The sequence below is a fragment of the Vitis vinifera genome, chromosome 1, assembly GCF_030704535.1.
Source record: "Vitis vinifera cultivar Pinot Noir 40024 chromosome 1, ASM3070453v1".
Taxonomy (NCBI): domain Eukaryota; kingdom Viridiplantae; phylum Streptophyta; class Magnoliopsida; order Vitales; family Vitaceae; genus Vitis; species Vitis vinifera.
The window spans coordinates 18,757,673-18,829,761 of NC_081805.1; the positions used below are offsets into that span (position 1 = coordinate 18,757,673).

Consider the following 72,089-nt stretch of genomic DNA (forward strand, 5'->3'; position numbering starts at 1 on the left):
AAGATGGATAGGTCTGTTTACTATCCAAGAAGTATATTCAAATGGAGTGGTAGAGCTACTCAACAGTACCGGGAGTTTCAAAGTCAATGGCCAACGTCTCAAGCCATTCCTGGAGCCATTTTCTAAAGACAAGAAGGAAATCAACCTCCTTAAACCACATCAAGTCTGAAAGACAAATGGTTAGATGGACTTAGTCTGTCGGAAGACACTAAGTCCATATTTTTTCTTTTTGTTTGTTGTTTTGTTTTAAATTTTAAATTCAAGTTTTATTAATTTAGTATATGTTTTAAATTGAAATTTCTCGCTTTAATTTTATTTTATTATGACTTAATTTAATTTTTGATGATCAAAAACAGGGGAATTCTAAAACAGAGCATTTCGTAGGACAAAATGCCAAATGCGAAAATTTCGCACCAGCCAATGCCAAATGCGAAAATTTCGCACCAGCCAATTCCAAATGCGAAAATTTCGCACCAGCCAATTCCAACTGCGAAAATTTCTCACCAGTAATTCCAATTGCAAAAATTTCGCACCAGAAAAAATCCAACTACGAAAATTTTCGCAATAGCTGCTAGTAATTTGCTTTGCGAAACCCATGCGAAATGCCAACGATCACTTATGTGAACTTCCAACAATCAGGAAGGAAACCAAAAGTCACTTAAAATTTCTATTTAAAGGCCTCCAAAGCCTCTGTTTCTTTCACACGACCCATCCTCTACTGCAAAAAGCTCACCGCCACCTTGTGAAGCCATTTCCTCGTCATTCCACGCCCCACGACCACCAAGAAGAAGAAGAGACCTTCGTATCTCGCCCATATCAGTTATGGCGCGCATCAGAGGGGGCCATACAAACTTGCCAGCATCTCACGAGGCTCGGCCAAGCGCCTCCGCTCCTCGGGATTCATCTCAGGCCTCTCAGGCCCTGACCGTACCATCTTCTGAGAGTGAGGTGCCCTTTAGCCCTCCTCAGCGCCGATACTTGACACGAAGACCACCAACTTATCCACCTCCAGAGCCATCAGTACACCACAATCCACCAAAGAAAGCCAAGACCTCAGGCCCTGGAGAGACATCTAGTCAGGCTCCAGCCGATGTCCCACCCTAGGCCACTCACGAGACAGCCACAGAGCCATCATCTCCACCACAGAACCCTGTTCCTTGATCATTTCTTTATTTTGTATTTACTTATTATATTAGTAGACATTATTACTTGTGTTGATATTTTATATTCTGGGATTGGATGTATTACATGATCATTTCATTGTACTTTCTCAGAGTAATATATACATACCATTTTGGTTTATACTTGGCATTTTCTTTTCTATCTCCCTTACTCATTAATCTTTTGTTTTTTGAATCATGTGGTTTCTCCTATATGAATCAGACTCCATGTCACTCAAGAGGTACCACTTCCTCCCTTTATTTATAATCGTTCTTGCCACATTGAGGGCAATGTTGATCTTGGTTGCGGGGAGAGTAAAGGAAGGATGTTGTTAATAATGCTAAGTTATTTTGTTAAAATAGTACTTTTCGCTTAATTTAAAAAAAAAATTGCTTTTTACTCTACTCTCCATGGTTATTAAAGAAAAGTTCTCAAAATGAAATGAGAGAAATTGAGTTCTTACCTTTTTATTTGAATATTAGAGTCGTATTATGCTTATTAAAGTTGATGAATTATTGAAACATCTATTGGATTCAACTTTATTTCTTCCACTTTAATCTTACCACACACTGTACACATTAGGTTCCGATTATAAGATGAAAAACTATCTCACCTCCTGAACTTAGGAAAATGTAGACTTGGTACCTTTGACCTCATTTTAATAGTGTTGAGACACCTGATAAAAGGCTAATGAGCCTTTGAAAAAAAAAAGAACAAAGTGTTATACTTGCTTTGAAACCCGAGCAAGGTCCGAGGGGTATATGGTGAAAATCTTTAAAACCCGATGCCCTAAACCTTGATTGGTTGGGAGTCATCGACCTCAATGCTCCTTACAAGGGTGAATAGGTGGAGTTTAACATATTGTAGGTGCTTGGGTATTAAATTTCAATTTCAAAAGTCTGGGGTAAAAATATGAGGAGTTAATGGTTGAAAGATCCTTAAAGCTTGATGCCCTAAACCTTGATTGGTTGGGAGTCATCGATGGATCCCCGTTACATAGACACTTTAGAAAACAATACCTTGAGCATTGCACACCTACAAGAAAAAAATTGTGAAATAAAAAGGATGCATTCTTAGCCTAGTGGAAGTGGTCAGTTTGCTAAAGTCTATGAAAGAACTAGGTTGAGGGGAGAGATTAGTTCAGAGTACTATATTCGGAAACTAATAAGCTTAACACAGATTTTTGTGGAAGAGTAATAATTGAGCCTAGGAAAGTGGAAATCCTATCATTACTTAAATTTGTATAATGCCTACTCTATATGTATTATGATCAGGTAAGATTTTTGATATCCTCTTGTTGAAGGATGGGTTTTGCTTCTTTAAATATTCCATGTGAGAGTATGCTTTACAATCATGCCACTTATGATTTTTTGAAGTGATCAGCATGATTTTGTAAATTATTTAACTGTCTTAATTTTTATTTTTCTCTCTTTCATTGCTAAGGGACTAGCAACATGTCGGTTAGGGAGAGTGATTACTACTCAAAAAGTACTCTTTCATAGCTTCTTATAAACTCTTTTAAACACTTTTGAGTAGTATTTATTACCTTTTAACTCAATTGGCACATTAAGGACCCTTGCAAATGTTACAAATCAGTTTTTGGCAAGTTTTGATGTTTTTGATAGCTTTTTAATCATTAAAACAAGCCAAGAATGAGGAAGAACTTGGTATAATCCATGGCAAAGCAAGGTTGAAGCTAAATTACATGAAGAATCCAAGTTTTGGAGAGCTTCAAAGCCTTTGCCAAATTAGTCAAGTGTGCAAGGAAGAGAATTAGAGGAGAAATCTAACACTGAAGAAATTTTGCATCACCTTTCACCACTTGCGAAAATTTTGCATCACCTTTCACCACCTGTGAAATTTTCGCAGCCACCTTTTTCACTTGAGAAAATTCCGCATCACCTTTTTCACTTGTGAAAATTTCGCATCACCTTTTTCACTTGCGAAAATTTTGTATCACCTTTTTCACTTGCGAAATTTTCGCATCTCCTTTTCTTGTTGCAAAATTTTCGTAGCTTCATTTCTCACTTGCGAAATCCTCATGTAATCTTCAGATATTTTGCACCGACTCTGTTAGATTTTTACCTTAAGATATTTTGTGTAATTATCTATTCTCTTGATTCATTCCTAATTGGTGTATCAGTTGATTCATGTCCTCACAATGGTCCCTGAAAATGGTGCCATTTGATTCGTGTCCAGCTGGTGTTCCTTGATTGCGGTCCTCAGAAGGGAGTAATCAACAAAATTTATCACCATGCATTAGGATAGCCTTAGCTAATATAGCATAGTGGCTCTAGGATCGTTCATTGGGAAGGGTTTTCAACTTACAACTGATACCAATTCAAAGTTGAATTGGTGATTTTTCATTTCAAGGTTAGCTTAAGAAGAAAACATAAACTTTGGTTGAAAAAGGATTTGTTTTAAGCTAACTAAAAAGAAAGTAATGGGAATTACTTATGAAGAAAAGCGTTCCTTGGAGTTTTAGGTTCACTGGGGAGGATCCTCATGCAAAAACAGAGCTCCGGTCACTTGAATCTTTTCCTCGCATTAGAGAATTATCATATAGTTAATTCTCTAACCGGTGTTGTACAGATACTCCCCTTTAATGGATTTCAGCACTAATTTACTCTCACTGATGCAACTTACAATGGCTCGTGCCTCTCACCTAGCATTCGTCATTCAAGGTGATCATTAACCTTGGACTTCCCTTCTCAAGCTCGTAAGAGATAACTAATGGATGTCTCCTTAGAGTCCAAAAGCTTACCAAGTGTTGGCAATTCTAGAAAATCCTACCTTCAAGTCACCTCCCAAAGGCTCGCAAGAGATAAACTAGTGCATCTCCATGGACGGAGATCACTTGCCTTACCAAGTGTTGGCCCAGGTGAATTGAAGGTGTTTTAAGTTAACTAAAAACATAGAAATCATTAATGGGTCACACTTTCTCTTCATTAACAGTTGAAACAACAAAACTACCAATTCTTGCATTCGGGGCCTTACCCGGCTACCTTAGCTCCAAGGAACTAAAAGTCTAGCTACTCATTCTCTGAGGAAACAATCCTCAGAGCTTGTTTGGCTAGTAAGAAAAAAATAAATACAATACAATCAAAACGAGAAGGTAAGGCAGAGCAAAAGCCCTGTATTTTACTTCCTTTCAAAACTATACAAAAGATGTCTCTGAGAATAAGCTCCCCAACATCTCACTATAATGGAAATTACAAACAATATATATGAGGCTATTTACCTTTTGTTCTTGCTTAATAACTAAGGAATCCTATGATAGGTGGATTACAAGGAGAGAATGGGGATTTAGACATCAAATATCTTAAGCAAAAAATCTAAAAATGTCGGTCACAAATATCAGGAAGCACTCAGGAGAATTTCGCAGGCGTGCAAGATGGCTGCAAAATTTCACAACCTAAAGGACACCATTTCACAGCCAAAGGCTAATTTTATAGCCATCCTCTTGTGATTTCGCAGCCAAAGGCTGATTTCGCAGCCAAAGGCTGATTTCGCAGCCCGTAAAATTGGCCTTCAGCTTGGTGTGATCAGCTTCCAATGGCTCTAACTCCTTCATTTCAACTCCGAATCATGCATTGTTTAAAGAGTTGGATTGATGACTTCCCGAGCTTCGAAACGACATATAGTATGCATAAATTGAGCTCTAGAAAGTACTCCAAAGTGGCTGAAATTTGCTTTCCTCTTGAATGCTTCATGTTAGATTTCTCTTTTTGCTTTCCCTCCTTGCATTCATGATTTGCTTATGGCAAAGGACTATGAAGCTTCAAAGCTTTGGTTATTCATGTTAATGAGCTTCCAATTGCTTTGCCATGGATTCCATAGAACTCCCCTCTATCTTGAATTGCTTTGGTTATCAAATTACTAACAAAAACACCAAAACTTACACAATTTGATTAGAAATGATTGCAAAGGTCCTTAATATGTTAATTAAGTTAAAAGGTAATAACTACTACTCAAAAGTGTTTAAAAGAGTTAATTACAAGCTATCAAATAGCACTTTTTGAGTAGTAATCATCTCTCCTTGTAATCAGCTGAAGATCTTTTAAGATATTTAGGATATCTAATTGAGGGGTTGAAAATATCTCTCTATATATATCTTAAGATATCTCTTTGTAATATCTATCTCAGAATCTCAGAAGACATTCTTGGGGATCACTTATACATTTTTTAGTAAGAAATATATAGAGTTTTACTCTGCCTTACCTACTCACTTTGATTGTATTTTTCTTTCTAGCCAAACAACTTTTGAGGATGTTTTCTCAGAGGATTAGTGGCTAGACTTTTTGTTTCTTGTACGGAAGGAAGCTATGTAAGGGACCTAGCTACAAAAGTGGGAGTTTTACTTGTTTCAGTTTTTAATGAAGAGGAAGTTACGACCTATTAATGGTTTTTATATTTTTAGTTAACTTAAAATCCCTTATAATCACCTGGGCCAACACTTGGTAAGCTTTTCGGACTTAATCCATAGAGATCCATTAGTTATCTCTTGCGAGCCTCTGGGAGGTGGTTTAAAGGTAGGATTACTTAGAATAGCCAAAACTTGGTAAGCTTTTGGACTCCCTGGAGACATCCATTAGTTATCTCCTATGAGCTTTTGAAGGGTAATCCAAGGTTAAGGATCACCTTGAATGGCAAATGCTAGGTGAGAGGTATGAGTCATTACAAGATGCATCAGTGAGAGGGATTTAGCGTTGGAATCATTATTGGGAAGCAACTGTAACACACCGGTTGGGAGGATAACTATAGGTTAAATCCCCAATGAGAGGAAAAGATTCGGAATCTTCCCTTTTGTATAAGGAACCTGAGCCTAGTGACCTGAAAATCTAAGAAACCTTTTCTTTATAATTAAAATCAATTACTATTTTTGGTTAACTTAAAACCAAACCTTTTTCAACCATCATTATGTTTTCTTTTATAGCTAACTTATAAAAGAAAAAGCACCAATCCAATTCTTTAAACTAATATCATGTGTGAAATGAAGACCCATCCCTGTGGACGATCCTAGAACCACTATGCTATGATAGCTATGCTACCCTAGTATATAGTGATTTAGGTTTATAAATTTTGTTGATAACTCCCATCTAAGGACTGAATCAAAGGTACACCAATTGGGGATGAATCAAAGACCGATTAGATAATGTGGGATCTATGACAAATATGAGACAAGATAATAATGTGACTGATTGTACAGGACCACTCTACGCCGAAAATGAAATTGAACTGTCATGTCCCTTTCAACACGATATGGTCTATAACGAACACCAGACAGGATAACCATGTGATTAATCGTACAGGTGCGGTCTATGCAAAAATCAAAACTGAATTGTCATTACTAATAAGATAAGATACGGTCTATAATGAAAAAAAAAAAAACAGATCAACAACTTCACCACCAATAGTATAGGTGTGATCTTTAAAGAAAATGATATTGAACTGTTAAGATCGAAAGGATAGTGTGTGGTTTATGACAAAGACAAGATAGGACAACAATATGATCAATCATACATGTCCGCTCTACGTCAAAAATGAAACTAAACTATCATGACCAATCCGACAGGGTGCGTACGACCTACGACAAACTCTAGACAAGAAAATGACATAATTGGTTAAATATGATCGATCTTCACCAAAATCGAAACTGAACTGTCATGATCGATCACACAAAATGTGGTCTATCTTCAAAATCAATTAGGACAACAACATGACTAATTGTATTGTTGTGATCTATGATGAAAGGAAAAATGACAACAACGTGACTGATTGTACAAGATCGCTCTACGCTAAAAACGAAACTAAATTATCATGTCTGATTTGACACGATACAGTCTATAACGAACACCAGATAGGACGACGACATGACTAATTATACAAGTGTGGTCTACGACGAAATCAAAACTAAACTATCATGATTGATTGAACAGGATGTGGTCTATACCCAAAATAAAACAAGATAACAACGTGACCAATCGCACATGTGTGATCTCTAAAGAATACTATACTGAACTATCAAGATTGAATAAATAGTGTGCGGTCTATGACGAAGACGTGACAGGACAACGAAGCGACCAATCCTACAAGTCCACTTTATACTTAACAAAACTGAACTGTCATGATTAATTTGACAAGTTACGGCCTATGATGAAGTCCAAACAAGAAAACAACATTAGTCATCTTACAGGTGCATTCTACGCTAAAATTGAAACTAAACTATCATAACCAATCAAATAAGATGAGCTCTCACTATAAGAAAAAAGGTCATTGTTGACATATATTGTCTTGACTTAAGGTGATGCATGTCAATATTGTCTATTTAAATGAACAATAATGACATATACAACTTGTTTAAACCAATAATGACTTATATAAAATTTGTTGAATTCTTTCATGACTTATATATAATAGAATCTTGACAGATAATTTATAAGTCAATGTATAGTTAATATGTTCATATGTCAAGGTACTTAAATAAAAACAATAATGATAACAATTTGTTTGACATGTGTAGATCTAATTTACTTACTAAGTATTATAAATTGAAGTGATGAGAACAATCTATTTTGATTAAGGAAGTCAATGTTTATTTAATAAATTATTTTAGTAATGCTAATATCAACTTTCACTTTTTATTTATCAAATTGATTAAATCATGTTTTAGTCTATGCCAATGACAATAAAATAAATTTTTATAAATCATTTTTTATTCACTAATTTAGTGAAATAAAATTTGCTACATTATGGTTTTTTTTTAATAAATGATATAAATAAAATCAATCTTAATAAACTATTTTTTTTATTCATTAATGTTAATGATTTTTATTTTTTTTGAGTTTGTATTAATATAATCTATTTTTATAAACTATTTTTCATTATTTTTAAATTAGTAATTAACTTGTATTTAATTTAAAATTAATTAATTAATTTATGTGATCTTGAAAATTAAGATAATTGAAATTTTAATTTATAAATTGACAGGCATAATATTAGGTTTCAAAATTTTACTTTTTAAGTTGACTCATACAAATTTAGATATTAGGAAAGAATAAAATTAATTATAGTATATTGGCATTATACAAGTTATAAATATGTTCTATAAATTGATTCTCATAAAGTTGACTATGATATAATAAGGATTTAAATTTTGGTGTGATAATATTAATGTTGGTGAAATCTGGACCGTTTATTTTATAATCTCATATTTACCATTCATTTCAAAGAACCCTAAGAGTTCAAATTTTCTCTCTCACACTACTTTGTCACCGCCCACTCTCCCTTCTCTCTTCTTCTTTTTCTTCTTTCCTCCGTCTTCTCTCCATACTCATGCCCCTCACCCATCTTAGTACAGTCGGCTATCAGTCGTCACTAGTAGTGAGGTCAACGATCGACACAGTCTCTCTTTCTCTCTCTCTCCATTTTTCCCTCATCTCTTCATACCCATGTCCCTCACCCATCTCAGCAGTACCGCCTACTATCAGTCGCCACCGGCGGTGAGATCAATGACTGACACAGTCTCTCCCTCTCTCTCCATTTTTCCTTCCTCTCTCCATACCCATGCCTCTCACCCATCTCAGCAATACCGCCAACTATCAGTCGTCACCGGCGATGAGGTCAACGACCGACATGGTTTCTCTCCTTTTTTTCCCCTCTTTCTCTCTCTCTCTCTCCCCTCTTCCCATCTTCTCCGTGCCATCCTTCTTCGTCGGCTACACCAACCACCATCAACCAAGCCCTATTTCCACCATCTCACTACGGCGACCCCTATTGCCATCATTCTTGTTGCCCATCATCGACAGCCACTTATCGCCACCCATATTAGCTTCACCACACCTCCTTTCCATTCGCCACCTATGGTCATCATTCCCATGTTCGCACGACTACCACCATTACTCATCGCCCATTTTCCTTTCACAAGCTTCCACCACGGCACCTTAGCACACTGCCACCAACTCTATATTTGCTTGTGGAGAAACAACACGAAAAAAAAACTAATAAAGTGAGAGCTTTGAATATCCTATTCTTTGAATTTGTTCTTTTCTAAGATTTCACAATGTTCATGTATTGGTGAATTTTACTCTGATATCTTCTCTATCATCTTTCACTTTATCTTTTCCTTTTTTACTCTCTTTGATTATAGAAAAACTAAGGAAGATAACTACAAAAAAATAATAATAAATAAAAAATCTTAGAATATCCTATTTTAGAATTTTATTTTTTTCCCCATTCTTTTCTAACATTTTATCGTAAGCAAGCAAAGTGTTTATTTGGTTCAAAATTTTGAAAATTGAAATTCATGTTCAATTTCATTTTTATGTTTCAAATTAAGTTTATAGGCATCAATGGTTATTGCAATTATGTGTCTCATTTTTTTTGTGCAAAAAATAATGTGATATCTAATGAGTTATTTTTTAAACTTTTGTTTTTGTTTTTTGCTAGTAAAGGCTGATGTTTCATTTTCTTTAAATTGATTTCTATGTTGATCTATAATATTTGGATGTGTTAATTGAAATAATTATGAGTAGATTGCCTTTAACTTTTATCTCTACTATTTCCTTAACATGTGTACAATGATACCATTGGATTTTTAATTCAATTTGAAGAAACAAAACTATATATTTGGGCACACAAAAACAATTTGCATAATGTGACATGGTTTTCTCTTTAATATGGCTAATTATTTAATTTTATTTATTTATGCACTTGAATTTTTACTTGGTTTCCTTTGGTTTGGTTCTTTCTCTTTGTTTTTTTCCTCTTTTTAGGGCTAAATTTTAATGTTTTGATTCATGATTGTTTGAAACTCTTTCTTTAGTTAAATGTTGATATGCTATTTGATTCATAAGCAATAAATCAACCCTCACAAAATTTAAATTTTCCATTTCATGGTCACAAGCCAACTAAAATTGTTTCTATAGTCCTTAATTAATTAATTTCTTTTCAAAATTTATAGATTTAAGCTCTCAACTAGATAGCTTGTGCATTTATTAATTCTTGACATAAAGACAAAATTTGCACACATAATATCTATTACCTAATTAGAATTGAAGGAGAATATCCTTGATTTTTATTTTGTTAAGTTTAGATGCATTTGGTGCATGAAATTAATAGTGCGTATGATTTCTATGATTTTGAATTTAGATATTTCATTATTTATGATTGAGATAATTAAAATTTCTGCTCAACTTTAATTTCAATTATTTCTTGGATAATGTGAGTTTTTATCTATTTAAAAGCCAAAATAACATGAAAGATGTACTTGGAACTTTCTTTTTCTCTTTTTCCTTTTTGCATTCCTTTTAGAAACTAAAAAGAAGTATATTTTTATAGTTATTTAGGTCCATAATATAAAAGCACAATAATTAAACTTAGAATTCATTCTTAAAAATATTTAATTGTAGTTAGATATCTAATTTCTCAATTTGAGTTTTCTTTTTGTTAACATGGTTTGTTTTTTCTATCATAGGTTTAAGATAGAGGTGTTGGTAATTTTGGGGTCTTTTTAGAGGGCAGTGCTTGAAGATTAATGCTAGAGATATGGTATCTACAAATTGCATATATGTTTGATGTATTCTTGTAATTGAAAGTACCTTATAATTTGAAAATGGCTATTTTGATACTTGTTACTTACTTTTCTATTAATGTTGTGTCTATCCTATTAGGTATCCAAGAAATATAGCAAAAAAAGAAGAAAATGATGAATTAGAGACCCTCTTACGAAGATAGTGTTAGTAAATTTGAGGCTAATCCAACCTATGGTAATCACCCTAGAGGGGGGGTGAATAGGGTGATGGTCTCTTTTCACAAATTTAAACAAGTGAATGCAAGAGACAATTATATGCAAGTATATAATAATCAATATATAGACAATTGCATATAAATTAAAGAGTAGGGAAGAGAGAATGCAAACACAAGAGTTTATAATGGTTCGATGCAACCCGGCCTACATCCACTCTCCTCTAGCTTTAATCCCGAGCTTGAGGTTCCACTGATCCAAGGCTTCCAAACCAAGCCTTCAAGCAATACAATTGGATTATGGTTCCAATTCACCCTCTTGAACTTTTGGCTCTAAGCACCCTTTACACTTCTCAAGAGATATCCTGATTACTACTCAAAAAGTGTTATTTGATAGCTTGTAATTAACTCTTTTAAACACTTTTGAGTAGTAGTTATCACCTTTTAACCCAATTAACATATTAAGGACCCTTGCAATCAATTCTAATCAAATTGTGTTAAGTTTTGGTGTTTTGATAGCTTTTTTATCACCAAAGCAATCCGAGATTAAGGAGAGTTCTTTGGAATCCATGGCAAAGCAATGGAAAGCTCAAAAACATGAAGAAGCGAAGCTTTGAAGTCCTTTGCCATAAGCAAATCCGAAATGCAAGGAGTGTGGGATCCTCCCTAAAAAAATGCCACGTGGCTCTCTCTCCCTTGTGTTGATGCCTTGCGTCCCAGTGATCCACGTAGCTGCCAAGTGGACGCATGCTTTCAACCCAGATTGAGTTCTAGTTCAGTCTTCCCTGCAAAAAAGATGTCCGGACAGGGCGTCTGGACACACCATCGGAGGGCGGCGGAACATGGGCTGTGGCAGGCTGTCGGAATGACGTAGCAAGGCTTGCTCACTTTAGTCAATGATCCGGACAACATATCCGGATAGGATATGCTATCGTCTGGGGTGTGATGTTCACGAGTGTCGTGTGCTTCTCCCTGAGGGAGTCCAGATAAGGGAGCGCGTCACGTGTCCTCTTGGGGAATCTGGATGGAGTTGCTCCGGATAGCGATGCGCGCTCCGTGTCATCAAGGGGAGGGGTCCCTACACCTTGCACACGCAGACGATCCCTCTTGCGACGTGCGGCATAGCTCATTCCACCAGGGGAAGAATTCTGTCCAGCCGACGTTCCACCTTCTCCGAATATCTTACATCCGGAATTCTGTCTGGCTGACGTTCCACCTTCTCCGGATATTTCACATCCGGCGCCTGACGCCGGATGGGAGAGGAGGACGTTTCAACTTCCCCGATCAGACATGTCCAGATCCTTTGATAGCGCTTACCCGGAGAGTTTTTCTCTCAGTATATAGTGCCGCGGTGTTCTCCTGAAGCTTCCCGATATGTGCGACCGACATTTTGAGATTTTTTGCTTTAGATATTTGATGTCTAAATCCCCAAACTCTCCTTGTAACCCACCTATCATAGGATTCCTTAGTCTTTAAGCAAGAACAAAGGGTGAATAACCTCTTATATATAGTTTGTAATTTTCTTTAGAGAGAAGAATCTCTCGGGAGCTTGTTCTTGGAGACAACCTTTTGTATAAGTAAGAAATATATCTACAAAGCACTTGCTCTGTTTTTCCTTCATATTTTTGTTTTCTCATTCTTTTTCTTTCTAACCAAACAAACTCTGAGGATTTTTCCTCAAAGGATGAGAGGCTAGGCTCTTCGTCTCTTGGAGTGAAGAAAGCCGGGTAAGTTTCCTCATGCATAAATTGGAAGTTTTGTTGTTTTAGTTTTTAATGAAGAGAAAGTGTGACCTGTTAATGGTTTTTATCTTTTTAGTTAACTTAAAACGCCTTTAAATCACCTGGGCCAACACTTGATAAGGCAAGTGATCTCCGTTCATTGAGATGCACTAGTTTATCTCTTGCGAGCCTTTAAGAGGTGGTTTGAAGGTAGGATTTTCTAGAATAGCCAACACTTGGTAAGCTTTTGGACTCCAAGGAGACATCCATTAGTTATCTCTTGCGAGCTTTTGACCGGTAATCCAAGGTTAAAGATCACCTTGAATGGCAAATGCTAGGTGAGAGGCACGAGCCATTGCAAGATGCATCAGTGAGAGGAATTTAGTGTTTGAACCCATTAAGGGGAAGCATCTGTACCACACCGGTTAGAGAATTAACTATATGTTAATTCTCTAATGCGAGGAAAAGAAACAAGTGACCGGAACTCTCCTTTTTGTATGAGGAACCTGAGCCTAGTGATCTAAACTCCAAGAAACACTTTTCTTTGTAATTAAAATCAATTACTATTTTGGTTAGCTTAAAATCAACCCTTTTTCAAACTAAAGATTATGTTTTCTTTTAAAGCTAACCTTGAAATGAAAAGGCACCAATTCATCTTTGAATTAATATCAATTGTGAAGTGAAAACCCATCCCAGTGAACGACCCTAGAGCCACTATGCTATGCTAGCTAAGGCTATCCTAGTACATGGTGTAATAGGTTATAAATTTTGTTGATTACTCCCTGAGGACCAAAATCAAGGGACACCAGCTGGACACGAATCAAATGGCACCACTGTTAGGGACCATTGAGAGGACATGAATCAACTGAGACACCAATTGGGAACGAATCATATCCCTCTCTTGAACAACCCCTCAAGTGATACCTCACACTTGAGAAACTTCCTTTCAAAGGTTTACAAATAAAATGATCTCTCAAAAATCCTAGCACAAAAACTTTAAGCTCAAATGATACAAGAAAAACTAGGATTGAATGGTGCACTAAGAATATGCAAGTTGTAGAACAATGGTGCACTCAAAAACACTCTTCCAAGGCTCAAATATAATCAAGAAAGGTTTGGGAAGGTTTTGCTATTGAAACAATGAATATTGGAGCCTTTTTATAGAAGAAAAAAGCCAAACTAGCCATTTGGGGTTCGACCGGTCGAGCTAGGGGTCGACCGGTTGACTAGCCGTTAGCATTAAATGCTTGGCAGGTGACCGTTGGGCCTCAACCGGACCTCGACCGGACCTCAATCGGTTGAGGTTCAACCTTGACCGGGAAAAGAAGGCCACTGGGAGAAAGAGAAACTTTTTAGCCTCCCTCAATCGGTCCTCGACCGGACGAGCACAGCCGATCAACCGGTTGAACCGGTTGAGCCATTTTTTTGGCTCAACACCCAACCTTTTTCAACTTAAAACCTTTTAACACAAGTTTCAAAATCACTTAACACAAGGTTTTAGTTGAAAACATGAAATCATCCAATTCTTAAGATATTTAAAACAATATTACTCTTGGATGATTTTGGTGCATAAATAAAGAATGAAATACATGAAAGTCCTAGTGCACCAACAACCTTACAAAGAAATCTTATGAAGTTTTGGTCTTGAAAAACTCTTCTCTTTGAGGTGGTCTTCTTCTTCATGATTTCTCCTTAGCTTGATTTGTCTTTGTGATTGCCACTTTGGAAATCGTCTTGCCTAATCACACTTGAAATATGATCATTAGTTCTAAACCTTGTTTTGTTATCATCAAAATCGAGATTAACCAAACCTTGGTTTCATAGATAGTATTGTACTTTTTAATTTAAGTTTGTATATTATCTTAATTGAATGTTTGTAATTAATTTTTTTTTTGTACATAGAAAATAGAGAGCAACTAGAAAAATATTTATTCCATTGTGTTTTTAATATTCAAATGTATATATAATAATTTTTTTCCTTCAGTAATAATCATTTGTATAGTTTTAGGACTTAATTATTATAATAATAATTAAATAGTACAAAATATGGTAATAGGTTCATTTTCCATTAAAAACTAAAAATTATAATAAAATAATATTAAATTTTTTGTAGGCAACCTTGACAGATGGCTAATGCCTAATATTGACATCTACAATAGCTAGAAACCTTGACATATTATACTTATCCTTAACATTTGTTGCAGCAACCTTGATAGATATACCCTATCTAGATGGTGAAAAACTGTCAATGAAAGCCTTTTTTCTTGTAGTGTCTGTAACAAAAACAAGAAAAGACAACAACGTGACCGATCATATAGGTGTGATCTTTGAAGAATACAATATTGAACTATCAAGATTGAAGGGACAATGTGCAGTTTATGATGAAGACAAGACAAGACAATTATCTGACCAATCGTACATGTCCACTCTACACCGAAAGTGAAACTGAACTATCATGACCAATTCGACAGGGTAATATCTATGACAAAGTCAAGACAGGACAACAACATGACCAGTCATACAGGTTCACTCCACACCAAAAATGAAACTGAATTGTCATAACTGATCCGACAAGGTATGGTCTAAGACGAAGACTAGACAAGACAATAACATGAATTATCGTACAAATGCGGTCTACGTCGAAATAGAAATTGAACTATCATGACCGATCGAATAACATGTTGTATATCACAAAAACTAGATAAGACAATGATGTGACTGATCGAACAAATGTGATCTCAAAATACGACAATGAACTATCAAGACTGATAAGATAATGTGTGGTCTATGACAAAAACTAGACAAGACAACGACATGACCGATCTTATAGGTCCTCTCTACATGAAAAATGAAATTGAACTGTCATGATTGATCCAATAAGATATGGTTTATAACAACAACCAAATAGGACAATAACTTGACTAACCATACAGGTACGATCTACATCGAATTGAAATGTCATGACTGATCGAACGGGATGTGGTATATTAAGAAAAGCAAACAAGGCAATGACATGACAGATAATACGTATGTGATCATCGAAGAATACTATACTGAATTTTTAAGACAGATCAGATAGTGTGTGTTCTATGATGAAGACAAGACAGGACAATGACGTGACCAATCGTACATGACCGCTCTATGTTAAAAACAAAACTGAACTGTCATATCCGATTCGATATGGTACGGTCTATAATGAAAACCAGACATGACAATGACTTGACTAATCATATAAGTATGGTCTATGCCAAAATAAAATTGAACTGTCATTACCGATCGAATAAGACGCAATCTATCATGAAAAGAAGACAAGGCAATGATATGATCAATTAGACATTATTATGTTTATTACGAAAAATAGATAGGACAATGACATGACCAATTGTACAAGTGTGTTCCCCATAAAATACAATACTGAATTGTCAATACCGATCAAACAGTGTGGTCTATGACAAAGATGGGATAAGACAACGACATGTCCAATTATACAGGTCTGCTCTATGCCGAAAAGAAATTGAACTTCCATAATTAATCTGATAAGGTACGGTCTACGACGAAGTCCAAATAGGATAATGACATGGGTTATCATATAGGTGCGATCTACACCGAAATCAGAACTGACCTATCATGACTGATCAGACAATATGTAATCTATCACATAAACCAGACAGGACAACAACGAGAATGATCATACGATGTGGTCTATGATGAAATGATATAGGACAATGACATGACCGATCAGACAAGGTTGTTCTACGTCGAACAGTCATGACGAAGACATGACTGATCATCGGATAGGATGCGTTATATCATGAAAACCAAATAGGACAATGTCATGACCAATCATAATAGAGTGATCTTTGCATAATACAATACTGAATTGTCAAGACTGATCAAATAATGTGTGGTCTATGACGAAGACAAGATAGGACAATGATTAATTGGACAAGATGTGGTCTATCACAAAAATCGAACAAGACAACAATGTGACTGATCGTACATGTGTGATGTCTAAAGAATACGATACTGAACTGTCAAGACCGATTGGATAATGTGTGGCCTATGATAAAGACGAAATAGGACAATGACATGACCAATCGTGTAGGTGTGATCTCTAAATAACACGATGTTAAACTGTCAAGAGACAGTGTGTGGTCTATGATAAAGACAAGATAGGATAACGATGTGGTCGATCGTGCAAGTCCACTTTACGTAGAAAATGAAACTAAACTGACATGATTGATCTAACAGGGTACACCCTACAACGAAATTTAGATAAGAAAATGATGTGACTAATCTTATAGATACAGTCTACACCGAAATCGAAACTAAATTATCATGACCAATTAGATAGGATGCAGTTTATCATGAAAACTAGACAAGACAACCACGTGATCAATCATACAAGTGTGTTCTTCAAAGAATACAATACTAAAGTATCAACATCGATTGGACAATGGGTAGTCTACGACAAAGACGAGACAGGACAACAACGTGACCGATTGTACAAGTCCACTTTACACTAAAAATGAAACTGAACTTTCATTACTAATTTGACAGGGTACGGTATAAGACGAAAATCAAATAGAACAATGACATGACTAATCGTACAAGTGTGATCTATGCCAAAATTGAAACTGAACTGTCATGATCGATCGGATAGCATGTTGTGTATCGCAAAAACCAAGTAGGATAATGACGTGATCGATCGAACAAGTGTGATCTCTACAAAATGTGATACTGAATTGTCAAGACTAATAAGATATTATGCAATCTGTGACGAAGACAAGATAGGACAATGATGTGATCGATTATACTATTCCCCAAAATGTCGAAAACGAAACTAAACTGTCATGACCGATGCAATAAGGTATGGTCTATGACAAATACCAAGCAAGACAACAATGTGAATAATCGTACAAGAGCAGTCTACGCTGAAATTAGAATTGAATTGTTATGATTGATTGGACAAGATGCGATCTATTACGAAAAATAGACATGACAACGACCTAATCAATCGTACTTGTGTGATCACCAAAGAATACAATACTGAACAATCAAAACTAATCAGATAGTGTGCGATCTATGATGCAGATGAGACATGATAATGACGTGATTGATTGTACAAGTCTGCTCTATACCTAAAACAAAACTGAATTGTCATGTCAGATTTGATACGGTACGATCTATGATGAAATGAAACTGAACCGTCATGTCCAATTCGACATTGTACAATCTATGATGATGACCAGATGGGACAATGACATGACTTATCGCATAGGTACAGTGTACACCGAAATCGGAACTGAACTATTATGATTAATCGAATATGGTGTAGTTTATCACAAAAAAAATCACAAGACAACAACGTGACCAATCATATAGGTATGATCTCCAAAGAATACGATACTAAATAGTTGACATTGATCGAATAATGTGCGGTCTATGACGAAGACGAGACAGGACAACGACGTGACTGATCATATAGGTCTGCTCTATGCTGAAAATGAAATTGAACTGTCATAACCAATCTGATAGGGTACTATCTACGATGAAGTCAAGATAGGAAAACAACGTGACCAATCGTACAGGTTTTCTCCACGTTGAAAATGAAACTAAATTGTCATGACTTATCTGATAAGGTACAATCTAAGACAAAGACAAGACAATGACGTGGCTAATTGTACAAGTTCGGTCTACGCCGAAATCGAAATTGAACTATCATGAACGATTGGACAAAATGTAGTTTATCATGAAAACCAAACAAGACAACGACATGACCAATCATACAGGTGTGATCTCTACAGAATACGTTACTCAACTATCAAGACTAATCAGACAGTGTGTGTTCTATGACAAAGATAAGAAAACACAACGACATGACCAATCATACTGGTCCGTTCTACACCGAAAAGAAATTGAACTATCATGACCGATCTAATAGTGTACGGTCTACAACGAAGTGCAAATAAGAAAACAACGTGACTGTGTGGTCTTCACATAAATCAAAACTGAACTATCATGACCGATCAGATAGAATAAGGTTTATCATGAAAATCAGACTAGGCAATGATGTGACTAATCATACATGTGTAGCCTATGATGAAAAAGAGATAGGATAACAACATGATCGATCATACAGGTATGTTCTATGCCGAAAACAAAATTGAACTGTAATCGATCCGACAGGGTACAGTCTATGATGAAGATTAGAAAAGACAACGAATTGATTGATTGTATAAGTGCAATCTCTGCCGAAATCGGAACTTGACTATCATGATCGATCGGGCAAGATGCAATGTATCACAAAAACCATATAGGACAACGACGTGACCGATCATATAGCTATGATCTTCATAGAATACGATATTGAACTATCAAGACCGATCAGATAGTGTGTGGTCTATGACAAAGACAAGACAGGGCAATGACATGACAGATCATACTGGTCTGCTCTATGTTGAAAACAAAACTAAACTATCATGATCAATTTGGTAAGGCATGATCTACGATGAAGTCCAAACAAGAAAATGATGTGATTGGTCATACAAGTGCGGTGTATGCTAAAATCGAAACTAAATTGTCATTATTGATTGGACAAGATGCGATCTATCACAAAAACCAAATAGGACAATGACGTGACCGATCGTACAAATGTGATCTCTGTAGAATACGATACTGAACTATCAAGACTGATAAAACAATGTGTGGTTTATGATGAAGATAAAAAAGGACAACAACGTGACCAATCATATTGGTCTGCTTTACACCGAAAAGAAATCAAACTATCATGAACGATTCGATAGGGTGTGGTCTACGATGAAATCCAAACAAGAAAACAATGTGACTGATTGTATAGGTGTGATTTTCATCGAAATCGAAACTAAACTATCTTGACCAATCAGATGGAATGCAGTCTATCATGAAAATCAGACTAAGCAATGATATGATTAATCATACAGGTGTGGTCTATGACCAAAAGGAGACAAGACAACAACGTGATCGATCGTACAAGTCCATTCTATGCCAAAAACAAAATTGAATTGTCATGACTGATCCAATAGGGTACGGTCTATGACGAAGACCAGAAAAGACAATAACATGAGTAATCGTACAGGTGCAATATACTCTAAAATCGGAACCGAACTGTCATGATCAATCGAACAAGATGCAGTTTATCATTAAAGCAGACGGGACAATGATGTGATCGATCGTAAAAGTGTGATCTTCATAGAATACAATACTAAACTATCAAGACTGAATGGACAATGTGTGGTTTATGATGAGGACGAGATAAGACAATGATGTGACAGATCATACTGTTCCACTCTACGCTGAAAACAAAATTGCACTATCATGACCGATTCAATAGGGCATGATCTACGATGAAGTCCAAACAAAACAATGACATGATTGGTCATACAAGTGTGATGTACACTCAAATCAAAACTAAATTGTCATGACTAATCAAACAAGATGCAATTTATCACGAAAATCAGATAGGACAACGATGTGACCAATCGTATAGGTGTGATCTCTATAGAATACGAGATTGAACTATCGAAACTAATCACATAGTGTGTGGTCTATGAAAAAGACGAGACAAGACAATGACGTGACTAATCGTATAGGTCCACTTTACGTCGAAAATGAAACTAAACTATCATGATTGATCTAACAAAGTATGGTCTATGATGAGGACTAAAAAAAACAATGATTTGGCTAATCATACAGGTGCAGTTTACATCAAAATTGGAATTGAACTTTCATGTCCATCGAATAGGATGCAGTCTATCACAAAAACTAGACAAAACAACAATGTGACCGATTGTACAGGTGTTATCTCTACATAATATGATATTGAACTATCAAGACTGATCAAACAGTGTGTGGTCTATGACAAAGATAAATCAGGACAATGACGTGACCAATCATACAAGTCCGTTCTACGTTGAAAAGAAATTGAATTGTCATGATCGATTCAACAAGGTACAGTCCACGAGAAAGTCCAGATAAGAAAATGATGTGACTGATTGTATAGGTGTAATCTTCGTTGAATTCGAGACTGAACTGTCATGACTGATCGGACATGATGTGGTCTATCATGAAAACCAGACAAGACAACGACGTGACTGGTCGTAGAGGTGTGATCTTTGTAGAATATGATATTGGACTATTGAGTCTGATCAGACAATGTGTGGTCTATGATGAAGACGAGACATGAAAACGACATGACCGATCATATAGGTCCACTCTACGTTGAAAAGAAATTGAACCGTCATGACCAATCTCACAAGGCATGGTCTATGATGAAGTCCAAGCATGAAAATGAAGTGATTGATTATACAGGTACGGTCTATGATGAAAATGAGACAGGACAATAACATGATCGATCGTACAAGTCTACTCTATGCCAAAAATGAAATTAAATGGTCATAATCGATTCGATAGGGTACGGTCTATGACAAAGACCAGAAAAAACAACAACGTGAGTGATTGTACAGGTACGGTTTACACCGAAATCAGAATTGACCTGTCATGACTAATCGGAGAGGATATGGTTTATCACAAAAACCAAACGGGACAACGATGTGACCAACATACAAGTGTGATCTCTGTATAATAAGATACCAAACTGTCAAGACCGATCGAACAATGTGTGGTATATGACGAAGACAAGACAAGACAATGACGTGATCAATCGCAAGTGAGCATAAAAAGTGTTAACTACTTCATCATAATCTGTGGGATATAAACCTCATACTATGATGAGGCACTGGTGTACTAGAAATCATAGGAATTATATGCCTTTAACCCTCTAAATCCATAATATCCTATGTATTATGGGACTATCTTCTAATATATCTTCCAATCTATATCACTCTTTTCCTTATTCCTTATCAAATAGTCTTCATAAAAAATCCGATATTTGTGTTAACAAATAGCTTTTGATGATCCTGACTATAAAGGTAATAACCCAAAAATCCTCTTATATATATCCTATAAACTGATATATCTCTTAAGAAAAAGAAGCATTACATGGTCTATAAGACATATCTCCAAAAGAATTTGAGAAAAATTGAGAAACCTATCCACAATCTCACCATGTCCATCCAAGTTTGATATCTTCTTTCTATCTCTCTATTTTGCAATAAGGACCCTAGTGCACATAATTAGGAAATAATCTTGTGCTCCAACAGAAATATCAACTTACTAGACATATCACCTTGATCTAATAGAAGTGACTTGGTATGTATAGCCAATAGGTTATCCGATCCAGCCTTAAATTCAATGAATGCATCCAAGGCATCGGATTTCCTATGTACATATTCAAACCTAGAGTAATCATCACTAAAGGTGATGAAATACTTATATCCTCCCCATGCATGGACACTAAAAGTTTCATATATTTCAGTATGCACTAACTCCAAACATTCCTTAGCTCTAGTCCTCTTAGTCATTTTACCATCTATACAGGATTCATAGACTAGAAGATCTTCTGGAATTAAAAAGTTCAAACTTTATCAGTCTTTGAATCCTATTTAGATTAATATGACCTAGGTCTAAATACCAAATGCTTAATTAGTGCTAGGTTCAATCCTGAGATCTGTTTATTCTCATCACTTTGCAAAGTAATAATGGAATACATATAAAAGAAAAAAGATATTACCTTCCACTAACCTGCATAACTAGCCTTGCATTTGAAGCTAAGGTAAGTATAATCTCATCATTTAACCTTCTCATTTGTTGAATATCCTATAAGGACTTACAAATAGTAGGTTTGGAATCTATTCGCCATAAATGGTGAAATCCAACACTAAATATTCAAGAACAAGAAAATGATGTATACTTTCCTTTTTCATTTAGGTAAACTGGGCATTTCTTTTCCAGTATCCTAAAAGGTCACAAAGAAATCACTTGCCATTGAGCTTGCTCTCTTATTCCTTCTCTTAAAATTTCCTTATTTGGTGTTGTTGTTGTTCTTTTTGACAAAAGAACCTAAAGAACCTTTGACCTCCATATGAATATCGTATACTCTTTGAGATCCCCTTGGCCATCTCGAAGGAAAATGGCAATGTCTCTAAGATTATATGAATATTGGTGTTCATAACAGTCCTAAGAGTAGCTTTTCAAAGTTGACCTACCCTTATCACCAAATAACCATTGCAAACTAGAAAGAGAATATCAAAGTTTCTAGTAACAGACATGTGTTTCTATTGCAACACATTATCCAAAGATCCAAGTATTAGACACTTGGTCTTCTGATCCATTTAATACCACCTTGATATACCACTATTTCCTTTTGCTAGGTTAGTTCATAAGGAATAGCTAGCTCTTCCTAAACTAGCTTCTATGAAATTAGTTACTTATCTAAAATAAAATTAGTCCAATTAATTAGTTGGGTTTGGTCTATTGTGAGAAAGAGAGTGATAAAAAAATACCAACATGATATTTGTAACAAAGAATATAACCAAGCATATGACATAATTAAGCATTCAAGGCAACTAGTAATTAATTTAGCAAAAATGTAGTACTCTCAAACTACATATCTTTTTGCAAGTATACTAGTATAATAAGAATCAAGCCTACGTGGGGCAAGTCATGACCTTATTATTAGTTAGAAACCCTCCTAGATTGATCTCCTTGCCTTAACCATAAAGGTATATAAAGGTAAGATCAACATTCCTTTTATTTGGCCTATGGACTATGGAAGTGGGACCACGTGGGGCAATTCTACCACTTCATATCCAATGTCAAGTGTATAAATATTGTCCTTGAACTATCAATGTCACCAAGTAAAGAACCTCATCGTGGGGGTGGTCACTCCGACTACAGACATATATAGTCTCCTCCATGTGGAGAGTTCACATCTCCTAATTCTTAGGGCTAACCCATTATGGGGGTGTTGATGAACCCAAATCAAGATGGGCTTGATAATGGAAGTCATGGGCTTGCCTTAGCCTTCTCATACTTAATCTTTTGAGATAAATAAGAGCATTTCAAAACCATTAGTAATTTCCCTAGTGAATAAATTATCTACTTTGAAAATTTCCAAAAATATATATTTCATAATTGGAAACCTAGTGTTATAGGAGAATATGGACATGAAAATTTTAAATTTTCTATGAGAGTAACTTTCAAAAGGAATTTTGATAAAATATCCACTCTCAAAATTTTAAAATCTATTTTCACAAAATTCTCCTTCTATTATACACAACTCTAGTTAATAAATATTTTATCTAAGAAATGTTTCAAAGAAATTTATTTCTATCAAATTACTAAGTCTTTTGGTAATAATCTTTTAATAATAAATTATCTCTAATGAAAATTTTCAAAATATTTATTTTCCAAATTGGAAACTCTTGTGTAATAAGGAAATTACCAATTTATGAGATTTTGAATAATCTTGAGAGCACCTTATCCAAGAAATGAACTTTTGCTTCTCATATTAAAAAATCCTCATAAGATTTACTTTCCTTATTCCTTACACTTTTCCAACTTAATAAAAATTTCCATGGGAATTTCATAATAATTTATTCCATTAAATACTACAAAAAAATAAAACTTTTTAGTAATTTCTTAATGGATAAAATATTCTCTATGAAAAACTCCCAAAAATGTTTATTTCCAAAAAGGAATTAAACAATCCATTATGGAAAGTATTTTTCAAAATATTTTATATCTCTATTTAATTACTAAAACTTTCCAAAGTTATTTTGGTAGCCCTTCTTATCATAAATTTTCTATCATGAGATTTTTCAAATTCGTTATTTATCTTTTAAACCGGGACTCTTGTGCTAAAATAATTGTGTTCTTATTCCTTATCATTAAACTATTCAAATAAAACAATTTCCTCCTTTTCTCTAGGAGGGAGAGCCTAGAAGACTAACTATAGGTATAATTTTCCTTCTCTCATTGAGAAAGAACTGAAAAACCTTCTAAAGTTTAATAAACAAATAGTTTTAAAGAAATAACAATCTTCTTAGTAACAATCAATTTGAATAAATAATTTTGAAAAATATCTTTTCATGAAAATTTACTAAAGATACCAAAAAACCTTTCTTTGGGTTTTAATATTTATTTTGGTAACCATTCTTAATTATAAATTATCTATCATGAATTTCCAAAATTAACTTCTTTTGTTTTTTAAATTGGAATCCTGTGTAAAATATGAAATATACTATTTTATAAAGATTTAGAAAAATAAGAGCTTTTCCTTAAAAGAAAGATTCTATTCTTAGAGATCTCAACAATTTGAGAAGATTTTAAATAAAATTAAAGTTTTTAAGAATTAATTTTAAAAAGTTAAGAAAACTTTTAATCATTTTCGAATTTATTTTTTCTTTAAAATAAAATTTCCTAACCATGCACATTCCAATTTAAATAAGTTTTACAATTTTTTTTTTTTTTTAAAAAAAAGAAAATTTATTTCCAATTAAGAATACCAAAATATCTTGAGGCCATATATGCAATTAATCAAGAGCATATAATAAAAACCAGGGAATAAATAAATAGAAACTTTTCATATGACCTTTAGGAATCTTGTGGCATATTTGGTAATTAAAATTTGGATAAAATCCATATTACCAAAAATAGTCCTGAAACCAAAAATAGGGTTAATGAAAATTGAAAACCCAAAAGGCCTAATTGCCACCAAAATGAGCCCAAAGGGAGAGGCCCAAAATTCAACTCAAACAACCAAAAGGAATTGGACCCATATGCAATCCTATAACAGCATGCTCTTTGTGCAATATTGCTTTAATTGACCATATCTCCCTTGTTTCAACTTCGAATTGCGATCCGTTTGAAGCATTGGATTTCTAACTTCCTAAATTTCAAAACTATAGGTAATTTTCCCCAAGAAACTCAGTGTAAATGGTCCCAATTTTGACTCAAAGTTGACGTCACTTTGCTATCATGGATCTCAAACCAAAAACTTCCAAGAATGCTTCTTTTTTCTTTAACCACCATAAAATCTCAAAAAGAACCTTCAAGATTCTTTCTTTTCTCTTGGGTCACCATAGATGGATACAAAACTGGAATTTTTTACAATAATAAAAATTCCTATGCTCCTTTAAAGGAGCTTACAACACATCTGTTGGAAAAAAAAATTACAATCAATAAAAACCCAATACCCCTTATGAGGTGTACAACCCAATTTAGAGAATCAAAAGGCATAGATCATATCACAATTATAATTAATCAATTCAAATATATTGATATTTAATTGAATGAATAAAAACATTTCATCCCTTAGGGCCATGAGATGAATAAAACAACCCTACAAAACAAAGTTAGCACACCCTAAAATAGATCTAACAAAATAAAACCTACTCTAGGGCTTTAATGCCAGTTGTATGGAACCTCCGATAACTCTATTCCCATGCCTGGATCGTGTAGGGTGAAAGCAAATATATCCCTCTCCTAAGGTTAAATGACTAATTTCTAGGATGATCTATTTTTATAAGAAGACCATAATAGGTTATTGAAAATAGTTGATTATGTCCATTTCTTTTCCTCCCATTCAATAGTTGATTATTGAAAATATATCATCCTAGTGGACAATACCTAGAGTTGCTAGATTATCACTACTTTTGTGAAAATGCTTTTGATCAAGCACAAGTTATCTTTGAAAAATTAGATTAGGTTATAAATTTGATTTTAATATGATGAGAAAATCGATGATCAAACTTATTTATGACTCAATTAACCTATTTATTTAAAATTATTTTTTAAATGAGTCAAATGTAGGTTAAATAAGTTATGATTATAATTAAGGGAATCATGATTATTAAATAAATTAGTTCATGACAAATTTACAAAACAACCTATTTATTAAATATATTATACAAGTTGATATGAATTTGACTCAAAATATGATTATACTTAAACTCATACCCCTAAAAAACTTGCCAAGTTCAAGTCTCGTTAGCAAATCATATTAAACTTTGTGACCCCTATAGGTTACCCTTATCTGATTGTTTAACCCCTAGTAGGTTGAAGGGTTATTGTCTTAGGGAATAAGCACTTTTGGGTGGCACTATTGGTTAGGCAATTGTAATGTTTTAGGTGGTGCGTGACTTCCTCTGGCCTTTTAGGGCTATCTTAACTAGTGGTTGAGAATGGTCAAGTGTGCCCTCTATGAGTAAGATGAGTCAACCTTGTTAATTATAACCACCAATGGCTTTTTTGGCACCTTTATATTAACAAGATTGGACAACTTTGTAGGAACAACCAGTATAGTTGGTTGGTTACTTATGCTGCACTTGGATAGATTCATATGGATTTCCTCGTCGTCTACTTAATACATAAGGGCTGCATTAGATGCATAACTCCTTAATTGCTTACGACTAGGGGATGGACCCATAGCCATGTAGGAGAGCCTAGTTCCATCAATAAGACTAGCTAGCCTAGAAATATGTTAAATAAGCACCCCAATGCACTTCAATTTTGTTTGAGATAATTCTCTATTTTTGACTTTAAGTGAAAGCTGAGTTTAAGCTATTATCATAATTTTTAAAGAATAATATTGATATTATAAAAGTTTTATTAAATATATACATAAGTCAAAATAAAGCTTCTATAATAAGCAGATTTTTTTTTTTTTTTTTGCCTTATTAAGTACAATTAGTCAAATAGATATAAAAACTCTTTTTAAATTAAAAAAATAAGCTTTTAACTTATCAAAAATTAAACTAAAAGGGCCTTCATAGTTTTATGAAAATGACAAATTTTCTTCTCTTTCATTTCATATTATTTTTTCACAGGTTTAATCTTCATGTTATGGATTTTCTTTGTAAAGTGTTCGATGGGAAATCTCAACAAATGCAGTATTTATCATCCATTAAGTTAACGATGATCCGCAAAGATTGGCATTAATAATGGAAGCGTAAGGAAAGAAGAAAGTTTTTGTCTCCGAATGATACTTTTTCTCATGGTGCGGTGTAGGGACCTGGCGGAATGGTTGAAGAATCAAGGAAAAAAGCACAAATTGTCCTTAGCGGGGGAGATCGGAGACGCAAGATTGTGGGGGCAACGTGCCTTACACAAACCGAATAAAATGGAAATGGATTTGGCATACCAATAGACACTCCTCCACCACAAAAATGCCAGCTTTACCCACATTGTCTCCTAACAGCCCCAGAAATATTATGATATGGAATGTTACAGCGCAGATCCTTAAGAGCTCCATCTGCTCTGCTACTACTTCCTACGCAATACCCAACATCAACCACCTGCTACAAATGCTATGTCATTTTCCTTTTCGGAGCATTGCCCTCTGCCACAGCCCACAACCCACGGGCAGTAACATATTTTATTTATCGTGGGGTTCCTAATAATTCCACGGTTTTTACCGATTGAAGAGCAGCCCCATGTTTATATGTGGAGTCGCATCTACATTTTTTTTCACCAAATAAAAATTAATTATATAACGTGTTTGGCTCACTGACCTCATTTATTTGCATGCGCAACAATAGTAAATGTGAAAATAATGATGCTGTCCTTTGCTGTTATCTCCTTCAATTTAACTCACTTCAAACAACGTGGCCTCTTAATCTTCTCTTGGTGTTGGATGCCAACGTAGTCCGTGTATTAATCATTGACTATATTACTAACTAAAAGACATCATTTAACATACATCATCATAAAAATATATATGTTTCATTTTCGTCTCATCAGTTACACGCCAAAACTCCTGCCTATGCAACGGTAATCCCGTTATTTCAGAAGTCGTCGGGGCTAATAAAGTCAAATCAAAATTTAATAATCTGACATAAAAGTGTAAAACAATTAATTAATTAATTATTTTAAAAAAGAGAGAGAGAGAAATCTGGGGGAAACTTTTGGGTGTCTTGAGCGTGGACTTTTTACTGAAATTCAGATCCTCCAAAGCAAAAAGCAGAAAGAGAGAGATGTCGTGCCGGTGGCTGCTCTCTTCTGCGGCTCATTCATATTCATAATCTTTTGGATCAGCAAAGAGACAGATACGGAAAAGCCCTAACAATGATAGAGAAGCTGGAAGCCCGGAACAAAGAAGAAGAAGGTTGAAAGAGTGAACAAAAAAAATTAAGTCAATGACTAAAAACGATGAAACGTCACTATCATCATCGGCATCAGCATCGAGAGCTTCTGCTCCTCTACGGCCTACTATAACGCTGCCCCCTCGTTCCTCCATGGAAACTCTCTTTCCTGGAGGTCCCGGCTTCAGTCCCGGTCCCATGACTCTCGTCTCTAATTTTTTCTCCGACAACGACCCCGACTCCGACTGCCGCTCCTTCTCTCAGCTGCTCGCCGGCGCTATGGCCTCGCCCGCAGCTTTTCCCGGCCCCAGGCCCAGTTTTTCCACCGACCCTCAGGTCTCCGCTTCTTCCAAGGAAGACAGGACTTCCGTTGATGCCGCTGGTGATTTTGAATTTCGGTTCAAGCAGAACCGGCCCTCCGGTTTGGTGATTGCTCAGTCCCCGTTGTTTACAGTTCCTCCCGGGTTAAGCCCGACCTGTTTGCTCGATTCCCCAGGTTTCTTTTCGCAGGTAATCATTGGAAATCAATGCTTTCAACCAGCTTTATTCTTCTTTTCATTTCTGAGTAAAGTTTCGAACTTACTATTTTCGTTTTCGAAGCTTTTGAAAGCACATCTTGCTTCTATTGTTTCCCATTTTGCTTTGTTGGTTGCTGAGAAAAGTTGGTTGGGGAGAAAAGTAGGAACAAGTAAAGAAACGAACACTTTGGGAGAAAAAAATATTAGATTTTTGGGGAAACGATGGGTGAAGGTTCTGGTGACAAATTCTGAATTTGGGAGTTATTCAGGTTTATAGTTGGTCAGAATTGGGGGTTGTCGGGTCCAAATATCAAGAATTGAGGAGAAAACGAGAAAAAGATTTTGAGAGCAGAAAAGAAGTGCATCTGATAACAAAGGACAAAGGACAGGCTATTGCGTTGGAATTAGGTTGGATCATTACATTACATAAGTAATTTCAAAAGTATTTAGAGTGTGTTTCATATGTGGTAATAGAAATAGAAAAAGGATGGGAATAGAGGCGAATCACAGTACATAGAAGAGAGGAATCAAAGTCCTAGTGAGATAATGGTTCGGTTTCCATACTAATGATTTTTTTATTCCTATTTTGATTTTAAAAAATAATCCAAACACATTAATGAATGAAAATGGCATTGAGATTATTGAGTGTTAGGTTACTTAGTTGTAAATTTTTGTTTCAAAAGAGAATTCAGGCCACTCGAGAATAATTTGAGGGTATTGTTATTTGATTAGATTGTAGCCTGGAAGTGAAGGCAATTGAGCTTCCATGCCTAGTACTTCATGTACCTAAAAGTCTCCCATGTCTGTCATCCGAAAATGTCAGTCGTAGAACTTTTCATGTCAGAAGATTATTTTTATCTTATCAGTGGAAAACTTGTCATATTTATGGACTATGTGAAGGTTGTTATGGGTAATTGGTTCATCCATGTTGCTATAAAATAATTTGTTTGGCCATTTCTCATCAAGAAGTGAGTTCATCTTTCTCTACAATCCAACCATATAGCTGTAGTTTTCTGGTTGGGGATTGCTTGTGATTAAGATTTAAGGATGCATTTGGATTTCCCATGAAAATGATATTATTCCATTTTCATATGTGTGCAGTTCTGTAAAAAGCCCACTTTGTTACTGGTATCATTACAGAAAGACAGAACTATTATACAGTTGCTAGTAAAAAAAATGGAATAATGTCATTTTTCCAAATCCAAATATAATCTTCCGCCTATCCTTGTTTGATTTAGTGTCAGTGATATGAACAAGTTTTAAGGAAACACAAAGATGTGCAACAAATATTGCTGCAATGAAAAAAAAAGAAGAAGGAAATCATGCAAAAAAAAACATGATGAAGCCTGGCAATATCCATTTCTCATGTGTGATTAAAAGAAGTTCCATTTTAGATGCTTCTACAGTGGTTTACCTTTGAGGCATAGAGCATATGGATTAAATGTCTAATACAATACATTGTCTTACATATGGGGGAGCTATATATTTCAATGTGCTTATTGCTTTTTTCCGTTGGCTTGGTTCTTCTACATCCTCGACAAAATCATCTAATGGGAGACTATCAAGAATTAATGTGTGGTTGAGATTTGTAGTTGGGTTGAGTTATATGGTTGCAAACCAACGTGTAATTAGTTCATTTGGCTATTTCATCATTTTTTTCAAGTGCTTATCCTTGAAATGAGAGCAATATTTGGAAGGGACATGCCAAGTTCAAGAAGCTCACATCAAGAAAATTAAAAATAAATAGCTTAGAAGATCTGTGATAACTGGGTCTCATTTGGATACACTTCTTGTTTTTTGTTTTTTTAAAAATAGAAAATGATAGTAACTTCTATATAAAATGCAAGAACTCGTTGAGACTTATCTTAAAAAGATGATGACTTATAAAAACTATTTAAAAAAATTGAGATGTTAAAAATTCTTACTATCTCAAATTTTAAAAGTAATTTTTAAGGACGTAAGATTAGTACATAATTTTTATATAAGAGTTACTATATTTTATATAGAAGTTATTACTCTTTTCTATTTTTAAAAATAGAAAATAGGATGTGTATCTCAACGGGCACTTAATGGTCTATTCCAAAAGCCCATAACATTTTCTTTTTCTTCTTTAAGTAATGTTTTTCTTTAAGATATATATATATATATATATATATATATAGGGGTTATTATATGAAATCGAACCTAGAATTTCCCCATCCCCACACAGCCCCTTACCACTTAGAACAAGCCTCAAGGGCAATACCATGACATGGTGACAAGTGGGTGTTGTGACACTCCATAGAATTCACCCAAACACAATGAAACAGATGGGTATGAAATACCCTAGAAACAATCTAATATGACATAAACCTTCATAACAAGTCTAAATAATAAGTACAAAAGGAGCCAATTCCATCCTTGTAATCACTGTTAATGCTAGTCGTTCATTCCTCCCTCATACTCTCATCAACACCCTTATTTATTTATTTATTTGTTTTGATAGGTAAATAAGGATTGTAATAAAACGAAATTAGGTTTACATGACGTATACAAAGAAACCAAAAGACTATAAAAGAAGTGCGAAGACACAAGAACCAACAACCACCCTATAGAGAGCCTAAACCAATCCACAAAATTTAACAATGACAAAGAACCATCCCCAATATACAATCTAACCTAGTCCTAACAAAAATACAAGAAAGAATTTTTAATTGTTTGGTCCATGCTTTCACAATTATCAAAAGCTCTCCTATTCCTATCCCTTCATAAGGTCCAAAACAAATACAATGAAGCAACCTTCCAAGCCTTGTTTCTCTTTTTACCAACAAAAGACATGTGCTAGCTCAGAAATCAATTGCCATTATAAGCAAGCTTTTGAATGACGAATGAGAATATGGTCGCTCATTTCTTCTTCTTCCTTACATAAGTAACATCTATTAGGAATCCTCCATCCCCTCCTTTTGAGTTGATCTAAAGTTAAAATTCTGGCCCAAGTTGCCCCTCAAGCAAAAAAGGTAATTCTCAATGGCATCCAAGAATTCCATATTAAGCCATAAGGGAGCAGTTCCGCTCTCCTATTTTTCAGAGTAGAAGGACTTAACTGAAAAGTACCGTTCTTTGTAAGTAACTATACCATAACATTGTCACTCATCAACACCTTCATTTTCCTAACATCAATTCCACATTTTCTTGCCCACCGTTGTGCACTTCCAAGTATCTACTTGGGCCCCTTACCTGATGGGGCTATTATATGTTAAATTGGGCTATGGTGAGGAAACACCTTGTTTTGCAATTGGTCTTCTAATATATCATCACATGCACCCATGTTTGATGTATCAATCATCACTGGAACATGTTGTTATCATATAACTAAGACCCTTTTGGCATGGTTATGGTTTCTACTTAAGTACTTTTTAAAAAGATCTGCATCGAGTAGAGCTTATTAGAAAGAGATTTGTTAGTGTTTTTGGGATGCAAAGGATCCAACACCTAGACACACACCCCCATGCGTGAACCCATGTAACATAGAGAGTGGGATTGTGGGCTGTGGAATATAGGAGGGGGGAGAGCAATTCTAAAATAATTGGGGCCATAGAATGCCTCTATTTTTGTGCATTGATGTATCTGCTCTCCTTAGGGGCCACAGGACTGGAAAAGGATTAGCTCCCAATTGACTAGTTTTAGGATTGAGAGGAAAGAAAAAAATTCTTTGTTTTGAAATGTTCTGGCAGAAATGAACTTAGCTGTAAAACGATTTGGCTCTGGTTTGAAAGATTGTTGACCTATGCTTTTCTTGAGAAACTGAGAGCTCATCGATTAAAGGGATGGGTCTGAACTGATGCATCAGTAGGGTTTCTTTACATATGCTGCTTGTATCATGATGAACTTGTGTATTGTATGTGCTCCCTCCCTCATTTACCTATATTACTATTTAGAAATCAAATGCTCATACTTTAATATTTATTCAGCTTTTTGATTGGTGAGATGCATGCAGGGACCATTTGTAATGTCCCATCAGCAGGCCTTAGCTCAGGTTACCGCTCAGGCTGCACAAGCCCATTCCCATATGCAACTCCAAGCCAAATTTCCGTCTTCTTTATCAGTGGCACCCGCTGCATCATTGACACAGTTTCCATCCTTTGCTAGCAACACAAAAGCACATGAGCAGATGCCACCCTTAGTATCAGATACTAGAACTGCTGTGAAGGAATCATCTGGTTTATCTCAATCTGATCAGAGATCCCAACCTTCTTCATTTACAGTTGATAAGCCTGCTGATGATGGCTACAATTGGCGGAAATATGGGCAGAAGCAAGTGAAGGGAAGTGAATATCCTCGAAGCTATTACAAATGTACACATCCAAGTTGTCCTGTTAAAAAAAAGGTTGAACGTTCTCTTGATGGCCAAGTAACAGAGATTATTTATAAGGGCCAGCACAACCATCAAGCACCACTACCCAACAAGCGTGCAAAAGATACAGGAAATCCTAATGGAAATTCAAATTTTCAGGAGAATCCTGAATTAGCCTCCCAAAACCAGACTGGAAACTTGAACAAACCGAAAGAAGGGTTACCTGCATATTCACTGTCCAAGAAGGATCAAGAATCTAGTCAAGCCATACCTGAACACTTACCTGGATCAAGTGACAGTGAGGAAATGGATGATGCTGAGACTAGAGGTGATGAAAAGGGTGAAGATGAACCTGACCCCAAAAGAAGGTAGATTGGCATGTCTGCTCATACTTTATGGGCTTTAATTATTGGTTTTTTAGGTGTGCTAAAAATGTGCTTTTCTTCTTCTGCAGGAATACAGAGGTCAGGGTTTCAGATCAGGTTTCCTCCCATAGAACAGTCACAGAACCTAGGATTATTGTGCAGACAACCAGTGAAGTTGATCTCTTGGATGATGGCTATAGGTGGCGCAAGTATGGGCAGAAAGTTGTCAAAGGAAATCCTTATCCAAGGTGGTCCATTTTTTCCTAACATAAATGTTACTAGTAGTATATAATTATGTTGCAATAAAATATGATATTTTCTTTGGAAGTAGTTTGGTCTTGATTGGAAAAACCTAGTGGATTCTAGGATTCCTTTACCATATGTTCCCAAGGAAAAATAAACTGAATTTCTTTCAATTAATGTGTTGAAAATTAAAACATATACAATAGTTATAAAGAGAGGAGCAACTAAAATCTAGGCTAAATTACAACGATCAAAGTAATTACAAATGAGGAAAAAAGGAAATTAAGACTAGGAAGACATACTATAAAGGTGGAAAATCAATTAGGCTATTTAGGAAATAGATTGGCCTTAACTGAGGAGAAAGCTGAGCCTCTAGTAGAGGAAAAATCATTAGGTACAGGCTATTCACCAGTTTGTTTTGTTCCATGTTTCTCAACACTCCCCCAAAAGCTGGTTTGAAAATGTTCATCGTTCTGAGGTTGCCAATCATTTCTTGAAATTGTTCACATTTACTAACTGATTTCTTGTGGAAACAAACAGCATATAGATTAGGTCATTCAGTAATTTTTCCTTGATAAAAAGTCTATCTACTTCAATGTGCTTTGTTCTATCATGATGAATAGGGTTGCGAACATGATGAAAATAAAAGTCCTTTTCCCAGCGTTGCCTTTAATCACCTCAAAATTTTAATATCTGCATTCATATGATCTTCATTCTGGGCATGCATAAATTGACTAACATTCCCATAGTGAAGGTAATGTTTGGTCTAGTATGGGACAAGTAGATCAGCTTGCTTACTAACATTTAGTAGTTCACCTTATCCACAATAACATTTGTTGTAAGTGCTCCAGTTTTATGATGAGCATCAATAGGTATGTCTCCCGACTTATACCCTAACATACCCATTTCTTTTAGAAGGTTCAGCATGTATTGCTGTTGTGATAGAAAGATTCCCCTTTTTTATTTGGCAACTTCAATACTAAGGAAGTATCTCATTTTCCTAAGTCCTTAATTTCAAATTCTTTAGCGAGGGATTTCTTTAATCTTTCCACTTTTACTACATTGTTACCAATCATGATTATTTCATCAACATAAACAATGAGTATGGTGACTTTACCTCTCTTGACATATTTGTAAAACATAATGTAATCAACTTTTCTTTGCATATATCCCATATTACGAATTGATTTAGTGAATTTTCAAACCAAGCTCTTGGAGACTACTTCAAACTATTTAGGGATTTTTTAACTTGCAAACCTTTTTCTTTCCAAGTTTTTATTCAAAAACAGGGGGTAACTCTATGTATACTTTACTCCATGGAGGGATGCATTTTTTATTTCTAGCTGATGTAGTGGCCATTCTAAGTTGGTGACAAGTGAGAGTAGAACCCATATTGTGCTTAAGTTGGTAATTTGTGCGAACGTTTATTGATAGTCAATGCCATATGTTTGAGTGAATCCTTTCATTACCAGCATGACTTTGCATCTATCAGCTATCCCATTTGCCTCAAATGACATTGTAAATATCCATTTGTAGCTCACGACCTTCTTCTCGAGAGGTAATTCGACATGTCTCCATGTCTCATTCTTGTATCAAGCTCCCATTTCCTCTTGAATGGCCTCTTTCCACTTTCAATTATCTAAAGCCTCTTGTATAGATCCAAGAGTATTCACATAAGAAAGATCTGTACTTAAGTCTTCTATAAGAGACAATTGAAGATAGGATATTGAGTTCCAAACATAGCAACCTTTTTAAGAGCAATTGGAACATCAAGATCAAATTGAGGTTCTTGAATGGAAGTAGATTTTGGAGACTCACTTGAGTTTTCCAAATTTACCTTGTTTTTTTTGAAGGGCTGGTAGTGAGTAAGATATCCTGTATCTTTATTCCTTCTAGAGTAAACCTTTAACTCCTTTTCTTATTCTTGGTGCCCTGGAATGTTCACACTCTCTTCTTTCTCTTGCTCTTGGTTCCTTAGAATATTCACATTCTTCTCTTCATGCTTATGACTTGTTTCTCTGGAGTTAGTCTCAAGATTCTTATCAAAGAAGGAAATAGTTGGTATGGACATAGATAAGCCCAAAACTAATCTTCCTCTTTACCGTTCTACCCTTGAAGAGAAGTTTAGGTGAGGTAAAATTTGTTCTCAAAGAAAGAAACATCCATAGTATCAAAAAATTTCCAAGATGGAGGATGAAAGCACTTAAACCCCTTTTGAGTTAGAGAATACCCAAGGAGGATGCACTTGATGGATCTTGGATCCAACTTGCTTCAATTATGGCTGTGACCATGAACAAAGGCAAGGCTACCAAACACTTTTGGAGGAAGAAAAGAAAAAAATGTGGTTAGAAGTAGGGACATGCCTTTTTAAGGGTATTTGCAAGAGTATTGAAGTTAAGAACATGGGTCGGCATCTAGTTGATTGAATAGGAAGTTGTCAAGATAGCTTCCCCCCAATACTGTTTTGGAACCTTCATTTGTGACAACATGGCCATAGCTACTTGAAGTAAGTGTCTGTTGTTTCTTGTGCCAACCCATTTTGTTGGACATGCCGAAACAAGAAGTTTAGTGAATGATTCCATTATCATCAAGATACATTCTAAGAATGTTTGAAATATGCTATTTCCCATTATCAGTTCTCATAATATAGATCTTAGTTTGGAATTGTGTTTGCATCATTTTATGAGAGTTTTGAAAAATGTTGATAGTTGTTTTGCTTCTAGGCTTCCTTTGTATACAACCTTTGTACTTTAGTGCGCCTTCAGATTGCACTTTTAATATATTTATATTGTTTACTTCTCAAAAAAAAAGGATATTGGCAGCTTTGATTTTTCTTTAAGGTATGTCCAAGACACATGAGTATGGTCATCTATGAAAATAACGAATCACTTAGCACAAGAGATAGTATTCACATGAGAGGGATCCTATACATCACCATGATGCACCAAAGAAAATGAACTAAATTTTGAGTAAACTTGAATAGGAAAATGAGAACATGGTGTTTGGAGAGTTCACAAGTTTCGTACTGAAAATTTAAAAACATTTTTATTTTTTAATAAATAAGGAAACAACATCTTTAGATAGGTAAAACTTGGATGTCCTAATCTTAGATGCCACAACTTTATTTCATCCCACAATCTCACTGAATTACTTGAGGGGCTTTTTCCACATCCTTTTGTTCTTCTTCCAAAATAAATAGATCGTCCACCACCTTAGCACTGTTAACCCCTTCCCTGTACACAATTCCTGGAATTCACAGTGGGTTGGAAACAACCTAGCTATTCAATTCATGTCATGAGTAATCTTGCTAATGGAAAGAAGATTGCAAGACCAGTTTGAAGCATGTAAAACTGAATTTAGGATTAGGTTTGAAACAAATATAGAACCCTTTCCAACAATAGGAGAAACAGATCCATCAACCATTTTTACTTTTTGGTGACCCCAACAAGGAACATATGAAGAAAGTAATTTTGACTAACTTGTCATATGATTTTTAGCTCCTAAATGAGTATTCTCAGGGTTCAGTTATTTTGATGATGCGCACAGCAGCAAGAAAGTTTACCTGTTTTGCTTATATTTGCAAAAGAAGAATGAGAGGGGTCAACTGTCGACTTATATATAGGTAACAAAGTTGTTTCTTGGTGAAAATTGGTGGTTCAAGAGTTCCCAATTGCCTTATATTCGAAACCTTTGAATGGTCAGTAGCAACTTGAAGGCTTTGGCTGTCACTGTTAGCATGTCTATTTCCTTTACCCCAACTTTTAGGTTATCCATGGGGTTTCCATTACATATCTTCAGTATGGTGTGATTTATGGCAATGATCACACCAAAGTTTGTCTCTATCAACATTCCTTTTGTCAACACTACGCTGTCCATTGAGAAGGGCATTTTCAGGTCGAGCAACAACTAAGGTTGAGTTCTAGGTACTAGAGTTTCCCATCATGACTGACACAACCTGTTCTATTCTCTTCTAATGGTAGCATAGACTTCTCTCGGTGAAGGAAGAAGGATTGTCCCAAGCTGTCCTCTATCCTGGTCAAGTTCCGCATTCAAACTTACAAGAAAATCAAAGATTAGGTCTTCCTCAAAAATCTGTTTATACATCACACTTTCTTCTGTGCATTTCCAATCTTGGTCTTGATAGAGATCCATCTCTTGCGAAAGTTGAGTCATGGCTTTGTAGTAGGCAGTCACCGTCAGGTTCCCTTGTTTGGTATCATGCGTTCTATGCTTTATGTCATATAGCTAAGCAGTGTTTCCCATCTCGGAGTAGGTAAGTTTCACAGCTTCTCATAAATCTTTAGCTGTAAAGAAGAAGATATAACCCTGGCCACTGTCAGTTTCTGTGGAATTGATAAGTCGTGACATAACTATAAAATTCTCAGCATCCCAAGCAATGCACTTAAGGTCGATTGGGTCTAGTACCTCCCTAAAGCCATCTAGTAGCCCCATCTTTTCCTCGCCCTTTGATAAAAAAGGTTCATAGATGGTGCTCATTGCAAGAAATTCTGTCCATTAAGTGTGTGTGTAGTGATTTGGATTGTGGGACTCTTGTTAGGGGTTGAAGATTGAATCATAGAGGTCTTTGTTTTCTCAAACCTAATCTCTGGCATTGGAAAAGATGTCAAAATTAACCAACAATGAAGGCTTGTTGATTTATTAGTTATGAAGGCTAATAGGTTGATGACGCACAACAACTGAAAACCTAATAAAGGAGCTTTGAGACCATGAGGAACATTACAATTGTTAAGATTCTTTTAGATAATTGAGATTATCCTGGTCAGTTAAAGAGCTTTGAATTAAGTGAGACTAATGTATGACGAAAAGGCACTAAAATAGCGACTTAAGAAGTACAAGAGAGACTCACCCCCTTACAAATGAAACAAAAAACTATCCAAACAAGATGTACAAAAAACAACCCCTCCCTCAACAAGAACCCACCTAATCAATGAAATCAATTAGCGTCAAAGGACCATCTTTTATAAACAATTTAGACTCCGACCAAAGTACATATACAAAAAAAGCTTTCAACTTTTGCAAAGACAACACACCATCTTCAAAGGCAATCTTGTTCCTTGCCTTCCAAACTGACCAAAACAAGCATAAAGGGCTCGCATTCCAAACTACCCTACACATCTTACCCACAAAAGTCCCTTTCCACCCCAAGAGGGTTTCCCTAACCGAAGAAGGAAACACCCATTACACTCTAAACAAAGTAAATAACAACTTCCACACTTCCCTTGTCTTTTCACAATGGAGAAGAAGATCGCCAATGTGTCAAACACTCAGAAAAACCCCAAAAACCGAGAACTCCCTAACCTGATGAATAGCATAGGAGATATCAGGTCGAGTAGTGGTCAAGTAGATAAGACTCCCAACCAGGCGTTGATAGAGAGTAGGATCATCCAGAAGGTCCCCTTCATCTTTCCTGTATTTGACATTTATCTCCATAGGAGTATCAACAGAGGAAGTGTCCTCCAAACCAGCCAAAGTGATAAGATCTTGAATATACTTATGCTAGTTCACGAAAATACCACTGACCCAATGATGAACTTCCAATCCTAAGAAGTATGTAAGCAATCCAAGACCTTTCATATGGAAAGTTGTATTTAACAGCCACTGAAGCTTGGTAATCAAACCACAGTCAGTGCCAGTAATGATAATATCATCCACATAAACCAAGAGGACTATACCCGACTCAGACGTGTGGAAGAAGAGGGAAAAATCATATTGACTTTGGGTAAAACTAAAGGAAAGAATTGTACTGCGAACCTTCTCAAACCAAGCTCGGGGCGCCTGCTTGAGCCCATACAAAGAACGTTTTAGCTTACAGACATCACGAGGAGAAGAATTAGTCATACCAAAGGGAAGCTTCATGTAAATCTCTTCCTGGAGATCACCATGAAGAAAAGCATTCTTCACATCCATCTGATGCAGTTGCCATGACTGTGAAGCGGCAATAGCTAAGACGGTTCAAACCGTGGTCATTTTGGCAATAGGAGCAAATGTCTCCTCATAATCAACCCCATATTCTTGCTTGTTACCCAGAGCTACGAGGCGAGCTTTGTACCGGTCCAAAGAGCCATCAGAACAAAGTTATACAGAGAAAACCCATTTACTCCCAATAGGTTTGACTGTAGGAGGACAAGGAACAATATCCCAAGTATGATTCTCCTCAAGTGCTTGAAGTTCTGCTTGCATTGCATTTTGTCAACACTCATGTTCCATGGCCTATTTGTAGCAAGAGGGAATAGAAATAGTGGATAAAGTAGCAACAAGAGAGACAGGAGAGAAGAATCCATATCAATTAGGGGGTCGAGAAAGACAAGTAGACCGACGAGGAGTGGTGGAAGCAAGAGCAGGATCAGGCGTCGGGTCAAGATCAGAAGGGGGCACAGAGGAAGTGGAACCGGACTCATGTCGACTACGTCTTTCATACACAAAACCATGTTTGAACCTTTCCACAATTGTTGGGGATTCAGAAAAACTAGGCAGAAGAGATACAGATGCAGATGCTAGCTCAACATGAGATGGAAAGAAATATTGATTTTCAAAGAAAATCACATTCCGAGAAACTCATATACGACAAGCATGGGGATCATAACAAACATAACCCTTGTAAGGGATAGCATAACCAAGAAAAACACACTTAACAGACTGAGTAGTAAGTTTATGTCTTTCATGAGTAGGTAGATGCACAAAACAAATACAACCAAATGTACGAAGATCAGAAACCAGAACGTTATAAATATATAATTTATATTTTATTTTTATATTTGATACGTCAAATTAAATGATAAAAGACAAATAAAAATGTATTAATGTATTATATTTGAGTATAAAGATATATTTAAGATGAAAAGAAAATTATTATATTTAATTTTATCTACATATTTTATGTATTTTTTATTTTAAAATTTTAAAAACTATTATATTAATTTTTTTATATTATTTTCATATTTATCATTAATAATTATTATAAAAATAAACATATATATAAATACTTATATTTGTTTAAATGATTTATATGACAAAAATTGAAAAAGAGGATATATAAATATTTTCCATAATATTTTATCAAAACGGTTATGTAGCATAATGGTTGTGTTCATTTTGTCAGCCACAAGTACATGGTTCAAATCGAAAAATCACAAGCCATATATGTGATATAAATACTCTGCCCATTTAATGAAGAGGTAATTGGCATGGTGGGTTGAACCTTGGGCTACTGTGGGAGGGCTTTTGGGCCAACTGAATGAAAAAGCCCAGCTTTTGAGGGAGGAGCTTTTAGGCCAATTGACTGAAAAGCCCAGCATGTTTTCAATCAAAAAATAGTTGAGCGGTTCATAAGAAACCAGACCGTCTATCCTATTCAGCGGTCCAACTGCTGGTTCGAGCTGTTCGAAGATGGTCCAACCTAGGAACAGTTCATTTCACCTGACCAGACCAGAGAGGCCGCATGGTCCGGTTTTCAAAATACTAGTGATTTTATAGAACTTGATGATTTTGTTGAATTCTGTTTTACCTGTCAGATTTGAAGATCTTTTCTCCTGATGCAAGAATTAGCAATTCAGTAAAACTAGTTGCTCTTGTTGAATCTAGTTTACCCTGTCAGATTCTGAGATCTCATATCAATGGTTGATGCATACAACAAACCATACACATCTGTAAGGCATGTAGGTGTCCTGTGGAAAATTAACAATTTGTAGGTTTATCTTGCAATTCCACTTGATGTTTGCTCTTACGCTATAGTAGCCTTCTTGTAAGCATTTATTAATTTGATCCCACAAAACCTCTGTATAGAAGTTCCCCTGGAAGAAAAGAAAATTGTAGAAAAACCTCAATTCTGTTTATGTTATTAAGGAAAATAATACCAGAAAGATACGGTAATAATTGTTTTAATTGCTTTTATGTCATTTTAATTTTTGTTAGCATTTTCTGTATTATCTATTAGTACTTCAATACTTATTAACATAGCAGTACTTTGTTTTGATAATAACACAAAAAAATATAGCCAAGTGAGACAATGACTATTCTATCAATGCACCTATGAGACTGAAAACTATAAACTCTTAACAATCCCATTTTGCTTTCTTAATCTCTGTTTTATATCACAAGACCTAAAAAAAAAAAAAAAGGAGGACCCCTCTAGTCTCTATGCTTGTCATAATATTGGACCTGCTGCTTGCTGTTGGATTGTTGTGATGCATAAATGTGTTCCTATATGTATTGTTTCCAAATATTTCTGAATGAATTATTTCAAAATATTCCTGATTTGTCTTTTTACTATCCACAGGAGCTACTATAAATGCACAAATCCAGGATGCAATGTCCGTAAGCATGTTGAGAGGGCAGCAACAGACCCGAAAGCCGTCATAACAACATATGAAGGTAAACATAATCATGATGTGCCAGCAGCTAAAAGTAGTAGCCACAACACAGCCAACAGCATTGCATCACAATAACCACAGAACGTGGTGGACAAGAAGCGGGCCTTTATTGACAATAATGATCAATGTCCCATAGGACGATTACAGTTAAAAGAAGAGCAGATAATGTAATCTCTTGGAGATGCAAACTTGAAAAGAGACAAGGCGATGTAGAATATCCAAAGAAATGCCGCAAGTGAATCTGGTGGAAATGCAAGTTATCTTTGGTTGAATCTGTTTTTCATACCTGGGGGCCATAGTTTTTATGAAGGCTTGTTCCCCAGCTGGTAAAACACAAACAAAAGAGGAAACATAAAAAGGCAGAATGATAGAGAGAATTAAATTGAAACCTAAAATGCTGTCAGAAATAGATCTTCAGGAATTGAATTGAACAGTAATTATTGTTATATGTAAACTGGTTTATTGGGGGCAAATTGTATTTGACATTATTGTTCTTCTCTGCATTCTTTTGTACATGTGAATATGAAGTAATGTTATTCCATATGGTTGTTTAGCGCTGCATGTCCAGTTGTCTTCTATTTTCAGCATTTCCCTTAAAACTGCTTGTTTAAATGTTCTGAGATTTCCAGCAATGAGGCTACAGAGATACGGGAATAATATATTAGTTTGAAGTAGTGCCTGTTGCTGCAGAAATGCATTGTTTATTCCTTGCGAGCTTCTTAAATCAGTGTCTCGTAGTGTCATATATTCCCTGCTGTGAAATTTTGGTTTAGGACTGAGCATTGGCTAAAGATAGGTCAGTTCCACATGGTTTCAGCCAGGTGGGTACCTTAGCATTATTGTTGTGAAAGGAAACTCCTTCCTATTTCCCGTAAATTCTGGTGCTCAGCCATAAGGCAGTAGGCTTTCATATCACCACTTCACACTATGATTTTAACCAATCTTTTGAAAATCAGATTGGATTGGTCGGTCGAACTGATCTGGCCACCAGCTGGTCCGACCGCCGACTAGTGGTTTTTCAGTTTGGTCCAATCTTTTGAACCAACCTCGAATCGCCTGAACTGACAATTTAACTAGTGAACCAAGTGAATCAAGCAGTTATTTTTATGAGAACTAAACGATTCACTAGTTCCTTTGTTTTTATTTTTTTTCCATTCAAAACGATGTGGTTTTAATCCATTTTGCGGTGAAACGAAGTCATTTCTTGTCCAGATTCCAAGCCCTCGAGGCCCTCCAGCAGCATGCGGATGGCTGACACCGACGCTAATGCTAACGATGGCACCACGGCCACGGGTAAGTCCCCTCCCCTTCTTTTGAATCATTTTAAATTTCTTATTTTTTAAGTTCTGATTTTTTAAATATGTGATTTTAAATTTGTGATTTAATTCATTTGAAAATAAATTTATGATTTTAAAATAAGTTTTTGATTTGAAAATAAATTATTAATTTCCCATTTGAAAATAAATTTCTGATTTGTGAAAACCCAACAAATAGAAAAAATGTTGAAATTTTGATTGAATTTATAATTTATATATTTTATAATAATTTTTAATTTTAATAATATATAAATTATATATTTATGATATCATTAATTTGATCATACTTTAATTGTGATTAATATGAATCAATAACTTTTCTTGTTGGTTTATTGAACGGTTTAATTTTGAAAACATTGATTTTGACTACCCGATACTTAATAGAATGTGGCCATTCTCCCACCAGCAGGTGTCCCTTCTAACAGGGCTCGCGTGAAAGGATGTTCCAAGTCAATGATCAACCTAACGCAGCATATCTCCCTCCAATTCAATTCAATTCAATTCAAATAAATTATACCTTGCACTTGCTCTACAAGCCTTCATTCAAATTCTCATCTCTACCATTATAAAAGCCACCTGTGTAAATGGGACTGAATGCAACATAGTTAACCATAAATGATAATAAAGATTCACTAACACAAGTTTCTTTCAATGGGAAAGAAAAGAAAAAAAATTCTATTATTTTTCTTCTGTTTTTCCCCCATTTTGGTCAAGTAAAAATAGGTCAGGGTGAATCAAATTTTACAATTGACACCTTGATTGATGATTATTTTGCTAGGATGGTTCACTTTAAACACACTATCTTGTGGTTTCCTATCGAAATCAATCATCAGTCACTAGTGTAGGTATTTGACCATGGTTTACAAAATCAATCTTGTTCAATCGGACACAGCAAAGTGCTTGCTCGGGCAGTTCCTCTGGTCTTTGTGCCTGTCAGCAGTATCAAAGGGAGCAGGTTAGACCTCTTTTAAACAGCTAAAAGAATGAAAAGAGAGGGGGAAAACAGAGAGATACAGTTCATCAGGAAACCATGGCATCTTGTGATACTGATTTTGATGAAATTAGCTGAATTGATTTTTGTCGCTTCCTTTCAGCAGGACTCAAGTTGAGGTCATCTGGATTAACCACCCCAGCCATGATTTTTAGCCTTTCCCTGAAAGGGACCGCAGATTCCTTTGCAAACCCTCTGACCTTCTCCATCTCATCATCAACCAATCTCTGCACCAGAAACCAAAGTTGGCAGTTAACTAAGATGTTACACAAGTTGGAAAGAAAACAAGACATCAATAACAAACTAGTGGAGCAAATAGCAGGAATAATACTGCAAGTTGGAAAGAAAACAAGATATCAATAACAAACTAGTGGAACAAATCCTTGGCTCAAGTTCACTGTCAAAAGTATAATACAAGGCTCATGCTTTCTCCATCACTATCACCAAGAAACATGGCTGCAGGATAGGTAGGCAACTGCGAAGAACAGCAAGCAAATCACAAAATAAGCCATCACTCAGCAACTGCTATTTTCCATATAAGCTGATGAAATATTGATTCACATCTGCCACCAAACATCCCTCATGAACACCCTGTACTGATTCAGACATGGTCAACAATCATATGTGAAATCCCAATTATAAAAGCTAAGAATGAATTTCAATTTCTGATGTGAAGTTCTAAGGGGACTTAAAATGGATAGAAAGAACTTTCAGAAGAGTGCCCAACTTCATCGAAGAATTGTCAAATTGCCCTTCTAGCAACCAAAATTGGGTGTAGCTTTTCAAGAAATGCACAAAGAGTTTTCACACCTGTCCTAAAGAATACTTAAGGGACTTTGAAATGGAAACAATTTGACCTAATCTGGATAAGAATAGACTGACATGTATAGACAAATTTAGGGCTGCATTTTGGATGCTGGAAAAAGCCATTAAGCACAATTGGCCATTGAGCCATTGCACTGGTTCTTCAGCCTTTTGAGTCTCTTTTAAGAACATTTGCTCCAAAACTTCCAGCTTAGATCGAATTACTTTCCATTTTGATTCAAAATCAATTTGAACTAATTTTGGAAGTATCTTTATAAAAGCCCTGGAACCAAGCAACAAGCCCAGAAAACCTCCGCAGGTAGAAGGCTCCAGCCCAATTGGAAATGTTTGGAGAACCTCTCATGCTTGATGGCTGAAGATATGAAGGCATCTTAAAATTTAATTTTTTTAAGGTATAAATAAGCCAAAATTTTGATTATATCTATTCATTTATTGCTCAATTACAAATATGTCACTTAGAATATTATTTTAAACTATATGTACAAATATTATTAACAATTTATTTCTTTTTTTTTTTTAATGGCAGTAGCTGATTAGAATAAAAGAAGAGCTGAATAAGTTATTCAGCCAATATTTCTAATTTCCTAAAATAAGATTTAAAAATCTCATTCAAAGAGGCGGGATAAATGTATATATGAAAATATCACATAAGACCCTATTATTTATCCAAATAAATGAAATATTTTTTCCAATTTCATCCTTCTTTCAACAAAGAATAAGCATCAACCATGGAGATGATATCCTATCCGAACTCTTATCCAGACTGCTCAGGTAGCCAAAGGGTAAAGAAGCTAAGCCACAAAATCCATTCAACGCGGCCTACCTGGTACCTTGGTGCATCAATTCCATCTCCGAAATCAACTAGAGATTACTTTCCTCCAAGGCACGATCATCACCCTGCTTAATAGCAGTTGTGGACTAATTTGTGCATAACAATTCAAAAGGAAAACCAATGATGAAAATAGTTCATCAGGTTCCAATAGGCATATAAACAAACTCCAGTTTCGAGCATGAGGGGATTCAAATATCGTGCTTGAAAACACGCCTCAGCTGAAGACGTCAAGAGGCCACCTTGACATGAAAATGTAATGAGCATGTAAGCACACCCTAATGTCATCTAGCCTTTCATCAACCCACCATACTAGAAATTTCAAAAGCAACAAACTCTTCAATTTCCTCACGGGAAATTGCAAATATATATATACAGAAATGTAAGGTTGGCCAACAGGCTAAAAACTTGAAAATTTAAAACAATAAACTTTTGCAACCGGCCAATCTTGTCCCCAGCTTTTTGCTTCAGTCATTGCCAAGAATTCTAACTTGGGATGACGAAATCAAACCTGACATCAACAGAACCAGAACTATCTCCATTATCTTTGTACTCGATGTTTGCTATTGTTCCCATCTCATCTACAGCTTGGTACTCTGGCTTCACCCGCCGTACTGGCACCGTGACAGAGTAAACAGTCCCAAGATTTGGGTCCGTTGAAACACTCAGCTGGACTTTATCCTGTGATTCTATCTCCACAAAATCTGACAGAGCATGCACAATGTTGTTGACAATCTTCTGTTTTGCCTCATCACTAACTGCACAGCGGTCGGAGAAGAGAATCATCTGCAGGCGCTGCTTCGCAATCCTTGCATTAGAGTGTCTTGTTTTTTGTGGTGGGAATATAATCTTCCAAGCCAAGTTTAAACGCTCAAGGAAGTTCATATTTATAGCATTTAGGAGGAGACTCTCCGCTTCTTGGCTAATCGATCTTGGAGATAGCTTATTATCACCCATGATCCCAAAAATTCTTTTTGAATGACAGTGCACGGGATGGCCATTAAGTACTAAGCTAGGCCATCTAGGTGTGATATCAGGGATACTAGATTCTCCATTCAATGCACCGGCAAATCCAACCTATAATCCAGCATAAAATTTCTAAAATCTGATGTGCTAATATCAAATCAATCACTGATGAAACTAAAACCATTCTGTCTTATTTTATCAATAAAATTTTAAATTAATCAATACTGCAGTTCCAAGAATTTCAAATGTGTTCATTTTACTACATGGAAGGATTGCTAAATTGGATCATGATATGTACAAAATTACATCAACCAAGTCACAGGTTGAAAATCAGATACCCCATTTTTTCTTTAACTCAAAGAGTAAGGCATTCACAGATCTTTATATATATATATATATATATATATATATATATCAGAAGGCATTCACATATCTTTTGTAACCCACCTACAACATGGGATATTTTAAATCAGCAAAATCTTTTGACTTTACTAGTACCAATCAACCCCAAAATACATAGGAGATGACCTTTTCCTCTATTTGGGAATATGTGTGATGAATCACAAAATTACAGGTAGTGGGACATCCCATAATGTTTCTTCATACCAGTTATACTAATAGACTTCATTTGTTTTTCTTAGTACTTCTCTAAATAATGGTTTTTAGAATTCATAGAAAAACTTGATTTCTTTTCTTCTTCATCCTCTCTAGGCCCTGCATTTTTCTTTTTTCATTATCATGCAGATCTCTCCACATTGCACTACCAATATGAGTGTTCAAGTTATGTGATCTACATTGGATTGATTCAATTGACATGGCACACTCACACACCGCCTTACTCACTGCCTCTTACACTTTACACTAGCAAGTTGCACCTATCATGCGCACTCTTCTACTATATAGTTCACATTTTATAATTTTGGTCCCATGGAATGAGGAAAAGAAAAATAAAGGAGCCCCTTAAGGCCTTGGCCTCAAGCAACTAAAGATGGGAATTTTTGTCCAAAGGCAATAAATTTGAGGACTTAAAGAGAATAGAACCATTCCCAAAAGGCCTAGTAACTTTAAGTCATTCAACCTATGAAAAAAATCCTTTTCCTACTTGGTTCCACCTTAGCATACGTTAGCAAACCCATATTGTGTCAGAAGATAACAAGCCCTGCACCAAGATCCACACAATCTCAATCCACAACTTTATCCAACTTAAAACTATAACCCAACTTTATCCTTTGTCAAATTGCCTATTGTAGTATAGTTATACCATACAACTCTAAACACCACCTGGGCCACCCCTACAGGGGATGCATCTTACAACACACCACCTATGAAAATTTTCCAACAAACAAAGACACAACTCATACAGAGTTTAGAGTTGACATCCGAAACTGGTTTTTTTCCCCTCACCTTTGCCAGCCTGCTGGGAAGGGACCTCTTTTGTTGATTATATTTACCTTAACTAACCAATCAACTTCAATAATTCTTTTGTCACTTTTAGCCTATGTATGAAATTAAAGAATTAAATAGGAAAAAAGAAAATAATAAACCAAAACAAATTGACAAAGATAAAGTGTTTGGTATAGGATCTTGGTCATTGGTTGCATATTGCCAACATAATGTTCGACATTGAAACAACACAATGTTTTACAATGTAAGCATGACCTGGACAGTATAAATTTGGGAAAATCATCATTTAGACATTTAGTGATCATCCTCACATCCCCAAACTCCAAAACCTTACCATGCCAGGCCATATTGGTAACTTCTCAAACCTTTTTGAAATATTCCAATGAAGGCATGATTGCAACTTCACAAAATCAAGTGCCTTTTGTGAAAGAAACAAATAATTGCCATAATCATTTAAGAGAATAACACTAAGTAGAAACCACAAACTCTAAGATCACCAAATAACAGTTTAATAGAACTCCAGATGTTATAGTAGGTGATTCTTTTTTTTTATATTATTATTATTGGAAAAACCAAATATGACACATCAAATCTCCAAATGCAAGGCAGAATTACATGCATATAGACAAAACCAAGTTGGCAGCAAAAGAGAAATGAAACAAAATAGCATTAGCTCCATTAAAATCCAGTCAGAAGAATATCCTCAAGTTTTTGGTTATTAAACCTGCTTCATTCTAGACTCCTTGGGCAGGTAGAATTTTCTGGATGGTCTTATTCTCTACTAAAACCCTGAAATTGGCTTATACTTGACCAAACTAAGCAACAAATCTATTTGTTTTCAATAAAATAAAATGAATACCACAAGTCTCATCAAATGATTCTGTAGTCCAACTGCTTTTGAAAGGTTGTAACATGCTACAACAAGTCCAGTGCAGATTCCCTTATGAACTAAGTCAATTACATAGCTTCAACCTTTTCCTAATTGTGTTTGGAATGGACGTATCTAGAACTAATTTGAAATCCTCAAATTTAGTGTTTTGAATGGTCAAATTCATAGATGAAAAAGATTCCAAAGGATTTGATAGAAGAATTTTATAATATGTTTATTTCTAGTAAAATGCTAAAAAAAGAAAAAAAATGTTTAAGGAAAATTATTTTCTCATGTTTGGATTAACCATGGAAAAACTATTTAATCTTGATGTAGAAAAAGATAAAATAAGATAAATAAATTTGAAGTAATATACAAAAATAATTTATTAACTTTAAATCTAGTTTCAACTTTCTTTCACTTTTTCTTTCCTTCTATTTGTTTCCTACCAATTTACTTTCTCCCACATTTTCCCTCAAATTTTTCTAAAAACCAAATATAGCCTTAAAGTTTTCAATTCCTTCTAAAAATGTGGAATTTCATAAGATTTGGATTTCACTAAAGCCAATGATGAGTCATAATTTCCTCTTTTCTTCATCTCTCTTGCAACACTTAACAATGAAAGAATTGCTCTCATTTCAATTCCATTTTAGATGGAACAAAATATAGAAATTGAAACCCAATTCTTTTCCTTTCAAGCTCCATTAATTAAGAGTCTGTTTGGCAGTGCTTTAGAAACCACTTTTAAGTATAAAAAGTGTTTTTGAAGAAAAATGTTGGGTAAACTTTAAAAAATTCTTGGATAATCATTAATAGGTGATTATCCCAAAAACACTTTGGATGGGTAAAAACACTGTCACTCTCTCTAAATTAGGACTGGTTGCAAAAACAGAAAGTGGAGATATGTTCAGAACTTGATTGAGTTCCTCGTATGATTGGACAAGGAAAAAAAATTACGCTAGTAATGACCCAGGATCTAGCTTAGACTACGAAGTCTACTCCGGCCACCCAGCGCAAACCCTTAAATTATCCTCTGAGAAATACCCAACTAAGAAAAAACTCGTAAGAAAAACCCCATGAAACCAGAATGAAACAAGGAAATGGTAATTATAGAAACCGATTGAAGAGCTATTCAAACAATGTCTGCAACCCATGTCCGAAAGTTAGTCTGTCCACGCTAATTTTGAATACACATTCCAAATCTAATATCCTCCGTTTGGTTTACGATAAATTGTTAAAAGAATAATACTAATAATATTAATAAATGGACACAAGAGAAGCATAAAATAGGGAATCTCAAAATTCAACATCCAGGTTTTGGTCTCTCCTATTTTTTCAGGCAACCAAACAGAGGGGAACGAGAATATAATTTTAAAAAATAAAAATAAAACCTACGAAACTCATAAAAATTCGAAGGAAATGGAGGAAATAGAAATGAGAAATGGAGAAAGAAAACAATCAAAAGGGAAAATATCTAGAGAGACCTTTGAAGAGAGTAAAGAGCTTCGAAGAGGATGCGTAGGATAAGAGCTCAATGTTGCAACGACCCTCAAATCTCCAGAAACCGCCATTTTTCTCCCCTCAAATCTTCAGCATCCACTGCCTCTCTCTCACGGCTTGTCTTGCTTGCTTCCGCAGGCTAACAAAAAAGGGGGAATTGTGTTTTGGGGTTACTTGGGCCTCATAATTAGCCCAATTTCCACGTCTTACCCATATTTAAATTCAAATCCCAATTAATTAGTAGAAATTAAGAGGAAGGGTATTTACTTTTAAAAATTCTCTAAAATACCATTGATGTTGTAAAACAAAGTGAGAAAACAAGAAAACAAGAAAAAGAGAATAGAATGCATGAAAAAACTCGATAGAATTTCATTAGGATCCTTCCATTTTATAGGAAGTTACACAAGATATTTATAGATGACCATCCACAAATTATCATAGTGGTACTGAATCTCATATTTTATAACACTCTCCATTGGATGATCATAACAATTTGTCTTGTTAAAACCTTACTAGGAAAAACCCTAATGAAGGAAAAAGAGTACAATATTTTTTTGGATTACTACAATTGCCTCGTTAAAAACCTTTTCAGTAAAACTCAATGGGACAAAACCTGGACGAAGGAAAAAAGAGTGCAACGTAATGATATTCTTATCAATTAGCTCCTCATCATGTTGACATGATTATATTTTGGGAGAATTGTGTTTTGGGCCCAGTTGGGCCCAAAAATTAACATTTGGTCCATATAACTTCCATAATTGATGAAAATAATATAAGATGTTAAAAGACCAATATATCCTTCAAATTTCTATATATTACCTTTTAAAGATATAAAATAGTGATGGAGTAAAATACCCAATGACCTTTCACATAAGCTTTTTTTTGTCTTTATTGCACCACTATTCATACAACCATAATAATTCTATTTTAACAATTTGAATTTTTCATTGTTTTTTATTTTTTTATTTTTATAAATAATTTAAAATCAACATTATTTTCTATTTTAAATTATAAATAAAGAAAAATTATGTTCAAAAAATATTTTCAAAAATACTTTCTAAAAAAATGGTAATATGATTTATATTTTTTATATTTTCTTTTTGAAAAAACATTTAATTAAAAAATGAAAACTATTTTTAAAAATAGAAATTGAAAAACTTGTTTAGTACTACTTTTTATATGAAAATAATAAAAAGAATTAAATTTCATTCATTGATTATCCATTTTTATTTTTTTCCATTAGTTATTTTAATAATAAAAAAAATATAGTATGTTTACAATTAAACAAAGAAATTGATCAATTATGTGTTTTTTTGTGGGACTATCTTTTACATGAAAAATAATTAAAGAACTAAATTATATGTATTTATTACTCTTTTTAATTTTATTTTCTTTATTTATTTTTTTTCTAATAGAAAATTTTAATATATCCATAATTAACAAAGTAATAAATCAATTGTGCACATTTTAATCTATTAAAATAAATTACTTTCTAATTTAAATAAATAAAATGAAATAAGTAAATAAATTTGGGGTTATTTCTATTTTGTAACATATCTTATATCAATATTTTTTATGGTTAAATCAATTTTTTATTTTTTTTCTTTAATTCCAAAAATAAAATGAAATAAATAAATAAATTTGATATTTTCTGACTGATCTTATGGCTCATAAATTTTTTATTCTTTTTCTTTATTTCCAAAAATAAAAGGAAATAAATAAATAAATAAACTTGGCTTATATAATAGTTTTTAAGTAATTTTTTGTCTTATTTTTAATTACATTTTGCATTGAAAATAAAATAAAATAACGTTTTATTTGTTTTAATTATTTTAAATGTCAAACTATTGGGAATATAGTTTACACATTCATGTGGATATAATTTATACATATATATGAAATTTATATCATTATACAATGTTATTACACTAATTGTACAAGGGGTGTACAAAACTGTACATTTTGAACAACTTTTTTTTTTTTCTTGTCATCTAAGAATTATACGTTCTCCTACCACAAATTCGTTTATTTCATGTATTTTATTTAACTCGCATATAACAATTCAAATACTTACCTTAATAATGATGTTTAGAAAAAAAATTTGTTTTTACGTTTTATATCATTTTTTAAATCAAACAATTGGAAACATGGTTCACACATCATATGTGGCACATAATGTATGTATATGGATGAAATTTGCACCATTGTACAAGGGTGTTATACTAACTGTACAAGGTAAATGTTCAATTGGACAAGGCAAATGTTCTAATTATACAAGACAAATGTTCTAACTATACAAGGGGTATACAAGGCTATCCTTTGTGAAAGATTTTAATCAATTTTGGACAACTTTTTTTTTTTTTTGTTTTGTCATCTAAGGATTGCACACTCTTCAGGTACACATTCCTCTATTATACACTCATCTTATGCACTTTATTTAACTCGCACATAATAATTCGAATACTTATTCCACTAATGATGTTTGAGAGAAAATTTTGTTTTTCCCTTTTCCACTATTTTTTGAAACAAACCAATGAAAATATGGTTAACCTACTTATAGTTACACATCGAGTAGGGGGTATATGGAATTTGAGTCACTGTACAAGGTATTTACACTATGTGTACATGACAAATATACTAACTGTACAAGGATGTACAACGTTATTATTTGTGAAGGATTTTAAGTGATTCTGAAAAAATTTGTTTGTTTATTTCCCCTAACCAAGGATAACTGACATTTCTTACACACATTGGTTAAACATACATTCATCTCATGCACTTTATCTAACTTGTATATGGTCATTTGAATAGATACCTCACTTATGATGATTGTAAAACAAAATTATACAACAATTTTTCTTCTTTTTTAAAACCAAACCAATGCAAACATGGTTAACCGACCAATTGTCAGATATTCATGAGATGATGTATGAAACTTGAGTTATTGTACAAGGGTATTGTACAAGGGTATTACACTAACAGTAATTCACTAATTGTACAAGGGTGTACAAGACTACTTTTTGTTAAAGATTTTAAGTGATTTTGAAAAACTTTCCCTTTTTTTTCCACTCAAAGATTTTTTCCCCCGCTCAAATTCTCTCACTCAAGAATGTTTCAAATTTTATTTTTAAATTTCATCATCAAAATTTTGTAATTGCATATTTTGTTTTTGTAGTTTTAGCAATGTTCTTTCTTTCCACTATTTTTTTTTGTGAAATTTTATCCAAATGAATCTATATTTAAAATTATAATCATATTTATCAAATTTTTTTACTAAGATTATCTTTAATTCATTTAATATATTTATACTCATTTATTTAAAAAATGAAAAACTAATTTTTTTTATTTTTTTTTGTAAACATGTTCTATTACCTTTCAAGTAAAAAATTAGATAAGTTTGAAAGTCAATAAAAAATAAATAAATACCACTTTCAATAATTTTTAGATAAAATTTTATATAATATATTTTATTTGAAATTTAATTTCTAAAGTTTAACTAAAAAATTGTATTGACAATTTTCTTGTTGTGAGTCAAAATAGTTTGCATTAGTCTATCTAGATAAAAACAAATTATTAATATAATATTAAAACTTCATATCTTAGTTATTTTTTTCAATAAATTTATCTTTCTAATTTTAAAATAAAAACATTAAAAATTAAAAAGCTAAAATGATATATATATATATATATATATATATATATATATATATATATATATATAATAAAGTGAAGTGATAGTCAATTTTTAAATTTTTTTAAAATATGGTTAATGTAGAAAATATAAAAAATAATTAAAAATAAGAGAAAAAAAATATAAATGAAAGGGTAATATAAATTTAAAATAAAAAATGAAAATTAAACTAAAAGATAAAAAATATTTGGATGAAAAATCCCAAATTTTTTATTATTGCTTATAATAAGAGCAAAAAGATTCAATATCTTTAAAAATGAAAAACAAAAAAAAAAAACGTTATTGCTTTTTATTTGACATAAAATAGAAATATAGATTGGAAGAAAAAGAACAAAAAAGTTAGAAATGAGTAATACTTAATAGGGAATAGAAAAGGGAAAAAAAAACACAAAAAAATTAAAATTCACACTCACTTGTGCCTATGTAAGGGTTAAAGGTATTTTAGGGATTAATGAAAGACAATATCCTTCATCTTAATTTTCATACTTTGTTTGGGTCTTGGGTTTAAATATGCATGATATTTGGACCAAATGTCAATTTTTGGGCCCAACTGGGCCCAAAACACAATTCTCCCTTATATTTTCTCTAGTAGCACAACATGAAGATCTTTGAGTCGACGTATTCCAATGAGCTTCTTGAGTATTGCAGTTGACAATGCCTTTGTGAATAGATCTCTGATGAAGGGTAGTCCACATGTTTCCATTATTTGCTTTGTTGATCTCCATGATATTATCATACCATCATATATAAATACATACCTCATTTGAGATCGAGCTTTGTGGGGGTCTGAAAGATAGTTACCATCTACATATTCAAGCAATTAAGATTTTGATCATTTAGAATAACATAGACCAATTGTTTGCCCAAGGGTTCTCCTAATTGGGTTTTGATGATAACAAACCATGGTTAAGTGACTAATTAGTTTAAATGTTTAAGAATCTCAGGTATAAACTCGAAAATTCATCAAAGGACCAAATGGATACAAGATCGAGACGCTTGGAAGACTTGTGATCATAGGAAACTAATGTAAGATGAATGCATGAGTGCACTTATGATTTTCATACGTTTCATGCATTTTAGAAAACTCGGTTTATTTTTTAAAACGTCGGTTTCATTAAAACCCGAGTTTTTAACTAATGTACCTTAGGCAAATGTTTTATAATTGGATTAATAATTTACCTAAAGACCTTGCCTAAGTGTTAGAAAAGAAAGGAATTAAAAAAATAGATTTTCGGGGCCAAAAAGGCTCAATCGGTCGAGGCTATGGCCAACCAGTCAACCGGTTGTGGTCGTCTGGTCGAGGACCGGTCGAGGAAGGTCAAAAACCTTCTCTCTCTCCCAGTAGCTTTCTCTTCCCGGTCGAGGTGTTTCTCTTACCGGTCGAGGTCCGATTGAGGCAACGGTAACCTGTCATGCATTAAATGCTCCAACGGCTAGTGAACCGGTCGACCCCTAGCTCGACCGGACGAGGTTACCTTTTGCTGTTTTTGACTCCCGAGAAAAATGGGATCAAAATAATATTATTATTAACAATATTATGTAACAAAATTAAACAAAATTATGAATTATATTAGGTGAAAATATTGATTATCAATAATAATATTTATATAACTTTTGGTTATATAACAAAATTAAACAAAATTATGTATCTTCTAGGTACATAGTTGTTCATTGATAATTTTGTTTTGTATAACTTTTGGTTATACACGAGACTTAGAAATCGTATGTATAGCTTCTAACTATGAAACAATTGTTAATAAAAATTGTTTTTCATAATTCCTGTTGTGAAAAATAAGTGAGTACAAAATAAAAATTAAAAGTCAATATTTTTCATAACTTTGATTTATGATTATTTTGTCAAAACAAGAAAATATTTAAATTTGTACATATCTTTAGGCTATGAACTGTTTTTTATATAAATTTGTGTATAACTTCAAGTTATGAATTATTCATTTTATAGCTTCTGACTATATAATATTATTTTGTATAACTTCCAGTAATAGTGTATAATTAAAAACAAATAATTAGGGTCATATACATAACTTCTGGTCTTGTATTTGTAATTTTGTAATTTTCCCCATAACTTTTGGTTATAGGGATTGCACATATTTTTCATAACTTTTGGTTATGAATTTACCCTATAATTTATCCCATAACTTCTTATAGGGATTGTATATATTTATGCATTCAAATAAAATAAGTGAAAATAGAGAGTCAAAGGGTAATAAAGTAGAAAATCATGATATAAGTTTATCACATACCTTTTTGTGAGAAAAAAGAAAGAAAGTCTTTCTATTTCTCTAAAGGGAATAACGCCTTTCTATTTCTCTGAATTGAGAAAAATCTTTCTATTTCTTTTGTAGAGACTATTCGTGCTGATAACGTGTTGTAAAACAAAGTGAGAGAAGAAGAAAGCAAGAAAGAGAGAATAGAATACATGGGAAAACTCGATAGAATTTCATTAGGGTCCTTCCATTTTATAGGAAGTTACACAAGATATTTATGGATGATAATCCACAAGTTACCATAGTGGTACAAAATCTCATATTTTATAACAATTGACTATTAAATAGAAAAATTAACTAATCACCTACCTTTCTCATTTTTTTTCTTTTACTATTTCATCTTCTATTACCTATTTATTAGTGGGATCAAGTTGAATGATTTCAAATAATTAAAAATTATTATTACCAAATACATTTTTGATGTAAATAACTTTTGAATACCTTATCAAATATTATTTTTTCTTTTTTTAAACTTATATAATATATAATAAATATTTTTTAAAATATCTTGAAAATTTACATAATATATAATATATATTATTCTTTATGTCAAACTTACATTATTTCTCATATATATTAAACAATTTTTAAACACCTTATAAAATATTAGTATTCTTTGTTTGTTCTAACTTGCAAATTAGGCATCATCAATTTTTTTTTTCAAACTTATAGAATATATAATAAATATTTTTAAATACTTTAGCAATTTTTTTTTTTTGTTTCTTACTTACAAAATAATAAATATGTTGTACATTATTTGTTATATATATTAAAAAAAATTTGATTACCTCATATAATATTATTATTCTTTTTTTTTTTAACTTGTAAATTAGACGCATAATGTTTATTATTTCTCATATTATTTCAGAAATAATGTAACCGCTCACATGCACTTCAAGATATTCAAAATTTCTCAATTCCAAAATTACCTAATTGTTCCTCACACTAATCCTATATATTTTAAAATAAATATTTTCTTATTAAAGCAATTTTTTAAAAGTAATAAGATAAATATCATAAAATCTTCAAAACCATAATCACAACAAATATTTTTAATTTTAAAACCAATTTTATAATTTTACTTGAGAAAATTTATCTATTACAAGAAACTAAAGAAATATTGAGAAACTTTGAGACAAGAACTTAAAAGCAAAGTGAACTCCAAAGTTGTTTAATTTCAATAACCTTACCTTTATTTATAGGGTTGTAATAAAACCGGCTATAATAAATATTTTTTCAATAATTGTGAAAAGTTACATGGATATATGCTTAAAAATGGTAATGTCCACAAATTTCGACACACATTTATCATATTCCGTGAATGCCAATCATTTTAGAATATGCATCACTAAAATCATATTAGCAAAAACTATGTGGGAAATAAGAATAAAAATATTGATTTTGACGGATACATTGGTAACTTAATTTTATAGATGTATTGGTAGATATTTTAAAATAAAATATCAATGAGAAAAATTCATCAAAACTCATAAAAATTTAAAAAAAAATTATAAAACATGATAAAAGAAGCAATTATATCATATTAAAATTGTTTTTATTGCAAAACTCAAAAACACAAAAATATAAAGAAATTTCAATAAAAATTTTGAAAAAAAATATTAAAATTGATTAAAATTCATAAATATATAAGTATATATATAAGAATCAATAATACACGTAATGAAGTTATTTTATTAAAAAATTGATATAAATTTAATATAATTTATTATATTCGATAATAATGTATATAATTTAAGAATTTAAAATATATTTAATATTAATATTATGATTTATTTAATATTAAAATATAAAAGAAATTTGTATATATTAAAAAATTATTACGATGGTTTTTATAATTTGAACAGTTTTTAAATGAAATGTGAAAATAAAATAATTAAAATTAATAATTTATTTTAATATTTCATTTGTCTGATAGCGGAGTGTTTTACTTGTATGCATAGATATATTTACCAAATGGTTAACTTGCCCTGTTTAGTTAGATCTCTTCGCATGCATAGAGGCTTGGGTTCTAGTTTCTATGCCTTCATTTCATTAAAATTTTTCTCATTGACTATGTTGACTGTCAAAAAATATTGCGGTATTTCAATAAAATCATCAAAATATCGATTGAAAAATGATAAAATGGTTAAAAATCATGATAAAATGGCAATAAAAAAATTGAAAGGATGAAATTTTCATGCTAATATCATGTTGTTGCTAATCGAAGCACGATATTTCAACGATATATCTTGAAATTTTCATCCTTGATGGGAAAAGCTCTAGTAAAGAACAAAGAGTAAAATATTCTTTCAATAACTTAAGAGTATTAAGAATGCCTTTTAAAAGTCTTACAGGTAAAATCTAGTGGGTAAAACTTAAATGAAGAAAAAAATAGTACAACAAATTAACATCTACTTTATTATTCTCTCCCTTATATAGACATGATTATGCTACTTTTAGAGTATCAACTTGGAAATCTTTCAACCTTTGTATTCTAGTGTTGTCTTAACTTATTTAAGGCAACAAATAGTAACACATTCATGGATAAATCTATATATGTTGAACATAAATTTCACTGCTCTTTTCGACTTATGTATAGAGGAATTTGAAGAAATTTACTTAATTTAATCACTTTTAATATATTCTCATTTTATTTGTGTAATATATTCAATATTGTTTTCATGTAATACTGATGGATTATCTTTGGTAGAGGACAATTCATATGACTTTAAATATGTTGGATCATAGATTGTAATCATACACATTCACAATTTGCTTTATGAATTGTAAATATTTTTGAATTATTTGAGAAGGTAACTATCATTTGTTGTTTTTTCCAATAACCATGTATATATATAAAACTAGAGAAGATAGTAATCATACATAGATCTAGATGTTCCTAGATTGGTTTCCTATGATAAAGATGAAGCCTAAAGAGTTTGAAGGTCTTGTACATCCAAGATCTTCTGCCCGATAACTCTACCATAATCTTGACATTCTAAAGTGTGAGCTTGAAAGATTAATGCCTTGGCTCTCTCTATCTCTCTAGAGGTGGAAAACCACTATGAAAAGCCTTGGAAACCCTAATTCCTAAGTGGGTATTTAAAAGGCTTCCCTACTAGGTTTAAGTATTTTGAGCCCACCAATATGGTGGTGGATTTCACTAATCATGGTGGATAGAATCTAGGCCCACTATCTATAAATCTTTATGGGGTTTTCAACAAGTGAGAATGTTGTAGGTATGAGTTTTAATCTCTTAATTTGTATTATTCTATGGTTTTTGAAGCCATTTATTTACATTGTGTTAAATCTAGAGATCCCCGGGGATAGATGCATGCACCCTATGAGATATAGAGAATGTGAACGAAATAATCTATGGCTCCTACTAGGAATATCATTAAATGAATAATGAATTTCAAATCTGTTACATCATGTCATGTTTTTAAAGGTTTGTTCTACAACTTTATTTTTCCTGCTCATAATTTTTAGATTTTAGAGAGGGGAACCTTAACCAACTTCGTGGGAGAAAGAGAAACCCACCCTTGTCTCGTGCTGAGACCTATGGAGGGAGATATCAAGTGGAAGATTGTTGGGTAGACAAGTTCTATGATGCCTATTACATCTTATTTGGGTTAAATTTAATTTAGGAACATCCAAATCGCATGTTTGAGCATTTTTTTTTTTAAATCTATATTCGTTTTAGTTTTTGTTGCTATTTGTTTTTCACAACAATAGATCTAGAGAAGCCTAGGAAAGTTTGCATGTACCCTATATGATCCAAGGATAGAACACAAAGTAATTCGAAGTTCTCGAAAATTGGAGCCCAATATAGGTAATTAAGTAATTAAGCCTAAGTTGAAATCAAGTCACATAAGTCTATGGGGAGATTATTAAACCCCTTTATGGGTTAGGGCTTTAGTTTAAGTCTTCTTACTTACTTCAAAGTGAGGAAGGTTGTAGCCACTAACCTTAGAGAGGATTCCACTCATGTAGTGCTAGGATTTAAGAAAGAGTCATCATGGTTAAAGATTGTTGGGTTTGTGAGATCTATGATAGTTACCATGTCTTAACACATCTTTTCACCGACAAGATCTAATTTAGGAAGATCTAGATTTGGATATGATACTTTTTTTCTCTAGATATTGTTTTGATATGCAGTTTTACTTATGCTATTAGAGCTATAGAGACCTTAGGATAGTTTTTGCATGCACCCTTACAATCTAGGGCTTGGAATGAAGCAATCTAGATATTCCAATAGACTTAACCTAGCCCACATGAGTCATAATTGATTAATTAGCCTTATTTGGACTATGATTAATCAATTAGCTTAGTTCAAAGAAATTTTCACAACTAACCCTCATAAACCATGTCATTGTGGAATATAGAGAATTAAGTGCACTCCAGTATTCACTATATGCAAGCTCTCTAAGAATTGGTGCCCATAATCTAACAAGATAAATGTTATCAACCTCTCAAGATTACCTTTATAATCCTTAAGTTCTAGATCCTCATATTGTGTAATCAATTAACATTCTCAAGCTCACAAAAAGTATATGTCAAATTTTTATTAAAGAATTACTATGACCATAAATTTCTTGAACACACATCTTTAGGATCATCCAAAGAGATAGATTGTCTAGATCCTATGAGATATCATGATGGCTCTATTGAGAATACATGTTCTAGATCCTCATATTGTGTAATCAATTAACATTCTCTAGCTCACAAAAAGTATATGTCAAATTTTTATTAAAGAATTACTACGACCATAAATTTTTTGAACACACATCTTTAGGATCATCCAAAGAGACAGATTGTCTCGATCCTATGAGATATCATGATGGCTTTATTGAGAATACATGTTAACATTGTCTTCCATTAATAGTGACTCAATCCATAGGGAATATAAGATCCCATTAGGGCCTCACTCGAAGGTTCTCACCGCAAACTTTAGTACAAACTCAATATCATTTGAAAGTTGAGAGACTATACAATATAATAGCTTGGTGAGATCATGACTACTTGATAACCAATAATGCCATGAATCATCGTAGTTTTTTTCAATGTGTAAATTATACACACTAATGCACTCACCATGGGAACCACATCTTGATGAACAAAACCAGTTATCGCTCCAATTAGAAGGTAGTGTATTTCAATCTTAAATGGATTGCTTAAATCCATGAACTAGTGAACTAATTACCTATTGTAAGGAACCTATTATTTGGATTTTTCGTACAACTTTTAATAGATTTAAGTCATATACAATGCAAAAGATGTAAGACTTAAATGCTTAATAAGTACAACGTGTGCATAGGATGTATATAATTAGAAAATTGAAATTATATTATAAATGATAAATTTATTATTGCTATGTCATGTCATACTTTTAAAAGTTATATCCTAACATTCCTAACTACTCCAAACCTAAAAACTCTACATAATTAAAAGTAATAAAGGGAGGAGTTATGTACAATTTCCTTGATTTCTTTTGCCCATAGTTTTTTAAGAACCAAGCATAAGCTAATGAGAATTTAAAAAACTATAGTTATTAAATTGGTTCATGGAAATAGACTTTCTAGACTTTGTTGACTTGTGGGTGCTTTGAAGTGAAATGAATATTCCTAACACTCAAAAGTGCTCCATATTTTTCCCATTCCCTTCCTCGAAAAGCCATATAAGAAAATAAAATAATTGAGGAGAAATGACAATGATTCTACAAAATGAACACAAAACCTAAAAAAATCCAATAATAACCCGCTTGGTTGCTAAGAAAATTTTCTCTCTAATTTCTTGATGGTAATTGACAACCTCTATTGGAATGAGAATTAGTGGATGTTAGGGTACAAAGAATGAAAGAAAAATTTAGTTAGTTATCTATGGACCTTGTATTTCGCTCAATGCATTCCCACTCGATGACGAACTCGCTTTTTATTTGTGAAAAAAATTAATTTTTAGAAAAAGACTTGGAGTCGCCACTTATTTTTGTTTTATTTTTAAAGGAAAAACAAAATAAGAAATAAAACCCTAAGTGTGACTCCTTATTTGGAAAAGACAGTCTAGGAAAACAGAGATGGGTCCGGGGGTTAGGTTACTTATCAGGAAGGTACGACGAAAGACCGAAAGACCCCTCTAAATCCCTAAAAACGGGTCTCTACTAAATAAGGTGAGGCAAGTGTGGCAATTGATAAGGAAATCAATGAATACCAATGAAATGATCAAATAATAAAACAAATCAAGCATAAGAATGAATAAATAAATGAAATAGGAGTGGGAGCGTACCTTAGCAGCAAATAAGAATGTGTTGTCATGGAAACAAGGTTAACTCATAATGATAAATGTAAAATATCTCACACAAAACTGGTTAAAATCAACTATATCAATCATGCACTTCACTTGAATTATATTCAAAGAAAATATTACGGATGTTGGGCCCCCCACCAAAGGCCAAATTACTTTTGCATGAATTGGTTCAATAAGTTCCATTATTTGGAACCATGAAGTTTGTTCATGCTTATTAAAACTTGAGAAAAACGGAAAATTATTTTAAAATCAAAGAAAATTTGTAAAAGTGTTTACCTGAAGGGAAAAGTAGCAAGCTTATTAAAAACAAGATTTCTAATGACCTAAAACCTTAATAAAGGATGAAAAAAAAATTGTGGAATCAAAATCATTCAAAAACTGGAGTGGAATTAAAAATTATTTTTTAAAAACTAGAGTTTTAAAAATTATTTGAAAATTGAAATCTTGAAAATTAAATTTGAAGATTGGAATTTTGAAAAATTATTTGAAAGTGGGAGTTTAGAAAATTAAATTTGAAAATTGGAATTTTCGAAAATTATTTGAAAATGGAAGTTTTGAAAATTGGAATTTTGAAAAATTATTTGAAAATGGAAGTTTAAAAAAAAAATTGAAAATTGGAATTTTGAAGAATTAATTAAGAATGAATTTTTTTTTTTTTTTTTTAAAATTGATTTTATCACCAAAAGATGAAGAGTTAAGAGTATGCCACTTGGCCTTTGGGGGTAATACACTGGAAGGTGGCCATGCATGCGGGTTTTGGAATTGAGTAGCCAAAAATTTCTCTCACGCATGTTGGGATATGTTTGTTCCTCTCATCAAGCACTATTCTAGCCAATCCCAAAATCAAAACTTTAGTTGTAAAGTCATCTTCTAACAAGGTGCTGCTGGACTTAAAATCTTAATGCATTACACGAGGACTTGAGTCTTCATAGAGATATAATAAACCATAAGTTGTACCAAAGGTAATCTTCATTCATGCACCCCACCAAGCACGACTTCATCTCTAGGTCTATGATCCAGGCAAGCTCTACATCCAAGGGAATGAAATTCAGGAATAGGATAAATCTTACTTCCAATAGAGTCAAAAAATCTTTTCACTAAGCTTAATCGGGTGCTTAATTAGATCTATACTATAGACGGGCGCATGTGCCAATTCTCGCTGCTGTTTTTAGATCGGAATGACTAGTTGAATTGGGTTTTAAACTTATTTTGCTTGGAACATCTTCATGGTGCTACTTGGTGAGTGCCACTTGCTCTCCTTAAAAAAATCACTTTCCAACAACTTGCCAACTTGGGACGTCCTAAAATTGCCAGAAGATGGCCATGCAGACCATGAGAAAACAGGGTCCTAAGGTTTAAAAGGTAGCAGAAATCACAGGAAGGGGTACTGGTATCATGACCCTTAGAGCAATTTCAAGGTTCTAATTGATTAGAAGTCCCATCAAGATGAAGCTGAAGAATCTACAAGCTATCTCTCAAGTTAAGAATTATGAAATGGTATATCGGGTGCAATTCCAATAAAGTAGCATGCATATAATGATCCAATTGTTTCCCTTTGCCATATAGGTTTACTCAAACACTTTCTGCTCTCCTTGACTACGAGAATTTAAATATGAAAATAAATATGGAGGGAATGGTGCATCACTCTCTAATGGAACAACATGTAGTTTCAATGCAAATGAAATTTGGATCACGATAAAAAAATGCTTCAAGCCTCTCCGCTATGCTCAATCGAGTACCCAATTGAACCTACTTTGAGGATGTACCTGTTCTTAGCTTCCTCTGTTATTCTCATACCAAAATGAACAGTTGAAATTAAGCACTAAACCTATTTCGCCTGGGACATCTGCACGATATAGTTCAGTGACTAGCGTGTGCTCTTCTCAAATTCACATTCCAAAAACTTGCCAACCTTGGTCGTCCCATACCCAGTTTTATCCGCTCCCATATATAAAGGATTTGAACCATGCAAGTCATGATCTTCCACACGCCAAATGAACCCACTCAACATCTCCAAAAAGATAACTACCACACTTAGAAAGGAATCTATGTTGCTGCATTTTCTTTCGTAGGGGTTGGTGCTAGTGGCAGTGGAGAAGTGGTATAAATTAGTTGAGAACTAGGGATCAAACGGGTAGTGCTAGAGGAGGGGTCATGTAATGACCGGGTATTTTAAGCCACTTTGGAATTTCAAGTTTGAAAAGTCTTCTATTGGATGGTGGTTGAAAAGTAACCAAAAAAAAAAAAGTGATTGACGAACACGTGTTGATTTTAGATTGGTGGAATTTGAAATATTTTATTGGTCAATTAAGCAAGTTGAATTTTTTTGTGCCATGTAAGCTTTATGGTAGAAAATTTCTTAGGATCGTAGAAATAGAAAATTTCCAAAAGCGAAAATGAAAAAAAAGAAAAGGAAACGAAAAATGAAAAAAAAAAGAATTAATTAAAACTAATTAAGTAAAATTTAAATTAAATTTCTTAATAATGAATTAGAGAAAATTAAATTTTAGGGATGGTGTTTGATAATTTATTTTGTGTGTACTTTAAAAAAATAATGAATTCAGAAAAGAAAATAAATTGAATTGAAAAAGAAAAACTAAATTAATATATATATATATATATATATATATATATATATATATATATATATATATATATATATATATATATATATATATATATATATATATTGTTGTTGGGTTAGGCTGCTACCACTTTTAGTGGTTGTTTAGTCTTTAGGGGGATTAAAAAACAAAAGGAAAGGAAAATAATTAAAAAGGGGAAAAGAGAAAAAAAAAAAAACAGAAAGGGAGAAGGAGAGGTCTCAGTGGCAACAAGGAAAATGACAGTGCCGCTGCTTTTCGGCCGACCGTTTAGAAGGCCAAACATCGTCCTTTTCATATGAAATTTCAAGGGAATACTTTACTTGACACAGGGAACATTTGTACGTGATAGATTTTGTTTTCAACGATTCAATCGTTAGATCTATGGTAGGGAGACTTAACCCTTAAAATTTTATTTAATGTTTTTTTATTTAAAAGAATTATAAATCTAATGGTTGGAAGTTAAATAGATGATATTTGTGATATGAGAAAGTTTATTGGGTAATTTAGGGATTTTTTTTTTCTTGAAATTTTTGTGATAATTAGGTAATTTTATTTTGAAGAAATAATTATATTTGATTATTGGAATTGTTGGGATTGTTTTTTTGGAATTTTGGTATGGGTTATGTTTAATCGATATTTGAATTATTGAAAATTTATTTGGTTTTTTTTGGAAATTTAATTGTGGAGAAATAATTATATTTGATTATTGGAATTGTTGGGATTGTTGAAAATTTTTGGAATTTTGGTATGGGTTATGTTTAATCGATATTTCAATTATTGAAAATTTATTTGGTTGTTTTTGGAAATTTAATTTTGGAAAAATAATTATATTTGATTATTGGAATTATTGGGGTTGTGGAAAAATTATGGAATTTTGGTATTGATTATGTTTAATTGATATTTGAATTATTGAAAATTTATTTAGTTGTTTTTGGTAATTTTATTGCGGAAAAATAATTACATTTGATTATTGGAATTATTGGGGTTGTGGAAAAATTATGGACTTTTGGTATAGATTATGTTTGATTGATATTTGAATTATCGAAAATTTATTTGCTTGTTTTTGGTAATTTTATTGTAGAGAAATAATTATATTTGATTATTGGAATTGTTGGGATTTGAAAAATTATGAAATTTTGGTATAAAATGTAATTTTAATGATATTTGGATTAGTAGGATTTTTACTTTATATTTTTGATACTTGTGAATGAGGATAATTAACCTCATTGCATTTCATTTGCATCACGGTTGTGTGAAGGAAAATAAAAACTGTGAAAAATGCATGAAATGGAAAAAGAAAGAAAAATAAAATAGTAATGAAAAGTAAAGGCATGTGTGAGGCGAATTAAGAAGGGAGTGAGATCCCTAGGGTGAAAGACCAAAAAATCTACCTCGGGAAGACTCCGAATGGGGAATGTATTTGGGTACAGATGCGTATCCTTTGGTGAAAGCCTAAAAGTGACAGTGCATTGTATGACTGTGTGTCACATATCCACATGAATTTTATTTAATTGTTGAATTGTTATAGTTATAAAAATTAAAATATGTGGGTTGATCAATTCTGGTGGATTGTTTCTTTTGTGTTCACTTGAAACTTAGTAATCCCAATTAATCCCTTGGGTGTAAGGCACCCTACTGAGCAATACGGAATGCTCACTCATTACTTCTTATATCTTTTTAGATGCAGATGTGACTCTTGAGGATCATAGATGGGGCAAGGAAGGCTTCAGGATGCCCCAAGAGATTTTGGAACAACTTAGTGGATTGTAGTGTATTTGTTATGTTGGTTTATTTTGGAATTTGTATTAGCAAACTTTGAAACTATATGTTTGTAATGAGACTTTATTTTGATTAATTTTCTCAACTGTGAACTCCTATTTCTAGACTTTAATGATAATTATTATATCTTGTTGCTCTTGAGTAGTGGTTGGTATATTGATAAATTGGATTGTTAGTTGGAGGGAGCTCTAATGTGATTTATGTGTAGAAAAAAACTTTAGAACATCTTGGTTGACTGCTAGCGTGGATTAGAAGGAACCCTTAGGGTCAAACCTTTGACCTAGGGTCATGGGCTAAATTTTGGGTTGCCCGAAATTTGGGTTGTGACAGCGTGGTATCAGAGCTCAAGGTTATGATAGTACCTGAGCTTGTGTGTCATGTATGGTTACTTTCTTATGTTTTCCTTATTTGATGCTTGATATTGTATATTAGTTGCTAAAGGGAAAAATGACGACAATAAGAAAAAAAAACTATAAACCTTTTTTTAAAGGAATTAGGATAACATTTTGTCTACTAGATGGATTTGAGGTTTTCTTGGGTGGGGGAAAGTGTGTTAGTTCACATTTTCCATAGTTTGATCCGTGCTATCAGTATGTGTTGAGGAAGGGATTGATAAATTTCATAGCTTACCTTCATTTATGGAAGAAGCCTAGAAGGACATTACAGAAATTCTAGTGGTGAGGAAATTGCAGGATGTATTTCCAGATGAGCTACTAGGTTTACCACCACATAAAGAGTCTGATTTATCTATTAAAGTATATTCAAGAATATATCTTATTCCAGCAGCCCCGAAGGAATTGAAAGCTCAATTGGAGGAATTGTTGAGTAAGGGTTGAGAAAGGGGGAGGGGGAGGGGAGAGGGAGGGGGGTGAATTGGGTTTTTAAAAATTCTTTCAAAACACAACAAATTTAAGCACAAAAGAAGTAAATATAAAGATATAAGGTTAAAGAAATCAAACTCTGATTTTATAGTGGTTCGACACTTCCTTGCCTACATCCACTCTCCTTAAGCTCTTAACCGATTGAGGGTTTGACTAACTTGAAGCTTCAACCAAGCTTCTAATCACCTTTACACTTGTGTGAACCCACATTTTTCACGTGCGTCCCCACTTGATCGGTGAGACTCGCTTTTTATTTGTGAAAAAGTAATTTTTGGAAAGAAAAGTCGGAGTCGCTACTTATTTTATATTTATTTTAAAGGGAAAATAAAACAAGAAATAAAACCCTAAAAAAATGACTCCATAATTTTCGGAAAAGCGTGTCTTTGAAAAACCCGAGTTTAAGTTCGGGGATCAGGTTACTTATTAGGAAGGTACCTCTAGGAGGTAGCACCCCTCTAAGCCCTATAAAGGTCTCTACTGACTAAGTTGAGGGAAACGTGGCAATTAAATGGTTGATCATGGATACCTAAGTAAGCTAAGGGTTTTCAAAAAATAGTATGTTAAGCAAGAAAGTCTGATCATAGGAGAGAGTCAAAGTGCGTACCTGAACGGCTTCTCAAGCGCTATCATGAAACATGAAAGTTAATGTAGAGATATATCACACAACATGTGTCTTTGTCAAAGATAATCAAACAAGCATCAAATACATATCAAGGCAATCAGATAGGATAACAAGCATGGGCATAGTACACAATGACAATCATGTTCACGGGGTTTAGAAAGTGGGTATTAGGAACGTACCGGATAGCATATATAACTCATAACGTGCTTTCGCAGGATAGAGAGAGGTCAGATAATAAATAATATTAGAGCAAAAAAATCCTAACATGCACATCTAATTAATATAACAAAAAAATGATCGAAGTACACTAAATTACCAGTCATCACACATGTCTTGTATAGAATTCTTAAAAAAAGAAGATAAACACGATTTCAATAAGCAGCAAATGTGGTAGTAAAGAAAGAATTTTTAAATTTTTTATTTTTTTATTTTTTATGTAGGGGTTTCACCAATTCCCCAATTGATATACACAAATCTAACCTGGAATTGTCCCATTTATGTGGGACCACAAGTTTGGATTCGTGTTTGATTTAAAACCAAAATTTTCGTTAAAAACCAAGAAAGATGCAAACTGATAAAAAAAAAATGGTTGCATATTATTTTAAGAAAATGAGATTCTAATTCTAAGAACTCTAAATGAATTTTTTAAAAAATAGAATTTCTTAAAGGGGTCTTCGAAGAAAAAGGTTTTGATTTTAAAATAAAAGGAATTAATTTTTAAAATAATAAAACATAGAAAACAAAATACCAATCAAAATAAAAGAAAGCGAAAATCACAAAATAAAGATTTAGAAAATCATGTCAATTAAAGTGGTGAGGGTAAGACCAACCTTCATGAGTTTCCAGTGGCCTTCAAAAAATAAGAATTTAACTAACAATCACTAAGGCATCAAGTTTATGACTTCCTAATCAAACAAACTAACAAAACATTACCCAAGACTAACATTTAGATTTCAAGAGACACATGAATTAAAATTAAAATAACCAATCAAAGATTAAAGCCAACAAACTTAGCATATGGAGATAATAATATGGAATCAATTAAGGTAAATTAGCATTTTAACAAAATATGATAAATCAAAGACCAAAGTTCAACAATCTTGAGTTATGAAAACAATGACATGCAATTAACTGGATTGATTATCTAAAATTCCTAAAGGTCATACTAAATGTCAGTAGATCAAAGCCAAAATTATCATACTTAAAACATGAAAATAATTACACGTGATTGACTTAATTAATTAAACAAAATTATAATCAACTACAAAATTAGATATAAATGGATTAAATTCAAAGTTAATGAAATAAAAAACACACAAACACATTCAATACTAAAAATAATTAATACTAGATTAAATAAAGAACATTATCATCATCTAATAAGATTGGCTAAACTATCAAATTGAAATCACAAATATATTTAAACTAAAGCAAATAAATAAATTAACAAAATAAAATTAAACTATGATTGAAATTAAAAATATAGAATTTGTCTAAAAGGGTTAATCAAACAATTGAATTAAAATCATGAACGCATTCAGGTTATAAAATAAATTAAAATCAAACTAAATTAAAATTAAATTCTACTTAATAAAATTATTGGAATATTAAAAACTCAAACTTTATTTGATACAATCATTTAAACTAAAGAATTAAGATCCACGAATGCCTTTAAGTTAAAAACGAATTAAAATTAAAGTAATTGGAATTAAAAACACAAACTTTATTTAGCATGATTATTTAAACTAAAAATGAATTAAAATCAAACTAATTAGGATCACTAACACATTCAAATTAAATCATAAACTAAAACTAAGTTAATCCGAAATTAAAAAAGTAAACTTTATCTCACAAATTATTTATAAGGAATTAAAATCATTAACGCATTCAAATTAAATTATAAACTAAATCCGGAATTAAACAAATAAACTTTATCTCGCAGATTACTTAAACTAAGGAATTAAAATCACAAACATATTTAAACTAATAGCTAAATTAAAATTAAACTAATTTGGGATTTTAAAAATATGAACTTTATCTATCAGGAATACTTAAACTAATGAATTAACATCTCAAACACATCTAAACATATAGGATATATTAAAATTGAACTAAATTAAAATTAAAAATAAGAGCTTTTCTAATATGAATAATTAAACTAACGAATTAAAATCACAAAAACATATAGGATAGATTAAAATTGAACTAATTTGAAATTAAAAATAAGAACTTTTCTAATATGGATAATTAAATTAACAAATTAAAATCACAAACATATGAGATAGATTAAAATTGAACTAAATCAAAATTAAAAACAAAAACTTTTCTTATAGAAATAATTAAACTAATGAATTAATATCACAAACACATCTTAACATAAAAAATATATTAAAATTGAACTAAATCAAAATTAAAAATGAGGACTTTTATAATAGAAACAATTAAATTAAAGAAAACTACAAACACATCTAAACATAAAAGATAAATTAAAACTAAATTGAATTGGAATAAAAAAAAGGAAACTTTATCTAATGGGATAAATTAAACTAAAGAATTAAAACCACAAACACATCCAAAATAAAAAATAAAAATAAATTAAAACTAAATTGAAACTAAAACAAGAAATTTATTATATAGGATTAATTAAATCAAAGAACTAAAATCATTAAAACACTTAAGACTAAAAGGATGGATCAAAACAAAATCAAAAATAAATTTGAAAGCGT

The 72,089-nt window shown here is 33.2% G+C and overlaps 2 protein-coding genes and 1 long non-coding RNA gene across 3 annotated transcripts; 1 reads left to right on the forward strand and 2 right to left on the reverse strand.

The window, feature by feature from the left end:
- The first annotated feature begins 28,699 nt into the window (after positions 1 to 28,699).
- Positions 28,700 to 43,058, forward strand: WRKY2 (DNA binding protein WRKY2). Its single transcript, NM_001281181.1, is given in 4 exon segments — positions 28,700 to 29,158; positions 33,143 to 33,867; positions 33,954 to 34,112; positions 42,404 to 43,058. Coding segments are annotated over 4 exon segments (1,605 nt in total). The 5' UTR covers positions 28,700 to 28,702; the 3' UTR covers positions 42,669 to 43,058.
- Positions 43,059 to 44,447: 1,389 nt separating this feature from the next.
- On the reverse strand, positions 44,448 to 45,979 carry LOC109121875 (uncharacterized). Its single transcript, XR_002029151.2, has 2 exons — positions 44,828 to 45,979; positions 44,448 to 44,743 (listed from the first exon to the last, which is right to left on the reverse strand). It is a non-coding gene; the product is annotated as an uncharacterized LOC109121875 (long non-coding RNA).
- Positions 45,980 to 46,752: 773 nt separating this feature from the next.
- On the reverse strand, positions 46,753 to 51,380 carry LOC100265788 (cell division topological specificity factor homolog, chloroplastic). Its single transcript, XM_002265538.5, has 2 exons — positions 51,181 to 51,380; positions 46,753 to 47,535 (listed from the first exon to the last, which is right to left on the reverse strand). The coding sequence occupies exons 1-2, from the start codon at positions 51,265 to 51,267 to the stop codon at positions 46,945 to 46,947; spliced, it is 678 nt and encodes a 225-aa protein (XP_002265574.1). The 5' UTR covers positions 51,268 to 51,380; the 3' UTR covers positions 46,753 to 46,944.
- Positions 51,381 to 72,089: the final 20,709 nt, after the last annotated feature.

Excerpts from the sequence above, each read along its gene's own strand:
- LOC100265788 (XM_002265538.5), bottom strand. The coding sequence starts at position 51,267 with ATGGCGGTTTCTGGAGATTTGAGGGTCGTTGCAACATTGAGCTCTTAT. Across the intron at positions 47,536-51,180 it reads GCTCTTTACTCTCTTCAAAG|GTTGGATTTGCCGGTGCATT; the intron begins GTCTCTCTAGAT and ends GCTGGATTATAG.